The sequence below is a fragment of the Paramormyrops kingsleyae genome, chromosome 25, assembly GCF_048594095.1.
Source record: "Paramormyrops kingsleyae isolate MSU_618 chromosome 25, PKINGS_0.4, whole genome shotgun sequence".
Classification (NCBI taxonomy): domain Eukaryota; kingdom Metazoa; phylum Chordata; class Actinopteri; order Osteoglossiformes; family Mormyridae; genus Paramormyrops; species Paramormyrops kingsleyae.
In genome coordinates, this window is record NC_132821.1 from 31,365,961 (window position 1) to 31,438,049 (window position 72,089).

The following is a 72,089-nucleotide window of genomic DNA, read 5'->3' on the forward strand; positions in this document are numbered from 1 at the left end:
TTAAAATGTTGGCAATTCAATCAAGCTGACTTCTGAAAATGCTCATTGGAGTTTCTTACACAGATATGTTCTGAGGGAAAAACAAAGAATGATTGGTTCAGAGGGAGAACCAGTCAGATTGTAGAGGAGGTGGGTGCAAGCAACTAGAGGAGGCAAGACCAACCAATGAGGTGTCTTGACCCCACCACCTCTAGTTGGTTTGACCCACCTCCTCTACAATCTGACTGGTTCTCCCTCTGAACCAATCATTTTTCGTTCCGCCCTTAGGACATGTTTGTGTTACTAAAATTCCCACAAACTCTGACAATAGGAGTTCTAGGAAATGATGAGCTGAAATTGTCACTGTGGTAGAGCCTGTATGATAAGATACAAAGTTATGAAAAGAAAAGGTTTGCAAACCCTATGGTATTATCTGGATTTCTGCATTACCAACTCCTAACATGTGATATGATCTTCATTCAAATTATAATATAAAACACACACACACAAAAAACCTGTTTTAGTCTGTGTACATTTTGGATTCTTGCTGAAACTGTCTGCTTCAGATCATACCTGAGTGCTTAAATAGGACTAAAGGTTACTTGAACATTACTTGAAGTTTCTTGTCTGAGTCATTCTGTTGATTTGATTTCTACTGTATTCTGGATTGTCATCATGTTGCATGAGCAGACTGAGTTCTAGATTACAGACAGACGCCCTGGCATTTCATGATATTCATCGATGCTTCACTAAGGCCTTCGAGAGCCTACGGCCAAAACAGCTTTTGACTTCCTCCTGCACGCTTCACAGTTGGGATGGGGGGGGTTCATCAAATTTGTCTTGTGAACATTACATCCAGTAGTGCTGTGGAACATAATTACAATATAGTTTATTTTTGCGGAGCAGAAGTTTCCTTCATAAACACCAGTCTCATTGAATCTCTCTTATTGCACTCTTGAACACATATCAACTGTAAGAATTGTCTGAAGGTCTTCAGTTGTCACCCCAAGGCTCTTCATCACTTAGAGGATTATACAGTGTGCCCTTGCAGTGATCCTTGTAGGAGGCCCCCCTACTGGAATCCCAACTGCAACTTTTTAACATTTGTAAACTGACTGGACCAATTGAGGCCCCAAACCTTTTGCTAATCCTTTCTATATAAAAGCTTCAGCAACTGTTTTTCTAGACTCATCTAAATGGCTTGATAAAAAGATATTACACTCAGAACTCTTGTACAGAGTGGATACCCACGGTTCAGGTCAAATTGACCTGACCTGATTACAACACCTTACTCCTATTGCCTTTAAGACTCCATTATGACATTTTGGAAGCCATTCACATAGAAACTCAGATATTTCCGAAGGCTTCACAAATTTGTCGTTGTCCTCTCAACTGTACAGTGCAGTGTTTCCCATCATAACCTGACCGACCTGGGAGAGAGCAGCACATGGACCAACCAAGGGTCCCCGAAGACCAGCTATCGAACACTGGTACAGTAACGTCAATGCTTACAAAAATACCAACCACACCCCATTCAGCAAAAAAAAAAAAAAAAAAATTAGAACAGTTCTCACAATTCTGGATATAGAAGACATGCATATCTAAGATCGCTTTCTTTAAGCAGCAACCGTCCCAAATGGAAACATTAGTTCAGAGGCAAGTTCAGCTACAGCTGCCAGGACTGTGTGCAACAAACTGCTAAAAGCTAATTTAGAAAAGGCAGTGAAGTGATCACACTGTGCAGGACAATGACCTTCCTTGCATCCTTGGTTTTGTCGTCTGATCAGACAGCAGTTGAGGTCGTTACCGAGTTTGAATGTGTTTGGCTTGGATTATGCAACCACCCTGCCTGTCTCCTATCATATCACCAGGACTAATGGTGCTATGGTACTAACATACAGGAATCAACCTATACCCAAGCTGCACTGTGAAGACAGACTAGTTACAGAGAGGTTCCAGCCTGCTTCCGTTTTCCACTGCGGGATACCATCCAAACACAGAACACCAGTACCTCCATGCATCTCGACCAATCAGATGGTGGTGACACAACAGCTCAGGTTTGTCACGCTACCAGCAGGGCCACGTCAGCACAGTCGCAGTTGGGGTATCCAAGTTGGGCTTGGACACATTACAGTGGAAAACCCCCAGTTTGTGGTGCGGCTCTGGTACGGCTCAGTTCTTGGTGCCAGTATAAAAGCACCATAAAGGTTCACAGTCTACAGGTCTTATCACACTGTATTTGGAAAGTCACTCGTTTGCTTGCTTTGACAACACATTTTACATACGAGTGTTGTTTTTTTAAATATGGCGCGGCCTGTCACATTACCAGCACATTGCACATTTAAGACGGCAGAATGACATTGCGCAAAAATTTTTTAAAAAAAATCACATTTAAAGTCAGTGGCGCTTTGTTAAATGGAATTTAAGTGGCATGTTTTAGAAACGTGCAGGTGAATTACGCTCCTTATGGACACAGATTACGCCCTCGATGTCCACTAATGGTTTTTGCATCCAGTCCTTTTAGGTAATGATACTGTTTAATGAAACACCAAAATAAACATTATATATTATTAAGTAAAGAACAAACGGCAGGATTAAAACAAATCTTTAGTTCATTATCAGAATTAAGCACGTACTGTAATTGAAAGGACATTTGGATTGCAAGATGAGTCTTTCGGCTTCCGAAAGAGCCCAAAAACAATGATAGGTTTCTGTTACTTCCATTCTAAAATGTTTTAAATGATCTGAACTGGTTGAAACATTGGTCTAAACAGTATTATTGGAGTGATTGAGAAAGCAAAAGCTATGTGGAAGGTTGGTGAGCATCTTTCTGGTCAAAGCATGATATCCTACTCAGCATGAGGCAAACTACTGGAAAAAATTGTTTTGGGATCCATCAGGTGTTTTGATGGCAGGATCTCGCGCCCTCTGATCTGCTCAACAGGATGCCTGTGGTTATCCAGGAACCTCAGTGACCAGGGCCGGGGGTGGGGAATCAAGCAAACAGAGCATTTGCTCCTTGTGTTGCGCATGCGTTACATCTGCCAAATAAATCTCATATAGCTGCAAAAAATTACCAAGAAACAACATTTGAAGGAAATTAAAAGAAAAAATGTCGCACTTCATATAGTAATTTGGAGAGGTGTGCAAATACTTGATTTTACACCCCCTCTGCAATTCCCTGTCCTAAATATTGCCTCTTTGGGTATTTTTATTAGGATACACCAAGATACACAACAAGTTCTAGAATATTTTTCACCTACACTTTCATTGTAGTATTATAACCCACTTGCACAATGACAAATAAAAGTCCTTGAAAATGTTACATCCTCTGCAATTCCCTTTCCTAAATCTCCAAAAAAAATTAACTCTTTGGGCAGATTTTTTAGGATATAACAAGATATCCAAAGAGTTTTTAAATATTTTCTGTCCATTTCATAACCTGCACATTTGCTGCTGCCACATTTAGACGGCATTTTTCACAGCATTTCAGCCTAAATCTAAACCTGACTCCTGAGACCTCCAAGCAATGTGGAGTTTTTATGTTAAAAAAGTGCCAGCTATTCTAATGGCGCACATGCAGAGACCAATTATAAGGCAATTTTGTTCTCATTAGTCAAAGAATTTGCACCTGGATAAATTCTTGGATATGACAGGGCGTTAATGCTAATCCAATTAACATAAAAGCTTCTTAATTGTATCCAATAAAGTTCTCACCCTCTGTTTGGTTATGTGTTGAAAGCTTAGATTTGAAACTTTTGTATATACACATGTAAGTATATATTTAAACTTCTAAAAGAATGTGTCAAGGCCTCAACTTAACAGCAACAAAACATAAAAATAGCATTAGGATCTGAATACTTTATTATGGTATTTATGCTTTGCTACTGTTCTGAGCAACAGTACACATACGGTAGTGAAGTGTGGGTATGTATTGATCAAAGGCAATATACAAATAGATAGGTCTGTAAACCCATTATGCTTATAAATAAATATGGATCTTTGCATTACACCAGATTTAGACTCATAGGTTTCAAGGATGATTATGATAAGTTTCTATCCTAGCAATAGATAATCAATTTTTAATTATCATGTAATTCAATAGTTGTAGTGATAGATGAGTTGTACATTGCGAGTGTCATTTTTTACAGTATCATATCTATGATATTATAGAAACGCTACATTTATTTGCTTAAATTCTATGGCGTATTTGCTTGGCAGATGTCAGTCACGACCTTTAGTGTGTTTTTGACATTTTGTCAGTCATGCAACTTTTACTGATGAAATAAGTTTACAGGAAAGATTCAGGTGAAATAATGTCATCATTTTTACACTTGTTTCAGAAAAATACTCTTAAAAAAAATAAGTTGATCCATCCATCAAATTTCCAAACCCATTTGTCCTGTTCAAATGGTTTTGGACAGTTTGGGGGGACCGGAGTACCCAGAGGGAACCTCACAATGACATGGGGAGGACATGGAGGAGACTCGAACCCGGGTCCCAGAGGTGCGAGGCAACAGTGCTAACCACTGCACCACTGTTTAAAAAAATACAATAAACATAAAAATATTATTTTCGAAAAAGAGGACCAGTACTTAGAGTTAAAGTACCTGCTGCCTTAATTATGGTTAATTTTTTTTGAAGAAAGTTTTGAAAAATGCTAGTTTCACATGTAATACATCAACGTGCAAGTGGATATTATATATGCATATATTCCATATCCATCAATTGAAACTCCCTATGCTGGAACCACAGAGTGCATCCGAAGTACATCCTGCGTGAGATCTTAGGAAAATCCTCATTTTATACTAAATATGGAATTTTAGGTCAGCTTAGAAGTTGTTTCAAATCTGACCTCACGACAGGTATCTATTTCCCCATGAAACTGTCCTCAGCTAACTGACGAGTCCCTCACTTTGTGAAACAAGGTTTCTTTACCAAACCCAGCTAGATGTTAAATTAAGGTCAAGGAGGAACCTCCTGCTATTGCTTATGAGAACGATGTGGATCAGTGGGTCCATGTACCGATTACTTAACAATGAGAATGATTATGATTATGCGGTTTTGGTGATATGACTAACGACGAGGGGAAAGTTGGCAGCGATGTCGTAAAATGCTGAGTCTTCACCGCATCGACTGCCAGCATACAAAACAATAATTAGGTCTTCATATGTGTGAAGGAAAATAGGCGATGCAAATGAAGCAATCAAAATCTATTTTAGCTGTGACAGAAAAAAAACATCAAAGTTTCCAGCAAAGACTAAACTGAACTACAAAGGAAGCTTGACCATAAAATAGAGGTCTCACACTAAAAGGCAATAATAATAATAATATAGAATAAAAAACTTTTATATTTACTGAGTGTGATTGACTTATTAAAAGCAATAAATATGAATTTTACATTTCGCCTCAATGATTACATATTGATTATGGTCAGAGTTACAATATCCGCTTTATAGGGTATCTTTACACCAGCATATGCAGACTTCAAGTAAGGGGGTAAACTGGGCCAATTGGGGGGGGGGAATCCATTTTTAAAATAACTTTTCAATCCTCTTCCAATTGCTTATCCTGGGGCCTGTATCACAAAGGTAGATTTGTTGGTTAACTAGATAACTTGTTGGATTTAAGGCAGTCTGTGAACAAAGATAAAGGCCATTTAAACTGGGGAACCTTAAATCCGGCAAGTTACCCAGCTAGGGTATTATGCAGGCCCCGGGTCAGGTGTCTAATTCAGAATTAAATAAATTTTATATAAGCTAGGAGTGGAAAGAGTGAGACTGTGACCAGAAGAGTGATGTGACATTACCCTGACTTTGCTTCTGGTCTACACTTAGCCAACTCTCGCTCAAAGTACACTGGAAGCTGAACCTGGACTAAAAAAATTCCCATCATTGAATCAAACTGGAGATTCCCAAGATTGGATTCAATACCCCATCTAATAGTGCTCCTATTGTGGATTAGTAACACAATAAAGGACTCACAGGTCGCTTTTGATTGATCAGACAAGCACCGGGTCAAAATACTCCAGCAGCGACAGGTTAGCCTTTTGGAAAACATGTGCTCTTGAACTTGGAGGGCATACGTTGAAATGTTTTACAGGCCAAACCACACCGAGATTTTGAGGGATTGAGATGAGGTCTCTCCCGTCCCCTATTTTGATGTTTTGAAGAATCGGTCATCCGAAAAGTCACTCAATGTGGTCACCCTGAAAATCGTTTTTTTTTTTTTGTTCTTGCTAGTGACAACATTTGAACAGTAATTGATATCCAGGAAAAAGCAGGCTGAGATTTACTGTGGTGCTTTAGAGGAGACTGCCCCCTTTCCTACTGGGGGTGACGGGGTAGATGCAAGTGCAACTGCTAGGCAACCAGATGTGCGACGGCAGGAGAGGAGAGACTCTCTACCACTCAGCTAGCAGGAGGACATCAGTGATGACACGGACCCCGGCACCGAGCAAGTCGACTGATATTTAAAGAATAAGTCCATCATTCTCGATGAGAATGACATACCGTCAATTTGGAAGCTGAAGGAGAACCCCATTCTGTCGATAGCTGCTCTGTCAAAACATGTTCGATGTATTCCTGCCTACAGCGCGAACTGCAAGCCCTTTTCCCAGTCTCTGCAGTAATCGTTGTTTCTTTCGTCTTGCACGACTGTGTGCCGCCCAGAGTACTTTATACCCTGACGAAGCTGGTTATGCCAAACGTCACAAGTCAGACATTATATTGAGCAGTGCGTAATATTTGCTATATTGGCAAGAATATTTTGAGCAACCAAATCTATACTATTTTGCAAAGAAAAAATGTGTGTGTGTGTATATATATATATATATATATATAGGTGTAGCCAATTCTCCCCAGGATGCAGTATGCATACTATAGCAGTTTAAAACCTCTTAGCATATATGCATATATTAAAAAAAGGACTAACCATATTGTAAGTCCACTTTGCATCTCTCCATAGACAGCAATGCACTGACACACACCTCACTAAAGATGCATTTCACCATGTAATAGCAATGAAAAAAGGAGCTAGACCAAAACAATTGGAACAAGAAGGGGACAAAAAGAAAGAAAATGAACAGATAGCTAAACTGTTGTAGGTTGCCAGTAGGCCCTTCAAATAAATAAATAAACAAACAACCGAACGAACAAACAAATAACTGAACAAATAAATAAATAAACAATCGGAGGACATGACTGTCACTGCAGGATAAGCAGGAATCTCTCGATCTTGCGGGGGTTGGCCGGTAAACCCCAACAAACAGCAAATCATCCCTGTTTTCATCTCCCTTCCACTCTTTTTCTTTCTCCTTCTGCACAGCACCCAGCAGACATCGCCGACAACTTCTCCACGCAGTAACGTCCCACTCACATGGATGAATTTCCAGCTGAAGTATGTTCCTTACCGCCGGGGGAAGGGTACCCTCAGGAAAGGGATTCTGCCTTGTCTGCTGCGGTGAGCACAGCAGCCAGGCAGCTGCTGTTGTTTTTCTGGTTATATGCCAGTCTGAATATAAAGGTTATCTGGCTGACTGCTCTGTACAGCCAAAATATATCCATGCTACAGAAATTGGGCAGGACCTCATCTGGTCCCTTACTATTAATATTTTTCAATACTTTTTGTCCATGTATTGTCCTTGTGTTGTGATTATCTTTTGCTATCTAGACCTAAAAATAATTTACGAATACAACAAAACTGTAAACACTTGTTTTTCTTTGCCAATTAAATGATTTTTTTTTTGTTGGATTCATGCTGGTATATCCTGAATGGTGACTCAATCAATTCTGAACGGCAAGCTCCAGTGCTTATTTGCTCATATCCATCCATTACAGCTTGTCAAATGCTAGTTCTTTCAGATATCACTGATTTTTGTTCTTCCCTGGAACATTCAACACCAGAAGGATACTTTAAGGGGTTCACAGACTATGGTGCAACAGTGCCCCCAGAGGAATGAGCAGGTGAGCTCTAAGGCCTGTTAGCCGGTTTTCCAAGACACTGATAACGAAGCCTGCCTGAGAGATCCGGACCTAGAATTCCCTGGACTTTAACCCAGATACATTCCTTGGCGTCATAACCCTCCTAGTTGATAAGATACTCAAGTTTGCTGTGGACATTGTCAAGTCAAGTCAAGTCATTTTATTTATATCACACTATTAAAAACAACCAGTGGCTGACCAAGTGCTTTACATCAATTGAGGGGGAAATTGGGGACATTATGGGAGTTAAGTAGACGATGAACCACATGGACAGCTACCATCGATAATCCTGGATGCAACTAGGAGAGCAAGAGAGCAAAATGGACTGACATCATTACAGAAAGTAGGTATGGATAGTGTGGCAGATTCTCAGATGTGGAAAACAGAAGGGGCATTCATCAGACCAAGTGCCAATACAAGATACTCATAGTGACCTTTATGAGTGTTGATCGTCTATAGAGGTAATGAAGCGGTACTCAGGGTTGGTATGGAGGTTACTTGAGCTAAGCTATACTCAAAGTGATTGAGTTATATGGGGCAGAGGCAGCCAAAAACTGAACTTATTGATGCCTGTCTGGACTGAGTGGGTCTCCCGCACGGCTCCAGTAGACACAATACAAAAGAAAGTAGTAGTTAAATGGTTTATTTATAACCTGAACTTCAATCTTAAGCTGAATATCTCTGTTACACCGCTAAGCAAAATCATAAAATCGACAATTGTCACGTCCAGCCCCACCCTGCTTGTCTGTTCCCAGCATTTCCCTTGGGCGTGGCTGCTCGTTAGTCTTACCTCTTGTTCCTGCCCTCTCGTTAATCAGCCACAGCTGCCTTGTGTTCACTCCTCTGTTAATCATGTATAAAAGTGTCTGCTAGTTCTGTGCTCCCTGTTTGGTCATTGCTCTTTGTCTGTGTATGTTGCCTAGACTGTTTTCCAAATAAACTCCCATGCGAAGGGTTGTACTTGCTCCCAATCTGCAGTTGGGTCATCTTTTCCCTGCCGCTTTGTAACAGAATGACCAAACTGCAACAACAACCCTGCGACTGTTCTTCACTAGATCTAGCTGAGGATTTGAATACCTTTGGTTCCCTGGCTCGTCCCTGAAAATGCTCACCTGTGCTACAGATGCTTGTACTGGCCCAGCTATCATGAGGAAAGCGACCTGGATCCACTAGGGACTCTACCTCAGATGGGCTCGCGTGCCCTATTCCCGAATGATGACTCACTCCTTGGCCCGACGTCCGATAACTTGGCGAAGGGGCCAACTACTTTTGGAAGAGGACTGGCTCTGGAGAGGATGAACCCGACATCTCGTCTGCTGACTGCAGACTCCAGAGAACGATGCTGCTTTGCCTGCCTCTCCCGAGTCCTGGTACAGACCGGCTCTACTTTATGTGTCTCGGTCACTGAGTTCGTCACCCTCCAGGAGCTATACTGGAAGTTGTTAGAGGACCTCCGCACACAGGCTTGTCAAAAGGCAGTCGAGCTGCTGGATCATATTGGTCAGGGGGTGGCAGCCTTTTCCCCGTGCTCGTCCTCCCAGGAGCTGCAGCAGATAGTGGAAGACCTGAGGGAGGTGCTATGCAGGTGAGCGACCCAGTCTTTTGCCCACTTTCCTACTGCCTCTTCCCACTACAGCTCCCATAGGAGAGTCGCAACAAGAGGACGTATAAGACTGCCAGGAAAGCCCGTCGCCGCTCCACAAGCACCCGAAAAGTCCGCCGGCTCAGAAGAGGCGGCTTCTCCACAGGTGTCCAGCCCAGACAAGTCTGCTTCTCTGCTGGTGTCTGGCCCAGACAAACCACTGTTAACAAGTATCTGATCCAGGTGAGGTTTCCGCCACTCCACGATCACCCCGTTTAGAAAAGGCCACTACTCCGAGCTTGCCTGGCCCAGAAGTTCCATAGTTACCCAGCCAAGAAGAGGCTGTTGCTCCATGGTCACCCGGCCCAGATGAGGCTGCTGCTCCATGCTTGCCCAGCTAAGAACAGGTCACTGCAGTTCAAAGGGTCCCATCATGCTGCACCCACCACCATAGGGTCCCGTCGTGCTCTGCCCACTGACAGAGGCTCTCACCACACAGTTGCCCAGATGGCTCCTGCCTGCCTTGTCCTGGCTGTGGCAGTCATCTAAATGGTCTCTGCCCAACCTGTTTCTGCCTGCTTACCTGCAGCCACTCAGATAGCTCCTAGATGGCACCTACCTTGTCGCCTGCCTCATTAGCTCCCGCCTGCTCGCCTGTGACCGTCGCCTCGTCGGTTCCTGCCTGCTCGCTTGTGACCGTCGCCTCGTCGGCTCCCGCCTGCTCGCCTGTGACCGTCGCCTCGTCGGTTCCCGCCTGCTCGCCTGTGACCGTCGCCTCGTCGGTTCCCGCCTGCTCGCCTGTGACCATCGCCTCGTCGGTTCCTGCCTGCTCGCCTGTGACCGTCGCCTTGTCGGCTCCCGCCTGCTCACCCGTGGCTGCCGTCCAGACGGCTCCCACCTGCTCACTTGCTTACTCAGCAATGGCCATGGCCCAAATGGCTCCTGCCTGTTCACATGCCTGCAGCCATCACCTTGCCACCTTGTCGGCTCCTGCCCGCTCTCCTGTGGTCACCGCCCTGTCTTTTCAGCTTGCCTGCCTTCAGCCATCCAGGTTGTGGTCAATGCCCCCTAGGCTCCCACCAGATTGGCACCTCCTCCCTACACCCCCTAATAGCCTGTCCCAGGGCCCTCCTGGAGGAGGCCATGGGGAGGCAGGTACAGTGGGATCTGGAGAGAAGGAGGTTCTTTGTCACTGGGCCCCTCGCCTGAGGCTGCCATATCGTAACTGGGCTCCCTCCCGGAGCCCATCGCAAGATGCCTGGTAGCCTCATTATCAGCATCTTCTGCTGGCTAACACCAGCCCTGGATCTGACATGCCAGCAGCCAACAATCTGGCGACCAGCATGCGACCCTCTCACAACCTAGAGGAGTCAGGAACAGAACTTGAATGGGACCCTCTGGGCACTGATCTGAATTATGAGTCATGGGCTCCTGTCCAGAACTTGTTTCACATCGTCCCTGGTACTGGGGAAGGTTCCGAAAAGGGGCGGGCCGAGTCTCTGTCTCCCGATGAGCAAGATGGGGAAACACCATCTGTGGCAGACGGGGCAGTTCCGACTCCTTCACTTCAGGCCCCCCAGGACCCTCTTGTCCCAGTTCCTGTTCCCATCACTGCTCTTGCACCACAGGTCCCACGACGTCCATGAATTCTGGTCTGGAAGTCCCTGCAGTACTGGCGGCACCCCCTGGCTGAGAAGGTCTTGTGGAAGCTACCCTCTCCGGCCCTGGTTCCTGTCCTGTGGGTCTTTCTGTGCCCATTGATCCTGACCATGATGTCCCTTCAACATCCTCCTGCTCCCGTTCCAGTCCCTGCCCAGTCTCAAGACTCCCAGGATGTCACCCAACTCTATTGACTGCACGGTGCTGCCCGGCTGTATAAATCCACCAACACCAAAGGGGAAATGCCCCGTGAAACCATGCCTAGGGTCTTGGGATCGTCCAGGTTCTCCAGCCTAGTCTCACTCCCTCTCCCGCCATGGATTCTTCCCTTTTCTCCAATGTGGTTTTGGTTTTTCCCTAGTCTTTCCACTGTCCTGTCATCTTGCCCTGGTCAATGCCCCCTGTGGTCTGCACTGCTGTCTCTGTCCCTATCCTGGTGGTCCCTCCACATGTTAGTCCTGTCCCTGTCTTGGTCCTATTTGTCCAGTCTGTCCTCCCTACAGTCCCTCACCCTGCTTCTGTCAGCCCCCTGGTGCAAATAATGTCCTGAGTTTTCCCCAATGTTGTCTGCTTTCATCTTCGTAAGTATAGCCTGCCTGGTCATGTTTTTTTGATTCTGTTTTGTCTCCCTAGTTCTCCAGTCCTGAGTCTGAGCATCTCATGTCTAACTCTGTCCAGCGTCCCTGGTCCTGCCCCATGTCCTGACCTGTCCTCTCGTCCGATCCCTTGATCCCTTGGGTCCCATCCCCGGCTTGCTTGGCGTGCCTGGAGTGTGTGCATGGGGGGGTGGGGGAGGGTATTATCACATCCAGCCCCACTCTGGTTGTCTGTTCCCAGCATTTCCCTTGGGCGTGGCTGCATTCAGGTCGTCCTTCCCCCGCCGCATCATGACAACAATGTGTTAATAAACATCCAATTCTATAAATCAAACAGATATATCTGCGTTTTCCGATCAAAATATGCAATGAATGCCTCGATATCCTGCACTCACTATCCTAAACTATAATGGGCTAATGGGTTATTGGCTGTGTTACACTTTATAACTAACTGTTTACCGATTCACTAGAGTAGTTAGTGTCCGTCCTCCATCACGTTTCGTATAAGTGCTGTCCTAGGGCATTCTCCTGGGTAGAATCAGGGCAGTACAGAGTATATCTAAGGAGGTAGACTTGTAACATGAGAGCAGGCAAAAATCCTATTATAAATATAAATCCTCTGCAAATCAATCAGTCAAGGTAGCTCAGTCTTTTTTAAAGTCCTGCTCTACAGATCGTTGTTGCCAATGTCACAAGCAATGGCAAATCAACATGGAGTCTATTTTAAATTAATCCATACCTCTTTGTAGGAGGAGCCCTCCAACAATAACAGGGCTATCATTTATATTTTCTGCATTTTAGACAAAAGACAATGTATTTTTTTCCCATTTGTATTAGCTTCAGAATATGATGGCTCACTAGAAACTTCACTGTATTTTATATCTGCCAAAGCTATTTGGTTACACTTATATTCTAATACTAATAATATTAAATATTATTACTATATTATACATTTTTGTTTGCTGAAAATACATACATACAGATCAAGAGACATAAAATGTTATATTACTTGTGTAGTAAGTATTTTTTAATTTCAGTCTGTGATACTGTGAAATGATATCATTTTCTGGCTGTATATTGAATTATTTGTCTGACAATACACAATCAACTTCCTAAACTAAATCAATTTGACAGTATGTGATGTGTTGGAAACAAGTGATTCTCACATAATACCTTAAAATTCTGGCCTAGCTATACAGCAATTATGAATGAGCATACTGTACTTTGTTCGCCTCTTTTGCAAGGGATGGTGTCTAGTTTCTAATTTAAAAACACACAATGTTGCAGTAGGATCTTCAGGGGCCCGACACTGATAAAAAATCGGCCCTGGACTTTGGGGTCCATCACAATAAATTTTGCCAACATACAAAGGCCTGCTTTGCCAGATACCTACTCCAGTCCATCTATAGACTACATCACCTAAGCGAATAAATTTCTTAAGTCAGATGGAAACATTAAAGTACTTTCATAACAAGTTGGTTCAATCATCCAGTTCAAGTAAAGCTGTTGGTGTTTCTCAGTCATTCTGGGGCAAACTCAGCAATATGTCACCAATATTTCTGACATAATTCCTTGTTGGGGGGTTCTCATTGGCTGAAATCTCACATTCCCCTTTTCCTCTAATCATCCTCACGCCATCTCAGTGAGACCTTAAATAGAGTATAATGGGAACTAAATGACATATTACAAAAACAAGTATTACAGGATTCAGCATTCAAAATTTATGTCATATAAAAGACGTCCAGTTTCTGAGATGTATTCCTACTCCCTTGTCGTTCAATTCAATCCGACCCCAATGGCAGATTAATAAGAGAGACATAGTTAGTTTATGTCTATCTATGTTCGATTGAGTTGTATTGAACTTTGACATTCAGAATAAGGTCAACAATCACATCACAATAGTGTCTCACAATGCAGGGTCTTAATTAAGGAGTTTCTACTGGCTTGCATCAGCTCAAAGCCAATTCAGGATCCTTGCCAAAGGAGTGCGCAGAGTGGCCGACAGCCTCAGTATTCACCACGCCCCGTTTAAGCTCTTGTGCAAAAAAGTTTTCATAGAGGAAAACATAAATCTGTTTTCTATTATTTTCCTTAACAATGGATTGGCATCCAGTGCTGGGTGTTCCCTGGTTCTCTGGTGTTACTCTCTGTTGCCAGGGATTGGCTCCAGAAACACAGTGACCCTCCACTGGAAAAGAGGCCGGCAGAAGGATGAGTGGATGAATAGAGCGATGTTTTCTGTCACACAAAAATTGCAGTTAAATGTCAATAATTACAAAACGATTTGAGAAAAAAATCACCTAAATCTGATCCATGTACGAGGTGTTAGTATCTCCAAAACAGTAAACAAAAATGACCAAGAAAAAAGAAAGAGTATTGTATCAAGTGGTGGGGTTTAATATTTCATAGCAAATATATTTTCATGACAAATCAAAGTAAGTCACATATGATTTGACTTGATTAAGCATTTAATATTAAAAATCAAATGTTTATAAATATTCTATTATTAGAAAATTAGAGAGTTAACCTGAATTATATATTTACAGATTTCAGTGTTTCTGCAGGGACACTGGGAGTATTGTAACAATTCATTTCAAGAGTCTAAACATTCATATAATTTTCACAAGTGTGCAGTATCATTTCTGCTTTATTTCAATCTATATGCTTAAATTAAATTGGATGAAAAAGGTTTAAAACGTGATCAGTGATTTAGCATTTGCCATTACATTTGAAGCAATTTACATACGATGATAAGTTTTCTTGATCTTTCCATTTATGTGGGATAATTGTGGTGAAACAATCTGTGTCTGCTAAGTTATTTTAGGACCAACAAGCTTTGTATTTATACAGATTGTCTACGGCACCAAACGTATTTCAGTGCTCACTGCTCTGCAGTGCTCACCACTGCACATGTGAACACAGATGGCATTTCCTTCAAAAGAGGTTTAGCCACTTAATTCTAATTTTGCAGTTAACTTGAAAATTGTATAGAAATCAGAACTGAGACTTGAACAATATATCTAATATAGAAATCAATAACGAAATTGAATAAATGGTCACACTTTACTTGAGGGATCGTTCCACAGTTAATCTATCATGACAGTTCATGTATTCTGTTCAGGAACTATATTAGTTAACATTTAACTAATTAGCTAATAATGAACTAATATAGTTCCTGAATGGAATACATGTACCATCATGATTTATTAATGAAGAACAAACATGGGATCAGTAACTCTTTGTTAATGGTTAATTAATGCATTAATTAAGCATGTACTACTACATTGTGTCCCCTCAAGTAAAGTGTTACCTAGATAACACATAACTGTGATTAATCACTCGATTAACATTAATCATATATAATGTAAAAGTTACAACATTTATTTATTAATAAACAGCTCTGTGCTATGGATCCATCCTCCATATTTAGCATCTGTGGCTAAGCAGGAATAAACAAGTTTGTAAGTACAGACGTAATTATAGATTGTGCATTTGAGTCTTGGACATAATCAGGTAGATGATGTAAGAGAAGTCTTTGCTGCATTTTAAACTTGCACCGATCAGACAGAGAGGATCCAAGTGCAGGAGGTGTGGAGGTTTAATTCGGAAGCTGAAATCGAAGTCAGAGACTGGCAGGGTCAAAACCAGTAAGGCAGAGATGCAAAGCAATCCGAAGGCGTGATCCATAGGGGAGAATGGAGGAACAGGAAATCAGCGAGGCAACCAAAACCAGGAAAACACACAGGCAAGGATCGGAAGGCCAGGAGGTCAGAAACACAAATTGTGCTCAATAGACATAAGAAAAGCTCTGAGAGGTGCAGACACTCAATACTCCACAAGTTCTTAAGGGAAGTGCAGGTTGTATATTCAGACTGTAATTACTGGTGATGCATCATAGCTGTTAGTAGTCTGGGGAGGACGATCGTTGGAGGCATGGCGATACCGGTGAAATTGGGTGTGGCCGGGGCTGATGACATGCAGGTGCGACAGCGCCCCCCACAGGTGGCCGAGGGATCTGGCGAGGTGGAGAATCATGAGGGTGGGGAGCTGGAGGAGTGGAATGCAGATGGTGATCAGATGGGGCTGAGAAAGCTGGTCATTTTCTGAACTGGGTATCCGGATTCTTGCGAATAAAGTAAATCCTTAAAACACATTAAAGCTAGTACTATAAAGGCCAAAAGGCAAAATAATATTTATGATAATTTAACAGTCAGCTGATACAGAGAATTTGCAGATTTTTTTCTATAAACCAGACACTCCAGAGTTGAAGGTTATTAATATATGATCAAGTTTTCTGCATGATGCCTTTTAATAACCTTGGCCATGTTTTATATGTAATGTTATAAATGCAATATATACTTCTAAATTGATTGAAATGTACGTCCATGTCAATTTATACACAGATTTATACCATAGCTTGGAGAATATATGTGAGCAGATAATATAGATCTTGCATGTAAAGTAGTTTCTTTTTTAGGGTAATAATAGGAAATTACTTAAAATTCTGAATAATAATAGAAGTATCATTAGCAGTATGTGTCACAGACCTGCTGTTTGCTGTAGGAGTTTGGCAATATATTTTGGATTTTACATCTTGTCTTTAGAATTTTTTATGTAAAAAATGTAAGGCATTTATGAAGTCATCGTGTTTGTATCTCACAATCTTTGATTAAAGAGGCACTTCGAGTTGCCATCGTTACGCAGATTGCACGTTGCAATAAAAAGTAATTTCGCAAAGTTCACTTGACTCTCTTTCCAGGTGAGGTGAGATCCTTCCAATTTAGCAAAGCACATTTTTGTCCTGCTTCTCGAGAAGGCTGCATTCGTTGTCAACAGTTGTTTGGTTTAACTATTGTGATTTTCTACCAATGTGTAGCAGAGCTTTTCCAGAGTATGTATACTGTAGGGGGTAAGTTGGCAGAACTGGAGGACTTAGTTTTGCGATATAAAGTTCTATATCCTTGCAGTCTACTATGTCCAAATTTGTCATTTTTAACCTTTAACCTATTTGGCTTTCCATGTACCAACCTCCTTGATATTATTTCTTTATTTGTATCATATACCTATTTATAGTAACTCTCAACTCAATAATTATCACTAAAAAGTAAACACAAAATGTGTCAGTGTTAGCTTAAGTCTTGATTCGCTCTGACATATTCTAGGGCTCGTCTGCTTCACAGTCTTGCAGCAGTCATGCATGGGTGTCGCTGCCACAGTCTGCTGTTTTAACTCATGTAATGGGTTAACAGTTATGAAATACTCCTGTCTGCTTCTCAGCATTATGCACATTTTCGAATCAATATATTACATAATTTAGAATCTAGATTTTATATAATGATGGGCATTGTATTCCACCTAAAATCACAGGACAATACGGTTTCTTGGGTTCCTTCAGCTGTGTTTCGTCTATTGTTGGTGGAAACTGTCTGCCAGCCAAGTAACGGCTGAATTGTTCCAGCAGCAGGCATCAGAAATCACACCTGTAAATATTGTGACATCTGAGATCAGAGTAATGTTGAGGGGAGAAAAGCATGTGGTAAATCTCATATGTTAAGGCAAAATCAAGAGTGTAATCACGGTAATGAACAGGACCGGTTGCCTTTGTTTAAAAGTCAAGAGGCTGAGGAGCTTTTGCCAATATGGACGGAAGATTATCCCAAAGGAAAATGTCATATAATTTTCATCCTAACAAGTACAGTACATGTGTGTAGAAACCATAAGAAGAATCATCTAAAGTCTATAGATAGTACCAAGCAGAAACCACAGAACATTTACTGCTATGCTAGGCTGAAATAATGAAAAAAAACAGCATCTTTAAAAGAAAATATTGCCTCAGAATAGCAAAACTCTTTTCATGTGCGACATTCTGACGACCAGCGGTTATATGACATTAATCTTTCCTAGATTTTGTCACTTCTTTTTAGCGTTTTCCACGATTTTCTATTTGGCAAAGTCAGATAGGCGTCATTGGTGCCCAATAATTGATCTAGAAAACATGCATTTACTTATAAGCAGCGTTCTTTGTTGACGGGACTTTCAGCACATACATGTGAATCTTACATGTGAACTTCACATGAAGGAAATGCAGAACTGAAGGAATGAGATGCAAATCTGAGATAAAATTAAACACAACACAGTCATGTATTTGTGGGAATGAAGGACACTTTCAATCAATCCCTTTTACTAAATACACTGTGTCACTTTCATTTACCAAAGTAGAAACTGCCATCATTTTTAACCCTTTTGGAAAGCTTTGGGTTACCATTCGCACCTCATTTACCGAGACATTTTCTATGCTCCTGCTTTTAATGATAACCTATTTATTTGTGTTCATATTTGAACTCTACCTGCATAATCGATAAAACCCACTGCTAAAGTCCCATCAATTTATGTTACCCGTTCCCCAGCTCCCCGCTTGCCGAATCTTATATCTTGTGGCGTCAGCTTTTCAAGCGCACTATGATAATTTGTATCGATGGTACATGCCGTGGAATTACCAGGTAATGCATGCAGGACCATAAGATAATGTGAAGACGGCATGAAAAAGAAAGGAGAGAACACTCCGGCATCACTTAGTCAACGGGTTGAGACGTCACGCGTGACACTCGTCTTGCTAGAGAAAAGTTTTCTGAAGGTAATGTTTGTTTTTTATCTTCTTTAAAACATTGACATGAATTTCATGATTCCAGGTGGTAGGATTCTTTCAGCTAAGGCACTTTTTTTGTACATTGACAGAGGTAAAGTTTCTATGTTTCCCATAAGACAACATCAGTCTCTTTCATTCCACACTATCCCTATTGTTCATATCATGCAGTCTAGCTTTCAAACTACCCGCAACGCTTGCTTCTGTTCCTTTTGTATAAGCTAACAGGAATATTACACAAGACAGATGAAAGTCAATACAACACGCTACAAATATTAAGGTACTTTGTGTTCCAGGAGTCATTATATACAATGGTTTACCGTCATATATTATCACATGTGGCCAATTCCGCTTTCTTCAATAACAGCATATCCAGAGCCAGGGTATATCATTCATCTAAGTCATATGATTTTGCATTTCAGGAGGAAAATGTAGTAATGTAAAAAAATCTAGACGAGCATGCAAACTCTCCACACAGAGAATCAGGGCTAGGAGTCAGACCTGCAACCCTGCACACAAGAGGTCAAAAATGTCCATCAGAAGGCAGACCCTAAAGCTATTTTTTATTAATAAAATCCACAGTGTGTTTGACAGATCTGAACATGCTTATTGCTCTGCTTTGCTGAGGGGCAGGTCGTAATCATTTTCTATGCATAATGTATTTTCTCGATACAATATATGGATTATAGAAAAAAAAGCGTCAAATGTAGTTTAAAAACATCTACTCTTTAACTGCTAGGAGCCATAAAAAATACAAAGATCAAAACGATTGAGTACTAAACTAAGTGGATCTAGGCCTTCTTCAAACAAAACGTCATCATTTTTACCAACGTCGTGCTGAATTGGAGCATGCCGTTTTATTTGAGGGGAGCAGGCGAAATAACAGCATATTAAAAAATATTTAATATTCAAAGCTGCGTCTGAGTAATCTGCGAAACGTAAAAACAGACCTTACAGGTGATTTTTGCGCATGTGTTTATGATTAAACCATTTCATCACAGCCTCCAAAAAAATCAAGTTATCTGGAGGCTACAAGACCCATAAAATCTCTTGTACATGCAAACCCTAGAAATGTGATCATTTATTGACTTTCTTAATGCATTTTGTACTAAATTTGGCAACCCAATGTATAACATATATCTATATAACATTTTTACTTTAATGTAGTTACCTAGACACATACAGTACACATCACAAAGGAAGTGCAAGCTGGTATTGAGTATATATGAAGCTTTTTCAATTCTGTAGCAAGGATTCGGTGTCAAGATGCATTGGTGGGATTCAGACATTGCTCCATTGAAGGGGGTTGCATTCTAAATTTGGCTCTTCCAGCCCTTAAATCTCCAGGCTGGTTCCTTCCTGCAAATGTTCAATAGGTTCCCTAGAATTACGGGATTTGACCATATCTGCTCTATGACCAATTGGATCCTAGCTTTTGATTCTGCATGTTATTAAACTGAATTCACCATACCTTTTCATTAGGTATGGTATTAAAAGACACATACACACTCTGCACATATATCATTCTATGTAATGTGTCTTATTCTCTATCTTCTACCAGTCCCAGATTTTCTAAATTAAAAAAGCTCTATTATCTTATGATAAGTATCTCATATTAAAATGCCTGCAACAGTGTAATTGTGTAATAATTATAAAGCATCTTTTATTATATAGGTTGTTAGACTCCTTATCTAATTCATTTGCTTGAGATTTACACAGGTATCTACCAATGCACAATGCTAATCACATAACAAACCATCTCACTCCATTGGGAGGTCCTTAAAGAGGGACATATTATCCCTGAAACACCATATTGTTTTGGGTACTCAGAGGAATGTATAAGCAGGCTATTCTGGAGTCTGCGAATGTGATTCTGTTGACATACTGCATTTTGCATTGGTTTAAGAATGTATTAACTTGACGTTTAATTTCCATTTGAAACGGTAAACTCCACATCTAGTTTGCGGCCTTGCATCTCTGCCCAACTCTGCCGAACTTGTTGACATTTATGGTCGCAAGGATCAATTCGCAAATGTGTACAGCCATTAATCTGCTCTGTAACTTTGAGTTTGTGGCCTATTAGAACTTACAACTAATGACACACCATATAAAATGACACCGGCATGCATGACACAATAAAGGAAAAGCCTCATGTCTCAAAACTGTATAACTGTTTCATAAAACCTTTAATTATCGGGTCTCATACTCGGTTAATTAACCTGCACTCAAGGACACACGTACCAAAAAAGTTAAGCATTATATATTTTGCATCGTTTTATTCGTCAAAGTATGTTTGACATTTAGTGAAAAGGTGAAATACCTGGACATTCATGTATGTCTTTATTACATTATAATGCAGCCGAATTTTAAAATGCTGCTTCTTTTCTTCGGTTTCCATAGAAACCGCCTTATATGTAAAACAGCAATTCAAGCAATATGGCAATTCAATGCTGGAGTTATAGTCATCGTATGTACAACAAACCAAAAACGCATGCAGTCGCTGTGACGGGCATTATTAAGAATCTGAGTTTGAAAACTCTACAAGAATCCAAAAAGCCACATTGCCATCTAACTTAAACACACCCTTTACATATTCAGAACATGAACAGTAAAGTATGAGAGCTGGTTAACCATCCATCCATCCATCCATCATGGGTGGGGGCATCCCAAGCGATACAGAGGGCATGTCATGGGGATAGTATGCAGCCCCCACACAGGATTAGAACCTGCGACCCCAGTATTGTGAGATAACATTGCTACCAACTAAGAAATCATCTCACCCAAAAACAGGCCTCATACCACTTAAAAATGAAGACCAGCTACCCATGGGATTTGGGTCAAATCGCAACATTCATTCATCAGCACTAATCTAAAGTTTTACAGCTTTTAATTTGCGGAGGAGCCTAAAATTACATGCCTTAAAAAGAAACAAAGGAAATCTGTGATTTGTGGTGCTTTGTTCAAAAAGTTATTTGTCATGTTTTCCATTAGGGTGTTCTGTTCCCGCACACTCCCGTAAGGCTAAAATTATTACAATAACCTGAAGACAAATCGCATGAATTTTCATGATACATCAAACGCTACGAGAAGTATGTCTTATGTGAAACTCTAAAATAAGTATTGTTAAAATTATGCTTGTAGACAATGCATTATTGTGGATTATGCTTCCAAGCCTTTGAGGAAGGAGGTTAAAAGTTGCATTAAGAATCGGTGACCTATTTTACACTGGAGGGGGACGGGGGATTGCAAGTGAAAGTACTTAAACGTGCAATGGTGTGAAATAATGGTGAGAGCGCAGCATGCTGTGGAATGGCAGCAGTGAGCGAAGCTGCCTTGCAGTGGTGTGTAGGAAGGTTGAAGGACACACTGGAGAATAGAAATAGCTAAGAAGGGCAGCACAGGAACGCAGAGAAGATCACAAGTAAGGTTTAAAGGGAAGCTGAAGAACACTGGAATTGTGGAGATTCTTTCTGGAACACAATCGCCGTGTCTCCCTCGATCTGATCAAGTTTATTCAAAAATATGCAAAACCGAATCCCGTCTCCCGGTCTCCACTGTACCGACAGTGTGCATTCATCGTGCTTCCCCAAGTCCTCACGTGCCGGCTGGCTGGACTTCTTTGGGTCCAGGGGGTTCGTCGGGTTTTAACAGAACCTTCTTTTAAAAATCCGGGCCTCTCCTGAGGAGTAGCCAACAGTGCTGCCCTATTCCGCCAAAGAACAGCCCGAGTTATCGACTGCAATACATATCTGCTCTGAGCACATGTAGTAATACAGCTGTTAATTCAAATAAAAAAATTTCAATTTATAAAGAAGTTCTCAGACTTTAGGTAGGGATAATTGTAACATGGATTAAAAAAAAAAAAAAAAAAGAGTAATCCGATGGGGGAGAAAGTGAAGCCCTGAGAAATTATTCATGTCTGATTTAACAGTTTTCCTATTTCATGGCGCTCTTTCATCTCGTTGGCAGACTCTAAAGAGGACATTAATTCACAGTCAACTCTCTCAAGGCCAAAGGTCAAATGTTTATTCATTTATTCATTCACTCACTCACTCACTCACACGTTTATTTATTTTTTGCTTATTTATTTTCATCCTGACAAATCATGATGGAGAAGAGATTCCATAGAATTATTTAAACATTTTACAATGCAATTTCCACCATATGAGTATATAAATTAAGGTTTTCTTTATGCATCGCTATGACTTAAATGACTGAAGTTTACCTCTGACCCCCAGTGCATTCATATGCTGCCTTTGAAATGCCACTAATGGAAATGTATTTTCTTCCCCTCTGTTAAATTATGGCTCTTTAGAGGAACAGAAATACTAGCAGATCCTTTTTTTGAAGAATAACTAGCATAGTAATACATTCCCAGACCTTCCCAAACTTGTTTGGTCATGGGTACTATGTGTTTGTGAAACATGAAGCAGCGAGAGGTCTGCACGAGAAACACAGATTACGCAAAAACATACTGTAGTATTGATTTTGGCACGAAAGTAAGTTAAAACTTTCTTGAGATGTGTACCAACTCATAGATAGCATTTTCAAGCAAATCATGAGGTTATGAATGTTAAATTGTTTTAGTTCACCTCTATGTATTCGTGACCTATACAACCCAAGAACAAAATAGCATATATGAATATTATATATGACGTTACTATATGGTAATTTATGTTTATTAAACAGAGATAGAATACATACTGTATGACCTAAACTCAATTAAATGCAAAATTATCGGTTTAGGGGTGGCATGGTAGTGCAGTGGTTAGTGCTGTTGCCTCACATCTCTTGGAGCTGGGTTTGAGTCTCTCCTGGGCGTCCGTGTGTGTGGAATCTGCATGGTTTCCCCATGTTGTCATGGGGTTTCCTCCGGATACTCCAGTGCGCGTCCCCCCCCCTCCCCCAAGTCCAAAACCATGCTTTTCCCAATTGCCCATAGGTGTGTTTCTGTGAGTGAATGGTGTGTGAGTGTGCTCTGTGGGAGGGCTGAAATGTCAGCAGGGTGTGGGGATGCATCTAGTGAAGGCAGCTAAGTGAGCCATCGCACGTAGGGATACCTGCAATTCTTTTTCCTCCTTAAGCCGCTGCCGCTGACATTCCCAATTTTGGGGTTCTGGAAGCAATCTGTAAGTCTTCCAAGGTCAGTACACAGCCTCTCCCTCATCAAGACTCTCACTACGCCTCCACGTGGCAGCCCATGGTAACTGGGGTCTTGCGAACCTCATAGTGAATTGGTGGGAGATCTCGGAGCTACAGTGATCCCCAGAGGTGTTCTCACCAACCACTGTCCCATTGCCACATGGGTAAACCCTGGAAGGTGTGCTGGCTAGGGGAGACAACCCTGAATATAAATCTGTAGCCCGGGGACAGGCAGTAGGCGGAGTCCAACAGACCGGACCACCGGCAGTCCCCTGCAGCTTGAACCAGTGTGAAGGTCATCGTGAGTTCCTCCTGCCACCAGAAGCTACACTGGTAGAGCGAACATGGTGGGAGAGAGGACTGTGCGCCCATACCCTCACCTAAAATAACTCCCTAGCGCAAGCTCCTTACTCCGCTCACCCGCCCCCCACATCCTCCTAACCTACAAAAACCCCATTGGAAATATGGAATGATGGTAGGCACAGGCCAAGGAAGCGGCTGTGAGTGCCTAGTCAAACCATGCACACAGGCGGCAATGGAGTGATGGTCGTTGTGCTTGCGGGATGGAGCAGCGCAGCAGCTTTCATTGCGTCTGAGCAGCTCCGCACCCCTCACCCCTGACAGGGAAGGACCGGGAAAAGGTGGTCCAAAAATTGCCTCCTCCCGCAACTCCGCCGCAGCCGTCGGAGCATCCCTAATTGCGGTCGAAACAGATAGAAAATACAGCTACACGTCGCCATGTTCGCACCCTCTTGGACATGTCAGAACCGACAAACAGGCCTCGCCGGAGAACAGCACTTGTAGCCTTTGAGCTTGCAAAGTATAATATTGACATTGGAGTGCTCAGTGAGACCAGGCTGCATGGAGAGGATTCCCTTACAGAGGTCGGTGCAGGCTACACATTCTTCTGGAAAGGGGTTCCTAAAGGCATGTGCTGTATCCATGGAGTGGGGTTTGCCATAAAGACCTAATTACTTCAACATATCCCTGAGTCCCCTGTAGGCATTAGCAAATGGCTAATGACATGGCGCATTCCTCTCACAAAGAAACGCTTTGTCACCCTCACCAGTGCCTATGCACCAACACTGAGTGCAGATTTTAACGTCAAAGAAGACTTCTAGAGAAGCCTCAATGCTGCCATCCAGAAAACCCCAGTCACAGACAAACTTCTGATTATGGGCGACTTTAATGGCAGAGTCGGCACGGAACATCATGTCTGGAATAAGATCATAGGCCAGCACGGGGTGGGTAAAATGAACAGCAACGGGCATCGGCTCCTCTCCCTCTGTGCGGAACACCAACTGGTCGTCACGAATACCATCTTCCAGATGAAAGATAGGCTCGAAACCACCTGGCAGCACCCTAGATCAAGACACTGGCATCTACTGGATTACATCATTGTCTGTCAAAAGGACAGACAGGATGTTCTTATCACCAGAGTTATGCAATGGGCCAATGTTTGGTCAGGTCCAAAATTCGCCTAGTTATTCCACCCTGCAGCCCTAAGAAGACCCCAAACAAAAGACTCAACTATGCAGCGTTAAGCAGTTCCACCACCAAAGGGAACCTCCGCAGGCTCCTTGCATTCAAACTTACAGAACTGAAGGAGGAAGCCAATGACTGGTCAGCCCTCTCCGCAGTTATCCACTCTGTAGCTTCAGAGGTCTTTGGCACAAGTAGGAAACATCATCAGGACTGGTTTGATAGCAACTCAAATCCAGTCACTCCTACGAGAAAAATATAATGCATACAAAGCTCTCCTGTCCAAACCGGGATCCTCCATCCTGAAATAAATCTTCACCAAGGCTAAAGCTACAACCCAACAGGCTTTACGGACCATGGAAGACACCTGGTGGTTGCAGAAAGCGGAAGAAATACAACACTTTGCTGAGTACGATGATATTCAGGGCTTCTTTAATGCCATTAAACCCTTATACGGTCCTAGAAGGCAGCCCTGTTAAATCTGCAGATGGAAACTTCCTTTATTAGGACCATAAAGATATTCTTCAGTGGTGGGCAAATCATGTTGAGACTCTTTTGACCTGCACCCATCAAGCTGACATAAGCATCCTTGACAAGTTGCCAGACCTACCGCAAATGTTACATCTGGATGCCCTGCCGCACTTCTCAGAAACCCGCCAGGCCATCAGGGGCTTAAAGAACAACAAAAGCCCGGGACCTGATGGCATTGCAGCTGAGGTCCTCCAACAGGGAGGTGATCACCTTACACGCTGTCTGCACCATCTGATTACTGGTATCTGGAAATCTGAGAAACTCCCCCAGGACTGAAAGGATGCTAACATCATGATCCTATATAAGCAAAAGGGGGACAGAGCAGACTGTGGTAACAGCTGAGGAATCTCCCTTCTCTCCACTGCTGGGAAAGTATTGGCAATGATCATGCTGAATCATTTGGTGGTGTACATCTCAGAATGTACTCTCCCTGAAACGCAAAGTGGCTTTCAGAAGTCTAGATCTACCACTGATATGATCTTTGTTTTGCGGAAGCTACTTGAGAAGAGCAGAGAACGGCAAAGAGACCTCTACATAGCCTTTATTGACCTCAGCAAAGCCTTTGACACTGTGAACCGTGAGATGCTCTGGAAACAGCTTCAAACACTTGGAGTACCTCCCAAGTTTCTCTCCATCCTGCAGCAATTTCACGATGGAATGCAAGCCAGAGTTCTCATGGGGGGACTCCAATCAGAGCCCTTCAGGGTAAAAGTTGGGGTGAACCAAGGCTGTGTCGTACCACCAGTTCTGTTCAACCTTCTCCTGGCAGCAATTACCTGTCTATTCCATTACGCCATGAAACTCAAAGACAGTATTCACCTGGAATATCGCTTTGATGGTAGCCTGTTTAACATCAGTAGGCTCCAGGCACAAACAAACACAAAACTTTGTGTGATACATGAGCTCCAGTTTGCTGATGACTTCACTGTCGTGGCGCATAGTCCAAACTCCATGCAGCGTGCACTAGATACCATCTCCAGTCTGTATCAATCTTTTGGTCTTCAGGTCAATAACAAGAAAACTGAGATCATGGCTCAACTCATCACTCAACCCCCTTCACTACCCAGCTTTCATATGGAAATGTGTTCTTTGGAGTGACGAATCACACTTCTCTGGCTGGTAGTCTGATTGATGAGTCGATCAGATGCCAGGAGAATGCTACCTGTCTGACTGCATTGTACCAACGGTTTGGTGAAGGAGGGATAATGGTATGGGGTTGTTTTTCAGGGGTTGGGGTTGGCCCCTTAGCTCCGGTGAAGGAAACTCTTAATGCTTCACAGTATACTGAGACATTTTGGACAATTCTATGCTTCCAACTTTATAGGAACAGTTTGGGGAAGGTCCTTTTCAGTTCCAGTATGACTGTGCCCCAGTCCACAAAGCAAGGTCCATATAGACATGGTTGGGTGTGTTTGTTGTACAAGAACTTGCTCACACAGAGCCCTGACCTCGACCCCAACAAACTCCTTTGGAATGAACTAGAACAGAGATTGCAATCCAGGCCTTCATGTCCAACATCAGTGACTGACCTCAGAAGTGTTCTTTGGGATGAATGAGACATACTCCAGAATCTTGTGGAAAGTCTTCCCAGAAGAGTGGCAGCTGTTATAGCTGCACAGGGGGGACCAACTCCATATTGATGCCTATGGATTTAGAGTGTGATGTCATAAAAGTTCCTGTAGGTGTAATGGGCAGGTGTCCCAATACTTTTGTCCATATGGTGTACATGAATCACAGCCATTGAGATGCTGACAAATTGAGTAACATCATCAAACCAATCTACATTGAAAGTGGAGACATCACTAATGATAAATAATATCCTGATCAGCAAGAATAATAATTTAAAGTATTTGGAATTTAAAACATTTCCTCATTATAAACTGCATCCAGCATTTTGATCTCTGAAAATGTCACAATTTAATAACATAGCTGTAACTCATTTAAGTACTGTGAACCCTTCAGAAATGTCTCTCTTTCATATTATCTTGACCTAAAATGTGATTCAGTCTCATCCATTAATTTTCCATAATCATATATTCAATAAATGTTCTCAGGAAGAGCGCAGTGATAAGACAGGACGAGATGCCAATCCATCATACAATAGAGACAATCACCATGGCACTAAAATTACATGTGGGTGGAAAGGTATCTACATGATGTTTGACATCAGGGGAAAACACACACAGAAACAGGAATAACGTGGAAACTGCACAAGCACACACAGACACATAATGAGGGCAGGAACCAAACACAAAGACCCGACAAAGACAACGATAAGATAAGATGAAACTTTGTCATGAGGGGAATTTCATAGCCCTCACCATGACAATTAAACAACAGAACAAAAAAAAGCATGCAATATAAGTAATACAATACAAAATAAAATAATACAGAATACAAGTATAATATAAATTAAATATGCTACTAGTAAAATGAAAACATGAAGACAAAACAAAAAAAAATAAGGTATGTTAGAGTATCACAGTGCAAGGGGTGTAAAAAGGGTTTTGTATAATGTGCAAAAGTGCAGGATGACTCATACATGTGCTAAAGTACGGGATGACTGATACATGTGCTAAAGTACGGGATGACTGATACGTGTGCTAAAGTACGGGATGACTGATACTTGTGCTAAAGTACGGGATGACTGATACTTGTGCTAAAGTACGGGATGACTGATACGTGTGCTAAAGTACGGGATGACTGATACGTGTGCTAAAGTACGGGATGACTGATACGTGTGCTAAAGTACGGGATGACTGATACGTGTGTTAAAGTACGGGATGACTGATACGTGTGCAAAAGTACGGGATGACTGATACGTGTGCTAAAGTACGGGATGACTGATACGTGTGCTAAAGTACGGGATGACTGATAAGCAAGAAAAGCAAGAAATGGACAAATAATTAATACTATTAAAACAGAATCCAAAATTTCAGAAAGTAGTGGCCTTGTTAATATTAAACAACAGAACTAAATGTGACGGCTGTCTTTAGTATTCGGTGGCTTCTGCTCGCATGGGTGATCACAATCTGGAATATCACACATCACTCACTCTGGAATTCAGTACATCCTTCACTTCGGAATTCAGCACATCCTTCACTTCAGAATTCAGCACATACTTCACTCCAGAATTCAGCACGTCCTTGGTTAGTGTACTTCCAATGTCACTTTCTGTAAGACAACTTATAGATTTAGAGCATGGATACCTATTGCATTTACCCCCAGCCCACAGCTATATGTATTAAATGCTATATTAGGCCCCTTTAATCTGTATGCACAATATTCATCATGTTTCACTCCACTAGCCCTTATTTCCTTCACTATCTCTGTCTTTGACTAGCCTACTCAGGCATTGCTTATTATTCTTCACCATCAGCTGTATCTATGCTTATCTTTGTATTTGCTTCATCCATTCTACCCCACATTGTGCTGTAATGACAGCTATTGGTGCCCTGGCCGTCATTTAGTAGTAAATAAGGGAGTCTCGACTGAGAGCAGGCCATGTAGAAGCTGATACGACTTTCCCAACAAACAATGTAAGTGATCCCACACAAAGGGAGCAGAGTGATTTCATAGCTACTTAAGATCGACAAAGCAAATCTGCCAAGGATGTTATATGAAAACTTCAAAAAAAGCGCTGTAGTTAAAGACTACAAATAACTCTCCTTCATATATTGCTTTATGGCTGATAAAAAGTGCATGTTTCAAATGAAATTCATTAAGGGGCACTGGGTCAGTCGTCATTTTTTTTACGTGAAACAGGAACTGACAAGCCAAAACGCCAGGTGTGGTATTTTCTGTATGCCACCACATTTGATTATCTGCAGCGAGAGCTTCTCATAGTCTTCAGAGCCATTTCCATACTCTTGAAACAAGAAATGTGAAAACAGTGTGCCACAAAGCACGATTAGCCTTTAGTAGCATAAAACAATATGAAGACGTGAGAAATGATGGGCAACAACTGAAATCAATAGCGGCATACAATTATGCACAACTTAAACATTTATTTTTTACCAATCTGTTCTGTATTCAGAAACTGAACATCAACAGTTCTTCTTAACTTGGAAGGACCAGGATGCAGAACATTTCGGACTGTACCATGGCAGACTACTTTGTGGGAGACATCAGTCATCCGAAAAGCCCATTCATACTTTATAATCTGTGTTAAGGAGAACTTGCATTATATTAGGGCTATGAATTACCAGACTGCATTTTCTGTGCAGTAAATTCATGCAGTAAATTCATTCCTTCCTTTTACAGTCAGGGTATTGGCAAAGGATTAAGTGAATTCTAAGGCCCTGTCATTCAGTGCTTTACTTTTATTTATATACGAAGATGAAAAGTATCTTAAAGTTGGTGCTATCCAACCGTAGGCATTACTTCTCTGCTTAACATATAATAATATAGCATATAACAACATAACAGACTAAAAAATGTGGTTTTTAAACTAAAGAGACACAAGTTGTTATTAGAAAAATTAATTATAATACAGCTGAAATGAACATCCAGTGCAAAACTGCTTTAAATTTCTACATTATATTGTAGCTGCTTGTTATTTATTTTTGACACCCAGCCTATTACTGTAACTTAACTTGTCGTACCATTCTGAAAGCATTTTTTCATTTTTCGTGCATGAGTTAAAATATTATTAGTACAGTACTTTGAATAGAATGTTAAAACACTGGACTACATTTTCACAGTCAGAGTTCTGTTCCTTAAGGTTATGGTTATCCCTTTCTGCCTAGACAGACAGCACACCGTTCTCCCATCTCAGACCACACAGTGGCACAAGATCATGACAATGCTATCTTGTATCTTTCCATATGTGCCCAGCAGGTGACTCCTTTGGCTAAATTGTCATTGATCTGGTGTTTAGCAGCATAGCTCTGACCACCCTGTGCGCTTGATGTACCTGAGTAATAACCAGAGCTGACATTGCGGGAAATACATATAAAAAAATAATACAGCCACCCACATGATATGGCTGTGGAGGCTGATGTGTGTGGAGAGAGTGCAATTATTATTGACAAATGTGGAGAAAATTCTACTGAAGTGCGACTGTCTTCACTAGAGACTGTGAGCTAGCCTATTGATCTATCTGTAGAATTAAAGGACTGCTTCCCGGAGTTTATGAATCCTGACAAAAGCCTAGAGAGGACAGGGTGTGGAGTCGAGCACTGAAGCAGGTTGGTAAGTGTCGAGCGTTTGATTATAGGAGCAGAATGACCTTTATTGTGCAGATACACAAATGCATGTGTGGATCATCTAATATTCTGGATATTCATCCATTTATCCAGGAAGTACAATGCAGGAAACATCTGTGAGGGGATGCCAGTCCATTGCAGGCCCATCAACTTCCTGGATTTAAATATAGGAAATAAACAGATCATTCATAATTCAGCATAAGCCCAGGTAAATTCCTTGTCTAATAAATGCATGGATGATACTTTGCAGTTTTTTTTTTAATCCTTTGATGGTTGGGGTAAATTTAAGGCTGGTTTATTTTGCTTATTTCCTAATTAATTATGCAGACGTTACACGAAGGGAACACATATGCAATGTTTTATTAAACAAGCAAAAGAGAAACAATGACTGCTGTGAGGTATCGCCGGATTCACAAAGGAGAAGGCGTATGAAACGATGGCACTGCAGCGAAGCCATGAAAGAGCTCTGTGCATGATGCAACACACTGCAACGGTCCACAGTGTGCACTCCAGACTTGATGAAACAGAGTGCAGCCATACTTAGGGCAGTGCAAAGCCAGGCTGGCAAGCATACAAAACAGATTTTTACTTATTTATTTATTTTATTCTTATACTTCAGTCAAAGTTTTTGCCCTAGCTCCATTGACAAACAAAATTCTCACACATAAGTACAATGACAGATTATTGATCAATAATGGCATGGATTATCAAGCCTGGTTCATATCCTCACCCATTGTGCAGTGCTTGATTAGTCACGCCTGATCTCGGCCCCGTTTGTTAGCTTTGAGTGCTGAGCCCGGATTGTCAATGGCAGCTAGCAGTTTTTTTAGACGAACGCGTTATAACCTTGCGTTTCATTAAACACCGACCTTCCGTTTGCAGCAGACTATAGTATTCTATACCCTGCAAGCTTTAATTAAAATATGAAAACCTTGAAAGCCCATTTAATTAACCAAAAGTTTGATTAATAAATACATATATATATATATAATTAAATAAAATTTGAAAAATGATGCTTGGAATTGATTTTTGACAATCATTTAAAGTTTTTATTCACAAAGCCGGTATATTATCATCAGATGTAACACCACACTAATTAAAACAAAATAATCAATAAACACATCGCTATATGAAGTGAAGCACCAATTTGAAAATTATTATGATGTATGTTAAACTTTAAAGGTTATTTATCTGTCATTGCTGCCTGTTATGCCCCTCTTAAACAGTAGTACATAGCTTTTCGCTTTGCCCTTTGAAGTAATTCAGGATAAGTACCACTTGGTGCCAAAGAAGAAATTTAAAATTAAGGCTATTTACTGGTTCATGTAATCTTGGTAGTAAGTGATGCATTTCCTGAGCATGTGCTTTTATTTAGCGGTAATAAAATATTGGTGCTATAATCGTAAATATTTATGTAGGCTTATTCTTAATATATTTTTGTTTAGTGAATAAAACTTGTTTAGTGAATATTACGTGCTGGCATATATTATGTTACGAATTGTGCACAGTTTGCTGAAAAATCTGCCTTGGGCTTGGGTTAGCTGATGGAAAACTTGAATGAACTGTTTCAGTGTCACGCCAGAAAATCGGAAGTGATTTCTGTGTGGTTGGTCACCTGTTTTCTGTTTTGGTTGTTCTGAAGATTGCTCAGAGTAGCCATTAAAAGATAGTTAGTTGCAATTGTGCAAATATAAAACACAAAGAGTTAGAAAACAGCGTATCTTTTTTCCCCCCATTTATTTCCAACTGATTCAGGTGGAGAGTTGAATGGACCTGAGGAATCACTGATTTCTTCTACCCCTTTGGTGACAAGGGAATACCCTTTGGTGACAAGGGAATACCCTTTGCATCATAGAATTCAGGGCACGACCGGAGTCAAAGGTACCTGTAATTGGCCAACTATGGATTTCATTTGAAGTACGGTATGTATGATGCCTTGCTTCAAGTGAACGTAAATAGTATATGCAAAATACAATATATTTCCACAATAAAGCGCTGCTTCACTAACATCTGTTTAACATATACATATACAGTTCATATTTATATAAAGTACATATTTACTCATCATTTTGTTCTGTACAAGTAGATATGTAGATATACACACCATCCACAGTAAATATTTACATATATACAGAATAAGGGAAATGCCATTAATACCAAGAACCTAATAAGAAATAGAACTGCTTCAGTCCTTCTAAGACAAGAGCTGGTTGTAGCGGGCCATTCTTTAAGAAGACAAGGCCCCAATTGTCAGAGAGAAGATACTATATCTGCCATTTACTCAAGTACATAGGGATTCTGTGACAAGTACAGAGGAATTCTGTGATTTTCTTGCTGTCTGTGAGACACGCAAAGGTGAGGGAGAAGCTTGGGGTCAGAGCTCAGGGTTAGCCATTTATCTGCCCCTCTGGAGCAGTCTTTGAGGTTAAGGACCTTGCTGCAGTGCCCTACAGTGATATGATTACTCTGTCGTTCACTGGATTCAAACCGGCCACCCTACAGAGAGAGGCGCAGTGTTCCGTCCACACGCCGCGCCCAAAGGGATCAGGCAGAGGGTACTAGATATAAATATAGACATATATTCAAACATTCTGGAGGTCTTTAGTAGATAATTTAACTTATAGTTCCCTGACCTCCTTTACCAAAGTCAAATCTTCAACAGGATGCTCTAGTGACTTGTAATAATACAGAACCTGCTTTGATGCCATGAAGACAGAGACACGATTAGCCCGAAGATCATCCATGGAAATATCCAGCCTCAGTGACCAATGGTCCAATAAATAAATTAAATCATGTGTTAAGCCATAACACATCTGACAGAAACCACATATTACAGTTGGAATAGAAGCGATTCTCCATTTATTTCCATAAAAGTCTTCTTAAGCATTATGCCAGAACAGGTAAGTAATTTTGTCTGTGTTTCCCCACTCATTAATTCAAGTCGTTCTCTTACTTGCAAAGCAACACATTAGCAATTCCTCGTGAGAGCAAAGGCAGCTAACCCTTAATAGACTGCCCTTTGGAGTCAAAGTCTTGTTTATTAAAATGTTCAGTTGCTGATTATGAAACCTTTGTAAATAGTGCCAAACTAAGCAAAGAACCCTATAGCCTCGCGGGTACAGTCGAGCATTGCGGCTAATTATAAGAGGTAATTACCGGGGCCTTTTCTCTGCGACCTCTCATCGCACGTGTGGTTGCAGCACTGTCGGAATCAGTTGCCAGTTGGTGGGTCAGATGCCAATTGCCCAGAGAGCCCCGGAGCACATAACAAATTAGATTTTTAGGTTTTTAGACATTTCCGTACCGCATTTTCCAAAAGAATTGGCTAAACGCAAAAACTGCATTGTTTGGGGGTTTATGAAACATTAATGACTGTTGCATGTTTCGTCAAGCTATGTCAGCAATGATAATTTCAACGATTTATCACTTATATTCAGTTTTTTTCCCCCCAACAAGCTTACGTGTTGTTTATGGTTCCTGTTAAACAATTTACCACACAGGGTGCAACTTTAAAGGAAACGGCATTGCGTGTGTGCAGCATCTGTATAATGGCCCTCTGACTCGCCGATGTTTGCCTCGCACAAACAGCACCTCTGAAAAGACCTCCAAGGACCTTGTTAACAATCAGAACTTAAAAAAGGTAAAGCCCTGTAACAAAAAAGACAAATCTTTTGAGGTTTTAAGTCATTTCCTTAGACACTGGAAGTTTGGGGTGGAAAGGGGCCATGAAGAGTTGGGGATTTTACCTACATAAAAATATTCTATCAGGAGTTCATGTAATAGTCTAAGAAAATGAGCAAAATCTTTGACGTTCCCACCACCCTTTTACCTATTTATTTATCTTCAAAGCACTGATCCGGTACATGGTTACCGGAGGAAGCCTGAGGTCTGTCCCATCGGTACCGGCTATGAGGCGGGGGAACGTCCCGAGTGTAACGGCAGCGCGCCACAGGGCATAAACACAGCGAGGGCAGCTTGAAGTTGGAAACTCACTAACTAACTAACTTACTAGCTAACTAACTAACCAACCAACCAACCAACCGCCTATCTTTGAGCTGTCCGGGGAACCAAGGACTCCCAGAGAGAACATGGCGGAAATGCCACCATAAAAGCAAAGAAGAAAAATATCACTGCATTTTTTAGGTTCAGGGTGAAAAACAGACAATATTAAGTAATATTGAAGCAGATTATGGCTTTAAATTTCAAGCCAGAGCAGACAATATTAATTCCTGCTGGCTGATGCAGGCTCAGATTCCATAATGCACATGAGCCACGTGGTGTTTTTAACCACTTTGTGATCCCAGATGATACGATTCCGAAAGTCGTCACTCGAACATTTCTGCTGCCGGATTGCTGGCTGCTTGTATCACATGCAGGGATGGAATTTTTGCTGCTAACCAACTGGGTTGTTTCAGTAAAACATGTAATAGGTAAGTTTTGACTAGCAGAATGTACATTTTATTTTTCAAGCATAAAGGACAACCAAAGCCTATCACATTTTACAACAATAAAATATTATGCAGAAAAGTTATTTTCGGTGTATCATGTATTATTTAGGGCACCACATGGTAACATGCAGCTGTGGAAAAAAATTAAGAGACCACTCTATATTTTTAAACGCATCTGCATTTTGAAATCCTGGTTTAATCCTGGTTCTCCTGGAAGAGGCTGCGCTGAGCAGCAGGTTGCTTCCAGGTTGAAAATTTCTAAGACAGCAGAACACAAGAACAGCATTAAGCTGGAAACACTGGGAACGACCAGAAACCAGTCAGGTAAAGGGCGGAAGCTACACTCTAATGCCAGAGTTGACTGTTAACTTATCCAGCAGTGCCTCATGAATCGGAGGATGACAACAAGTGACCTTCAAAAGGAATGGGAAACATTAAGTGCAGGTGTGAAGTGCTCTGCTAGGACAGTTCATATCAGGCTCCTAGAAGCAGGACTGAAGTCCCACAAAGCAAGGAAGAAGCCCTTCATCAATGAGGAACAGAGAAGCACACCAATAAATTGAGAAATAAGTGAAATGAAAAATTATACTGTGGTCTCTTAATTTGTTCCACGGCTGTAGTTGGTATATAGCCAATCCTATGTGGGGAGGGGGGGGGGGGGGGGGTTGAAACAAAAAGCTATGCATTGAATCGAGTTGTTTTTTCAGTTGCTTCTCAGTTTAGCTTGCCATCGTCTCCACGAATTCTCTACTCTGAAAATAGAGAATCAAACACCGAATGCTGATTGATCAGCTTCACGTTGATTGGCTAACTGGGCTGAGTCTGAAATTGTGGTTGGCTAAGGAGACCCTGCACACGTCATCAGCCCACAGGATATTCACACAGACTGTGGTCTACAGTATGTAAGATATGACTGCAATAATGTTGTTTTTTTGTTATTGTTCAATTTTTTTTAATTTTTGTTATCCAGCAGGCTAGTGTTCGGTTATTTGTACTTTCCCTTCGTCAAAACTACTCACCCCAGGCGAGTGGGAGATTTCCATTTCTAGCCCTGATCACTAAATGCCAGGCAGAGGGGTATTTAGCTATCCCTGCTTTATTCCGAAATGTCATCCCTGCTATAGCACCGCGATGGCTGTCAGCTAACAGGATGAGAGAGGCGAGGTCGCTCCGCATGCACTCACTATCCTACGCCGCGTGACTCAGCATTGGTGATGTCATGCTGTTATGAAGGGGTACGGGTTTAGCGGGCGGCTGGCTGGGCCCAAAGGGAAGACGCTGTGCACCCAATAACAGAGCATATGCCGCACTGTATTTACACACCGCATGCAAAGATACTTGACTTTCTCCCTTTGTAGAATTCTGAGTTCTCATTCTAGAACTGATAGCGCACTTACACTGAGCGAGTTTCGGAACCTGATTCACGTGTTCACTTCTTCCCTCCGTTCAGAGTTCCACAGGCTTGGGTCATTGTTGTTAATAAAAGAGCAGAAGGTCATTTCATATTTGGCCTGCTCCACACGTGGGTCCTGCAGTGTCAGCACCTTTAACCGCAGCGCAATGCCCATGCGGCCGAATATCTCCGAGAAGCTTGGGATCACAGCGAAAAGTAAATATCGAAATAGGATCCATAGGCTGGCTTCTGTTTCGCCTCATGAGAACACAAAGGTGAAAGATTGCCTGGACTCACATTTCGAACATTCTTGCTTTGAGAAGTACCCAGTTGGAAAACAAAGCCTCTTTGGATCTGAAAATGGCCTATACATGGTTGCGTCTATTCATCTTGAAATGAGATTACAGTAAGGTTAAAGCTATGAGTTATTCTTTATGTAATTTATTTATGTTTTTGAACATCTTTTATACTCATTATTTTCCAGCAGCGTCAATAAATAATGAGAAATAAAACACAAAGGAAATAAACAATTTTGCTAAATTAAATTTAATTTAAATACTAAATTACAAAGTATTATTCTATGAATTTTAAAATGTCAATCTATGCATCTTCAGATCATTAATTCATTACATTTTAAATCAATATATAGTTTGCTGGCTAATCAGTGATTCTTAATTGATTTTTCAGATGGAAGACCGACTCAACTATATGTGTCCTTTACGTTTACGTTTATCATGAAGATATATAGTAAATCTTTCCGAAAATGTTAGCCCCGTCACTGCCGTACTTTGATTTTGTCAACACACTGTCAAGCGTGTATTTGATATAGTAGCTATTCTTTCTGTGAATGATATCAATTTTCAGTTTTGTCCTAATTTATGCGTGGCTGGAAAGCATACATTTATATTCACAGCCATGCATTAATCCTTTTAATCCATTATATTGTCACAGGTGGAATTCACAAGTAATACTCTGAGCAGCATACTGATATTTGATTTGAAGATTAGTTTGACATTTAAAAGAAATACTTGACATTTAAAAGAATTTTAAGGCTTTAGACAGAGGACTATGCAGGGTCCATAAGAAGACTCCGTTAATGCAGCCTTTAAGCACAGCAGTAGCAATGACAGACTCTTCAGTTAATGAAAACCCAGCTGGACCTGACTGGACTTGGATTGACTTATCTGAATTCTAGAGGTTTCGGTTCTTTGAATCATTTTGCTTGAAATTTCCTTTTCTTAAAGGGACATACAGGGCTCCGTATTCTGTTTTGATTAAAATCTCTTGTTCGGCATCCTTGTCCCAGCAGCCCCCCAGCACAGAAATGTGCAATGAATTGATTGATGAATTTAATTAATAAAGGAAAATAAACACTGTCTATGGCTAAAGTTTTAGCTTGAGTCATATCAACTTTTCAATCAAAGCTTTAATATACATGAATAACAAACACTGTATGATAATAATAACCATTATAATGATATTTTAATTGTTATTAATGTACATTAAAGCTGTTAAGGTATATTAAATACCTTTATATTGCATTACAATGGTCAGTATAAGCATTAAGTATGCTTTTTACTGCATTATAAAGGTACCTATAGTGCATTATAGATGAGAGCTTCATAAGGCAGTTATAATGCATAATAATCATGGCTATAATGTGTTTATATAACACTAACAACATGGCCTTAAGTAAAGTGTTACCAGGTATACTTACATGCTGCTTATGAATGTTCTATGAATGCATTATGAATGCATTATGAATGCATTATGAAGATGATGTTAATGTAAAGCAATACTGGACATAAATATCTGACTGCAATTTAGTGGTCCCTATCAGTCATCCGCATTAAAGTTTTGAAATCTCACTGTCTGGTCCAGTTCTCAGCACAATTCCACACAATTTGCATGCAACGGTGGAGTTTTTTGGGGGGTACGTTTTTCAGTACTGAAAGAAATGATGAAAAAATGGCCTGAGTCAAAGGACACTGTATGAAAAATGTATACAATTATGGCTATGATCCTTTAGTCAGCGATAAATAATTGCCCTGCGTGTTTTCATTTGGCAAGTGTATTATTCTGGGGCATCTCCCCCACTTTCTTAATGCAGTTCAATAATGGGATCAATCTCTGATTTATATTCTTGCTGCAGTGTGCCACCATTGCCCCTCTAGTACATTGCTATCTATCACTCGCAAAAGTGAAACCCAGATGGTTCATCTTTAATTACAGATAACACTCACTAGAGGGGTAAACACCGCGGCATTCATTATGCATTAATATGGTAGGCTATAATTTAGCAATAAATCGCTTGACTTACTATCTTGATGTTTCATTGCATTGGTTTTATAGATTGAGTACATATTGCTGATGACACAAACCGAATACTAGTGTGTTCATAATGTGCGGTGTATACTTTCAATGACGGCATAATTCATAAACTTCAATACTGGTGGAAGTTGTTTGAAAACTTATTTACTTACTTGAGACACAACAATCCCACCATGAAAACTCCTTCGGCATTTAAATTTTCATGTAGCAATTCATCACAAAAGGAAACAAATTGGTGACCCTTAACTTGCAGTGGAATCCAAATATCCATCTGCAAAGACAAGATGTTTGTATTTCAGTCAAATCTTTCACTATAATCCACCAGCTTCCTACAACAATACCCCCCCCCCCCAAAAAAAAAAAAACATACCATACACAGTGAAATACAGCATCAGTGTAAAATGATTCATAATAGAGAATTGAAGCCTCAGTTTAATACACTAAAACATACCCATCGACAAATCCTGAATTGATTTTAAATTATAATTTGCCATCAATTGGAACTTGTTTTGAATTATTTTATAATGTTGCATGTATTTGACAAAGGTCGATAGTTCAGGTCTAGTAAATAAAAGTCCAGACCAAGGTTTTGTTTCAACCAACCAGTTGAGCATAAAGAGTCACAGTCACAGTTGGTGATGTTTGGTGTACAGCTGTTGTTTGGTGTACTAATGGAATAACTACATAAATTGGATGTTAGCCAAAATTTCCATTATAAATTACATAATTATTAAATGACATATATGTATGCTGACAAGTGGTTGTGACTGAATTGTTGTTCTTATAATTCACAGTATATTGCTTGTGTTCAAATCCTTGCTGGGTTTGCATTTTATGTTAAAGTATCATGAACACAATATATGTAGGACTGTTCTCTTACTTTTCACTCTATCATTCTAATTTTGCAGTCACCAGAAAGCTAAGCCACATGGGCATTCTCTTGCTGTAATTGTTCTGCAAAACACTTGAAATTTGTCTGCAGTGAAATCTGTATGAAACATGAGGCTTTTTTGCAAAGATTGTAAGCTGTCATGTCACAAAATTAAAACTAATTGACCACTATTAGCGTGTTGACCTTTTTAGCTAGGACGTTGTGGGTGGAAAAATTAGCTATTAGTTCACATACATAAATATAAATTCGGGTGGCTGGATAGACTGCTGCCTACGGGTAGTGAATGTTTAATGCAGGAGAGAGCTAGTTAGTGCTGCAAAGCGAAATGACCAAGACAGGCAAAACAAAACAAACAAACAAAAAAAAACAAACAAACAAAAATAACAATAATAATGATGATGATAAAATACCACATATAATAATAATAATAATATCATGTTGCCTCACACCTTGAGGGTTAGGGGTTCGAATCCCCAGCTGTGTGTGTGGAGTCTACATGTTCTACCGGTTTCCTCCTAGCACGCTGTCTTTACTCCCATAGTCGACAGGAATGCAGTCAGGCTAATTAATCCCTTCATATTTCCTCTATCCTGCGAGTGTGTGCATGCGCCGTTTGATGAAATGACATCCCATCCAGGCTGTAGCCCGTCCTCCTGCCCTATTTTTCCTGGGATAGATGGTTGGTTGGAAGATTGATGGATGCTTAAGTAGTAACAAAGAGGACCTGGACGTCTACTGAGTATCTGCGACTCATTAGAATTTCTCGCGTCACCCTGCCTCCATCCTAGTAAGCAATCAGATGGTTATTGGGAGGAGGCACAAGGCTAGTGGCTGACGGGGAGACTAAGGTCACTGATCTGCAATCTGGTGACAGCTCCCCACGCCCGTTCCATAATTAACCCAATTGTACATTTTTTTTTTACTCTCAGATACACAGTTATCAGGCAATGCGGAATACACTTTCAGTAAAGGTATCATTGCACTGTGTTGTAGCAAAAGACAAAAGAGGTAAAATTTTATATTTATAAAGGTTTGGAGAAAAAATAATAAAATAATTTTTTGTCGTTGATTTAAATTTTCTTGTTAGTGGTAGAAGTCTTATGTTTTGCATGTTTATTAAGTTGTAGTGCATCATATAAGCCAATTAAAACTGAGGTTTCCTTGTGTGTGCATTGCACTAAAGAGATATTTACATGTCGACACTGATATTATCAACAATGAAAAGCTTTATGAAAAATTGGTGGTCATATCTACAAAACAAATTTCTGAATAATATGGAAATATTTTGTCTTAATTAGCATTGAGTCTCATTTACTCAACTAACAAGTTTATTCTGAATACCTAGGTGCATACACAAATTTCTTCACAGCCTGAACCCTGCATAACTTTAATTTGATGAAAAATTTAATGCCGTTATATTTACAAATTGTTTCAATCACCATGAGTATTCAGGGCAGACTGGGTGTTATTCTGTGCATTTGGTGCCTCATTATCGGCTCTGTTATGGCGTATAGATGTTTGTACTGCTGGTTTATAGCCACCCTCTTACTGGTCGCGTGTCGTCAACTCACTTCACATCTTCCTTAATCCCTGTCCAGACTTTCATTGGTTCAGCCTACATGGATTCAATTTGCTGCCACAAAGCAGTTTTCGCTGGACCCCAGTCTGCACGTTCTCAGAAATTCAACTTGGTGATTTGCCATCTGTATAACATCCTTTTAGATTTTCAGTTTATGATGTCTTGTTTGCCCTGGTATACACTTGTAAAGTAGACGTTATATTTCTTACTTTAGTTGTCATTTTTCATTCGGACTTTTTCATTCATAAAGTCTTTTATTTTGTTTGGTTACTTATAGTTAAGGTTAGGGCAGGGTAGGGGTTAAGGTTGTCATTGTTGGGATTTGGGTTTTTCCCTTAGAAATGAATGAACGATCCTCACAGAGATATGAATACAAATGTGTGTCTGTGTGTGAGCGTGTGTGTGTGTGTGTCATTTAGCTATCTGCCTACCTCACAAAGGAAAAGCTGGGACAGTTTTAGGTTACAGCTAGACAAACCACTGCTACATTTCACTGCTACATTTCACGGCTGAAATTAGTTAATCAATGCATTTCTGAAAATCATTCATTACACATGACAAATTTGAGATGGCACATATGCAGCGGCAAAACAAAACACAAGTAATGTAAGCAATGACCAGATTTCTTATAACAAATACCCCAAAGCACCAGGAAAAAAATATATACTTCAGAATATCTAAAGAGATAACTTTCAACCATGTTTTTCCCTTTCCAGGTCAATAGGAATTTATGATGATCTAGTCATTTGTGTTTCTTACTGCAGGAAAATTATAAACGATTTATTTATAATAATAATTGCTGTCTGTTATAAAGCAGTACTGTATATTGTCTTCTTAGCCATGAGATGATGAACACTGAAGCCAAGGCTTATACAACGAAAGCATATCCAGCTAAATGGCTTGAGTTAAATATTCTTTAATATATTTCATTTTAATGCGCAGCAACCAGTTTCCTTCGAAATTCATGATTTAAGAAGCAAGTGGGCAGATTTGCTAAGCAGGGCAAAGTGGCGTTATGGGACAGTCAAAAAGAGGTAAACAAAAAGAGGGAGGGGCCCAGTTCTCAGGGTGAGCTGCTAAAAATGCACAGTTATGAACACAGACACCCAGTTTACTAAGGGCAGCGCAAAATAAGAAATGTTTTTTTTGGCATTAAATTAAGGCACAATTTTTAGTAAATTGCCTACCTCAGACCATTTCCTGATTTATTTAAATACTCTCCTCCCCCAGTTTTTGCACTTTGAAAGGGAACGCATACAAATGCATATGCAATACGGCCAGTCGCAAACAAAACTGTGTCAATGCCTTTCAACTGCTAACTTTTCAGCACACGTCTTTAGTAAGTCCTCACAGTACTACTTTAATGCCAAAAGAGGGTTTGTGGTAGTGCAAACCGTTAGTACGTCTGGCCTAAAATGTTTGATTGACGTGCAAGTATATTGTTATGCTTATTCGTCCACCTACACCTAAAAAACACAATAGATACTGAAAGAATAGGGAAGTAAAACAAATAACAATGAAGTAACAATGCAAGTAATAACTAAGTGCAATTGACAATCCAAGTAACAAGCCCCATCAATACAAGTAACAATGCAAGTAACAATGAGAGTAACATTGAAGTGCAAGTCAGGTTGCACGTAACAAGCCCCGTCAGTGCAAGTAAAAATGAAGACCATTGAAGTTCACACAAAGTGCAAGTCCAGGTACATGCAGGTAGAAGATAATGTGGAAGTAATTAAATGAGAATTAATGTTTTTATACCATTATGCAAATGATTGTGTATCTTATCTTGCACTAATTTAATTTAGTTGAGTGTATGGGGGGGGAAAGTAACTGAATCTTGGCTTGAAAAAGTTTCAGTTTCCATTGCACAGATAACATGGTCTGCCAAATGTTTAATCACAGTGGATCAGGAAATGTATTTGCAGATCAACAGTGGGTGAATTTAATTGCAACAACACAGGGTGGGTTGGGGTAAAAAAAAAAAAATAAATGAATGAAACTTAGCTGCCAGATCCATCATAATTAAACATCTGGCTTTCTCAGTCCAGGAAAGGTTAAATAGGGACTTTAAAAGAATACAGTGGGTGGTTGGATGACCAGCTCTTGGGGGGACGCAGAGTGGCCATGAAGCAGAATTTATCTCGGAAAGATGGCAAGTACCCACCTCTCACGGGAGCTGCTTTTGTACCTTACAGAATGCAATTATCTCGAACTGCTGTAATTAATATCCGGATATATAAACAACACAATGTAATCTAGTTTTGCTGCTAGTCCATTGTTTTTAAAAGAAATTTCCTATGAGGTTGCATAACTCTGTTTTATTTGTTTGTTTGTTCGCTTTTCCCTTAAATGAATTTTATGATTAAAAGTTCTTCCAAACTTTGTCGTCAAAAATATAAGAAATGTCACATCGGAGAGAAGTTTTAAATGCACTACAAAATATGACAAAAGGAATACTATTTCTAATTCAAATAATATCAAATGACCAAAACCTTTCTCACCCTGCATTGTAAGGTGTCTGTTCCTGTCAGAGTTCAGTTTTATATCACATAACAGCATGTGGATATTGTTTCCAGGTAAACTTAGTACGCCTGGAATTCAAGCAATATCAGACAGGGGGGAAATCGAGGGGAAGATAATACAATAAAAGCTAATGTGACCCCCCGCCCACGAAGCATACACAGTGACAGCTGAAAACAAAACGAACCCTCTGTGTCCAGATAAGCTCACAGTTCCCAGCAAGATAGAAACCATCCTGAAGGCACGAAGCTTTCGCTGCGATAGTGACTGTCACAGTAACAGCCCAGGCCGATTGTAACAACAATAACTTCTAAATTTCTACCTCTGAAGATGATCAGCAAAAAGAATGTTGGTAGAAGGGAATGAGCCAAGAAAATACGCCACACCAGTCTATTGTCGGCCCCTTGGTTGCTTGGTGCGGCTAAATGCGATGTGTGATGACATTTCCACACTAGAAATATATCACACATATATTAAACAAAGATATACCATTTTTCTCTTAGTACTAACCTTACTAAACATCTTTTGTTTGATTTTTTCACTAATACTGTATGAGTACAACTCGGTAGTTATTATCATACAGTGATTATTGTATTTTTAAATGTTGCACACTGCGCATTGCAATTCAGTATTGTACTGTATGTTTTGTATAGTATTGTTTCTTTTTCTGTTGTTTATGTGCAGTTTGAAGTCACTTTTATTTTGCTCTAGCTCTTTTGGAATTTCCTTCGGGATCAATAAAGTATTACTGCAGCTGCTACTACTGCTTCTTATGTAGGCTTTCATCAGTAAGTTTCATCAACCATAAACCAACGGCAACCTTCTAAATCCCAAGTAGATAAAATTCATTGATAAACATATACAGAAAACCATACACTTTAAAGAATGATTTAAGCAAAAGATATCTTGACTATATAAATATTTTCTTCTAAACGTTAAGGCTCCGTCATAAGTAATAAGTATCATTAAACACAATCTGATATCACATACTTGGAGTATGTTTTCAATACATCAGTTAAAAGAGAAGTACAGCAGATGGTAGAAAGCCAACTTCACCAGCGTCCGATAGTCAGAGCCACAGACCAGTGCATTAAAATGTAGCCGAAGATGCATCCTAAATGCAGTTAAAAATAGGGATTACACTGCCATCAACATGAAGGATGAGAAAAAGGAAAGCATCTAACATGAAATGATGTAAAATTAAAACCCTGCCCAATACAGGCATCGTTAATCACATCATAGCTAAAAAGACATATTTGCGAATTTTGTTATTCTCTATTCTGTCTGCTTTCCTGGCAGGTGTTTTGCATTCTGCAGGCTCTGGGCATTAACGCCAACGCTAAATGGAGCACGGACTAGACAGCCAGTTTAGTTCGTGTTTGTGTTTCGAACTCTAAACACTCTACGCATGAATTCTGGAGGGGCACCGGGAGGGTATAGGAAAGATTCTACTCCCCGTGCACCAAATCATTCTGATTTCAGCAGCTCGTCTGTTGCCGTGGATAAGATATCAGTAGCTAGGAGTTTGATAAGAATGTCGAGGATCTTTCAAGGTGTAATTTTACTAACAGTGATTTCAGCAGAATTACTTCTCTAGACCAAGGTTTCAGGAGCCAATCCAGGTTCTCTTGTCTTCATCTTTGTTGTTTAGGCACCATTAATATTATAACCCAACATGTCATTAAAAAACAAATACATATAACACGTTGCAAGGCAATGTGATTTTATCTGTGTCTGGTCCATTCTCGGCGGTGCAGGTAGACTCACAAGAAGCTACACAATCGTCTCCCGAGACGGACGGATGCCGACGAATATGTAGTAAGTCACCATCCCTAAAGTGGTGGATAGAGACCTGGTGAGCCTCCAAATCTGTAGTCTTTGTCAACAATTGCGATGATTTCTGGCAAAAGCTTCTCTTTTATAAGAGGTATAGTCTCTGTGTTAGAAGGGATCTTATATTTTATCTCGGAACGTGGCAAACAATTTGCCTGATTGGTCAGGGCACCACGAGACCCTGGCTTTGTGATCTTACACTGCCGGTAGGATGATTTCCCAGCTGTATTTTTCAGGCTCTCCCAGAGATCCTTTCTTGGGGTCTCTTACCAAAAGCATATTGTTACTGAGACTCAAGAATCACTCGATATCACATAATATAGGATCTATAAGACAGGACTGAATTTCTGCCTTTTCATTAGAAACCAGTGTGTCAATAATTTTATTTTGGTAATAACATTAAAAGCAAATTTTAAGCTCAGTGGGGTTATCATGTTCACTGTTAAGTTGTTTAGGAATTTTCTCAAAATCCTTTAGGAATAACGGGTATTCCGATCAGTGCTGATCTCTGCTCACATGAACCTGACTGAAAGCTATAGATATCAAACCTTCAGTTAGGGCTGTGCCCTTTTGCAGGGAAATGTTCAGCTTGGGGGCATGGGGGTATTCTGGCAGGGATCTTTTAATGAAACCTTACAGATAGAACCAAAACCTGCAAATGAATGTCTCTCCTTTGAGGCACGAATATCCTAATTGCCCATAGGAATACTCTTAATTTACAGAACCACAGGATCGTGCTTTCCATTGTAGTGGAATGTGTTGAACTCCTTTTTGACTTACTGTAGGTGTCTACGTACCTAAAGTTGCTGCACTTTATTATTTCACTGTGCATAGTAATGGTGACACAGTCGAATTCTTCAGCTTTGCACTAACATGTGACCTGCCGTATCATAAATATGTGGTGTCTATATCCAAAACCTTTCCATTTCAGGTCAGCGTCCCCCATATCATATATCCAGTATAGAGCCACAATAATTCTGCAGTTTATCCCGGGAAGCACGGAAGCTCCAGCAAAATGCAGAGAGAGGGTGGGAGTGACACCCCCAGCCCTGGAGGGGTACGGTGGAGTCACCCATCGAGTCACCATGTCTGCCATCCCATCAGCGTCCAGGACAGGGATTGTGGCAGCATTTCCATCACATTTTTAGCAGCCTGAATAACATAAGCTGATAAGTATTAAAAGCCGCAGACAGTTAAAAAGCAGTAATATGACTCCAGATGAAACAGCTGATGGAGAATCTAAGGATGGTAAAGCGAGCTGAAGTATCAGATTTTCTTTGTGGTTTAGTGATACGCTTTCTAAAACTGGAGTAAATCAATCTATCTATCTATCTATCTATCTATCAATCTATCATCTTATTTATTTTTGTATAAAAATGCTAACAATTTCCATCTAGTTAATGAACCTGAACAGAACATATATTACATATCCGCTGGATCTCATTACTTAAACTTTCATGGTTCTCCTACTCGGTACCCACCCTTAGAATAATTAACGCTCCCCGATCATTAAACCTTCTTCCTGACTGTCTGAAAGTGGCAATTGCCAGTCATAATATAATTGAAACATTTCTGTCTGACTGCAGACTTGGCCGGAGCACAGAAGTACTTTAATCAGTTTTAAATGATGTACTGCTGTCCTCTGATGCAGGAAATGCAATTTTCATGTGCTTAGAGATTATTGCTGCATATGATGGTATTAGCTGTTAGTTTTAATACTTTTTCTTGTGTTCTGCATTTGCCTGCCATGCTCAGCTCATAGGTAACGTCTCATACGAGGAAATCCTGCATTATGCTTTGATGCTTAACTTTACCATGATGTTATTGACACAATAAAAGGAAAATCAGTGAGGTGTTGCTTTTCCTCCTCTACACGTTGGGAGAAAGCTGTGGTAATACTTTACTTAAATACTTTACTGTCATCTATGATGCATTATACATACCTTCATAATACATTATAAAGGCCGGTATAAGAATTAAAGTTACTATGTACTGCTTATGAAGGTTCATAATGCATTAATAATGCATAATACATATGGTTATAATGTGTTGTGCTTTTTTATAAATATTTATAGCCACGTTTATAATGCTTTATGGATGCATTCTAATGTGTTATGAATGTCTTCATAGATCCTTACAGACATGGCATTCATTGAAGGTGTTACTGAAGCCTTAAATTAACATGTTTACGGCAAACAAATCTACCTTTCATTCACTGCGAATTACAGTGAGCCCGGGGCCTTCCTGCCATGCTAATTTATTGACGTAAAAATGAAGGACTGAGAGAAAGAATCTCTGAACTCTGAATAAACCTGAATATTTATTATTCTGGGGTAACAACCATGATAAGAAAGCCTTGCTGTCAGCTTTAGAATCTGAGGGCATAAACTTTTGTTTTGCTCAGTCAGCTGAGAAGCTCGCCTTAGTTTCCTGCAGATTCTCCCTTTTCCTCCTGCCGTCCAAAGACATGCAGTTAGACTAATTGGTGTCTCTGGGTTGCCTGCAGAGTATGATTGTATTGGTGTGCGTGGTCGTGCCCTGTGATAGGCTGTTGAACCCCAGCTTTGTGCCATGTGATAGGCTGGAGTATCCTAGCTTTGTGCCCTGTGATAGGCTGGCGTACCCCAAGTTTGTGCTCTGTGATAGGGTGGTGAACCCCAGCTTTGTGCCTTGTGATTGACTGATGATCCCCAGCTTTGTGCCCTATGATAGGCCAGCGAACCCCAGCCTTGTACCCTGTGATAGGCTGGTGTACCCCAGCTTTGTGCCTCATGATAGGCTGGAGTATTCTAGCTTTGTGCCCTGTGATAGGCTGGCAATCCCCAGCTGTATGCCCTGTGATAGGCTGGTATACCTGAGCGTTGTGCCCTGTGATAGGCTGGCGATCCCCAGCCTTGTGCCCTGTGATAGGCTGGTGTACCCGAGCTTTGTGCCCTGTGATAGGCTGATGTACCCGAGCCTTGTGCCCTGTGATAGGCTGGTGTACCCGAGCTTTGTGCCCTGTGATAGGCTGGTGTACCCGAGCTTTGTGCCCTGTGATAGGCTGGGGTAGGCTCCAAGCTGGAAGATGAATAGAGGTCAGAATCTAGTCGTCATATTTTACTCAGTCCGGTCCTTTCATTCTCATTTTAAGTTTCTACTCATGAGAAGTATAAAAAGATGAAGTACTGCTCAAGGAAAAATGAGTTATATATAGCAGCTTTTGTCTGCAGCAGATCACTGCAATGCTTTAAGTATGGGGGGGGGATTCACACCTTCTCCGTCTGAAAGAGAGGAAAGGAAAGTCCTGGAATATTTCTAACAAGAATGACACTGACCACTTGCCACTCAGTAAACCTTCCATTATGCTGCTGGAAATTCTTATTCTCACAATAAACATCTAAGGTTGGATCCCGGCTTATCCAGTACGCCTGATTAATGTATACAAGCCAGTGCGCCTTCTCCCTTCACAGAGTGCAAGTCTTCTTGTAATTCCATAAATAAAAACAACTGTAAAGCCTTCAGCTATGTGACTCCTAGTGTGTAGTGCAGTCTGCCAGCCAATCTTTCCGATGACCCCATGGTCTTAGTATTTAAATCCATACCGAAGACCCGCTATTTTCCGCTACCTTATTTTTAGCCAGGCTTACCATAAATTATGCCATTGGTGCAACACCTCAGTATCAGTCCTGACCTGTTTCTTTCTATTGGTTAATGCCTGGGGGTCTGTAGTCTTAGGACAGACCTGATCTCAGCTTTTACTGCAACCACTGTCACTGCAACCCACACTGCAGGCAGACCATCGCTGCATATTTCAGCCATTGCAATTTCAGTTTCCTCCATTATCTTTTAGCTCCCTCCCTTACAAATGCATGCATAAACCTTAAAGCAGTGTCTCCCAATCCGGTCCTCGGGTACTAATAGCCAGTCCACGTTTTTGCTCCCTCTCAGCTCTCTACCGGGAGCTGGGAGGGAGCAAAAACATGGTCTGGCTGTGGGTCGCCGAGGGCCGGATTGGGAAACTCTACCTTAAAGTTACGTTGGTCTATGTCACTCATCCTGCTGCTATTTGTTGTACCCATTTACGTTACATTAACTTAGCTGATGCTTTTATCCAAAGCGACATACAATTGAGGAAGCAGGGTCGGATGATTGCTGGAGCGATTAAGGGTTAAGGGCCTTGCTCAGAGGCCCAGTGGTGAAATCCCTCTGCTGGCATCGGTATATGAACCGATGCCCTTCGCATAGCAGGCATCCCAAGCCACTGAGCCATATACCACCCAGTGGTACAGAAATAGCAAGCGTGCTGTATTATCATAATCAGAATTAATATTAAATTGCTAATGCACAGATTTTAGCCCGATGCAGGTGTACAAACAATATTGAATGATAATAGTCGTTTTCCTTGTTAATATGCATTATGCAAAAATGGTATGTAAATGTAAGTGTCTTTTATTCGGTGGTCATGGCTCTCCAGGTTGTGCGCTGCATGCAGGAGACCCCGAGGCCTCGCTGAGAATCCCTGCCCTCTGTGGGAGCTCAGGGAATTCCAGGTGCTGCTCTCAGGCATTTCAGCTGCTGCTCCCAGAAAAACCCTTGATGGATATACTAGCTGTACCCTTCAACTGACTTCCTGCTCGCTCTCTGGGGGGCAGCGTTTGCCCCTTGCCTCTAGGCAGAGCCTTCAACTAAGACACTGTCACTCCATTCAGGTGCCTCCCTTCTGTCTTAACCCGGGGGTGTCGTATAAACAATCCTCCTCTCTCATCTGCTCAGAGCCTTTCTGATAGCTTCTCCATCTTTTCCATGCTGAGAACACCCAGGTGAATACTCTGTCATGTGTGTAAGATGATAGCTATCTCCTGTTGCTCACACATTGGGCTTCTCTGCACCCAGCACTGTGGCACGTTGGATATATCAAATTCTTTCTGACTCAGTTTCTCTCTCTCTCTCTCTTTCTCTCTCCTGTGAACTGGAGTCTTTCTTTAAAGGTACCTGCCACCTTCCCATGGTCCGCGTTCTTGCTCTCGCTCCTGTTGGCCGCATGACTCCTGCGGAGATTCCTGTAGCTTCTTTCTCTGTTCCCCCCATTCTCCCATGTAGCGCTGTCTACGTGGCCATTATCCCTGCTGCCTCCTTAGAATTCCCAGGGGAACCAGGCATGCAAGTTGACACCCTCTCAGAAGTTGGCTCCCTAGGTAGTGGCCTACAGGACTGACCAGCCCTCATGAAGACCACGACTACTGCTACTACTGACCACTGACCACGACTACTGCTACTACTGACCACTGACCACAACTACTGCTACTACTGACCACGACTACTGCTACTACTGACCACGACTACTGCTACTACTGACCACTACTACTGACCACTGACCACGACTACTGCTACTACTGACCACTACTACTGCTACTACTGACCACGACTACTGCTACTACTGACCACTACTACTGCTACTACTGACCACTACTACTGCTACTACTGACCACTGACCACGACTACTGCTACTACTGACCACTACTACTGCTACTACTGACCACTACTACTGCTACTACTGACCACGACTACTGCTACTACTGACCACTACTACTGCTACTACTGACCACTACTACTGCTACTACTGACCACTGACCACTACTACTGACCACTACTACTGCTACTACTGACCACTACTACTGCTACTACTACTTGTTGTTCTTCTTTATTATTGTTGTTGTTATGTGTCACTTAGGCTATGTCAGCTATTGATGATCAAATATGCATGGCAATTCTCCATCTCTAGGTTGTCCTGTTTTCTGTCTGGGTCTTTAAGCTTCCCAGTTACCTCATCTCGAGTGAGCTCTCACTGCCAGCCAGATGCAGAGTCGCGACAGCCCTAGCAAACTTATGCTGCCCTTAATCGCTCACATGACCAGGTCTAGTACTCAGCTAGCTTGAGTTGGGATTCAACACATTAATCTAAAACATTCTTATCCATGGCAAAATCATTATATGTTATATATCTCACAGCTTTTTTTATAGTATAGAATTTAATATGACCAAACTGGCCAATCAAAACTTCTAGTAGTAGCACAAGAAAAATATAATGCCCCTACGCCCCTTTAGACCTGACAATGAAAGAGAAAAATACCAAAATTCATGCCACCACAACAGGACTGGTCTATTGTGAACCACAAACTAAAATCAGCCTCAGAAGTGAATGAATACTTTAAAGGCTGTTGTGCAGATTGAAAGAAAAATGTAACTAAAACCAAAAAGACCCTTGATCTTCCCCTTCCAGGCTACATTAAACAGGATAGTTCTTTGACATAAAAAATGTTATCGATTTTAAATGAAAAGATTATTTTTTTTTTCTTATAATACATACCAAGAAAATCACAAAAGTGCAATCAGCTGCTTCGGAAAGTGGAAGCCAGACACAAAAGGGAGATATCAGATACTGAGCTGTAAACAAATTTGAAAGAGAGTTGTCATTATTGTTATTATTATTATTTCTACCAAATACTTTACTTTTCCAGAACCCAAACCGCGGGAGATCAGCTGCTATCAAACGCTTCCATCTTCCATCACTCATACAGATTTGCTATAAAACCTCCTGATCCCTCCCAGTGATTATTGTAAAAATTAATTCTGCATTTCCATTTCCGTGCTGCAGGACTCCAAATACTTATTGCCTGCGACATAAAGATAATGTGCAAAGTCAATGAATGCAAACTATAGCTGCTGATTTTAAAAATAACCCATCCGAAGCTGGCATGCTTCCAAAACAAAACAAAACAAAAAGCCATCGTTAGCAGAATCCTTTGGTATTATTTACTTCCTGATGTTCTGTGTCACTGGTTGCAAAGAAAGCACATAAGAGGATCAGTTAGCCCCTTCTCTTTCTAAGTCCAAAAATAGGGGATTCAGACAAACTATGAAGTACACTGGATCACTGCCCACTGCTTTCCCAGCTGCAATAACCACCATTAATCCTATATGCACCTGCTCAGTATAACAAGTTTCCTGCTGTGTGTTTAGACTTTTTATTTTTTTTGTAGAATCACATTGGGGAAAAAAATGCAGAATTCATATGTCACAAGTTGCAATTGACCAATAAATTGCTATACGTCCAATGTGTGCAGTTAAATAGTCAAAGCATTTATTTACTTGCTTCATCCTCTGTATCGCTCGTCCGAAACGGGGCCCTGGGTGTCCAGAGCCGATCCTAGAAGCATTGGGCACAAGGCGGGGAGTAACGCAGGACTCATTCACACCTACGGACAACTTGGCAGGTCAGCTTCACCTGAGAAGCCGAAGGAAACCCCCCCGATGACACGGGCAAGACAGACAAACGCCAGACGCACCGAGTCGAACCCAGTGAGGCGGGCACGCTAACCGCCGCATTTGCTTTTTCACTTATTTTATTCATTTATCCTCCTTTGATTTGATTTGTTTCCTTAATTACTTGCTTTTTTAAAATTTCCAGGCTTTACCTCAATATACATTCACTATAAATAAGTCACTGGCAAACAAAACTGAAAAACAGTCACATTTTTTTTTTCCAGTAAATGAATATACAATATACATGTCACTCTCAATAACCACCTGCCACATCTGTCGACTTTTCCAGATTACCGTAGCTGCTAAATTTGTTTTGACTGATGCAGCATAACAATCTGCAGCACTTCATCAAAATAATAGGTCTACACATGCACACATTGGTTTCCTGCTTATTTGCAGTAAGTTTCTATCAGTTTTCACTGTTTCCATCCCAACTGAGTGGACAGGGGCTGTTATTTAGCTCTAAAAGCACTAAATAGCACACCATTTCCTGTTTCTTAACCATCTTTCTTAAAATGTCTTTTAACCAAACACAATGCAACCCGGTCAGTCCTGCAGGCCGACACCCAGACCCAACGATACATTATCAGTTCTTTTCTGCTCTGGTATAAATTGATTTTTCATGCCACCTCATCCTATAAAACCAGACGCTACTTTCATCCATAAAATGGCTTTTAATTTATATTTACTGTGTCATACTTTTGTTTCAAGCAGATATTTCATTGACTGGCTCTTCCGTATTCTGGCTCTTCCAGAGTCCAGCATCAAGCACAAGACTGTCCATCTAAATATACAGAATTTACCCTTGGAAATATAAACTTTCAAAATTAACACCCTGTCAAATTAGACCGGCTTACCTCTACGTATTTCAGCACGGTAACTACTAGAAGAGATTCTATATATGTGGATGAAGGGGGAAAAAAACAACCAAAATATCTTGATAGGTAGCAGAATGTAGTTCTTTTAGCAACTGTTGTATAACCCTCATTACTGTACTCCCAGTAGTCGCCATGGCAGCAGAAAATAAATATATAAAAATGTTGGTGGGGCTATCTGCTGAGGGAGCAGATTTCACCCTTCAATGTCTATGTGACCTAGACCTAGATGGTGAACCAGGCAGTCTAGCCACAACTGGGACACAATTGGTGTCTGGTAGAACACCATCAAACATGCTTTCCTGCCTTCCAGCACAATAATATACAGTATGTGTGTGCGTGTGTGTCTGTGTGTGTATAAAAATGCATATATAAATGCATCCAATAATCACCTTCATAAAAGTGTGTTAGGTTGCACCCATCTTGACAAACCAAGGCAACCCCCCTCTTCCTCTGTACATAATACTTCATATTAATAACAGTAATACAGGGTATGTCTTTTCTGTATGTGGCTGTGGGACGTACACCCCTATAAACAGTCTAATCGCAAGATTTACAGTGAGAGTATCCCGAGTGACCAAGCCATTTCCCTCCTTAGTGCTAAATGGTCCTTGGACTAGAGACTGAATGATGGCTCTTTGAACAAGAGCAACTTCCATAACAATGCATATTCATTTAATATGAACTGCAGAATGCAATTAAGCCACCATAAAACTCAAGGATCAGATTAAAAACAGATTATAAAGTCAGTCTCATACTGATGTCTTTGAACTACATACAAATACAGCTGTGGAAAAAAATAGAGACCACTTTATATTTTTAAACGCATCTGCATTTTTAAATCCAGGTTTAATCCTGGTTCTGGGATTGAGCAGCAGGTTGCTACCGAGTTGAAAATTTCTAAGACAGCAGAACACAAGAACAAAGTGAAGCAGGAGACACTGGGAATGACCAGAATCCAGCCAGGTAGAGGGTGGAAGTGACTTTCTAATGCCGAAGATCACCGGTAACTTATCTGACAGTTTCTCATGAATTGGAGGATGATGTCAAGTGACCTTCAAAAGGAATGGGAAACATTAAGTGCAGGTGTGAAGTGCACTGCTAAGATAGTTCATATCAGGCTCCTAGAAGCAGGACTGAAGATGCATAAAGCAAGGAAGAAGCCCTGCATCAATGAGAAACAGAGAAAAGCCAGGCTTCAGTTTGCAAAAAGATATATATTATTCAAAGACACACATGCATACATTGAGAAATTGTTGAAACAAAAAATTATACTGTGGTCTCTTAATTTGTTCCATGGCTGTATATGCATATCTTCAAAAATATTTGAGAGTCAGATTACATGCATGATGCCACTTTAATTTCTTACTGACACGTAATATTTGTCTTTTTACAAGACTTAGGGCCCAGCAAAGTGGCGCCTGTCATGGCAGGAAGCGGAGAAGCAGGTTTATTAGGTTTAACATAGTTTATTCTGTACAGACTTAGGAGCATGAAACGACGACAATGACCGGACTGGGGAAAGACACACTGACACGGACTTAAATACACAGCACAGCAATTAACATGACTAGGAACAGCTGAGAACATGGGGATTCCACACGAGGTAAAGAAGGGAGCGTAGCACACGAGAGGATCGGGACAAGTGGGTCATGACAGGACCCCACCCCCTCCCCCGCAGTGTGCACCTAACGGGACCAAACCGGGGACACGACGGAACTCAGGGCACAACAGGACAACAGCACCTGGGAAAACAAAGGCAAGACACATCTACGAACCAACAGGAACAACAAAGGCACAAGGGACAAGCAGGACAACAAGAACCAGGACAGCAACTGACAAAACACAGACACGAACAGGGACACCAAAGAAGGTAACACTAGACCCAAAGACACCAAGGAAGGGGACAACAAAGGAACAACACCAGGGGACCGACCAAAAAAGGTGAAAGAATCACCAGGGGGCATAAAACCAGGGGCGACATCGACTGAAGGAGGTAAGGGGCCAGGCGGAAACACAGAGGGGCCAGACAAACAGGGAACGGAAGCAAGTGGAGGATAACCAAAAGGAGCAAAAGCAAAGGGCAGGGGGAACCAGGGAGCCAAAGGGAACTCCTGCAGGCAGAAGGCGGGAGCAGCCAGGGCCACAGCTGACCGCAAGACCCAAGATGGAGGGACCGCAGGCAACTGCCGGTTGGAAGCAAGGGGGACCGACCGAAGGCGAATCTGGGGCAGGGTGGGTGGGACCCATCCCCAGCATAAGTGTCCTCTCCCTCGGCGAGAGACCGAGAGACGGGGTCCTACCAGGGTCTGCCATGACGGGGTGGTGGTCGAGGCATCGCTCTGGGGTTGGTCCTTGGAGCTGGGGTTAGGGTGATCCATAAGGGATTCCACTGGAGTTCCTCCTCGAGAACAATCAATAAAACCTCAGGGTCTGGGGCAGGGACTGGAGCGGGCACGGGTCTGGAGCCTTAGGAACAGGAACCATAGGAATGACAGCAGGGACTGAAGCTGAGACTGGAGCGGACATCTCTGGAATGGGGGCTACAAAAATTGAGCACACGGAAACTCCAGGGCTAGTGCAGCGAGGCGGTGCACCTTGGGAGCAGGCGCAGCAGAGAGACAAGCCTCGGGTGCAGGTGCGGGGTAAGCGGCGGTGGGGAATCCCGGTGTGGCGAACAAAGCCAAGTCGAATAGTCTTAATATCAGCCGCGGGGAAGCAAGCAGGATTTAGTTCCCCCGGCTCCTGCTCAGCTGTCGCCTGCGGTCCCTCCATCTCCGGCCTTGCGGTCACCTGTGGCCCCGGCTACTCCCGCCTTTTGCTCGCCGGGGTTCCCTTCAAGGCTACCTGCCTCATCATCGTTTCTGCCACCCCTCTCCTCAGTTCTGCCACATCTCTTCCGCAAGGTGCCCGTCTTTGGGTGGGGAGTTCTCCAGGAGATTCCTCGACCAAAAGGCAAGGGCTCGAGCTGCATGGTCCTCTTTTACTTCGGGCTGGTTGAACCAGTAAATTACCTCGTCTGCCAAAGCCATGTAGTTTTACTCGGTGATTGGAGTGCGATCATTCTGTCGTGGCACAAAGCGGGGAAGCAGGCACAGGATCCGAGGAAATCGGGTGAACACAGAGTTTATTCTGTACAGACATACTTAGAAGCATAAAAACGGCGTCAATGGCTGGACTAGTGAAAGACACACTGACACGGACTTAAATACACCCCACAGCAATTAACATGACTAGAAACGGCTGAGAACACAGGGATTCCACACAAGGAAAAGAAGGGGTCGTGGCACACAAGAGGATGACAGAGGGGTATGACAGCACTAGGTATGAAGCAAGTATCTTTGTTAGCATGAACCCAACGCAGCTGCCATTTTCCCATGAAGCACGTATGTCATTTAAATAGTAAATGTACTTGTGCCCATCTGAGCACCCATGAACAACTCGGTCTGAAAATGAGGTGGAGTTGGGTGCATTGTTGGCGAATTGCTACCGTATCTCGAGGCAGCAGAAAGCGATTGCGCTTTTGACCAAGAAAAATCTGGCCTAAAGTCAATGCTGCAGTGTTTCACAGTTATTCAAAGGCCATTAACAGCATAGTAACATGCGCCTATCTAGCATGTGCACAGTGCTCATACACACACAGGGTTTTATTTTATTTTTTTAAAGCCATGAGGTCAGTGATGATAATTATTGATGGAAATACAACCAGGATGAGAAGATTGTTTCATGTTAGTGAGGACATGTTTCATGTGCCAAAATTAAATACAAGCACAAGCACGAGAGATCCAGTAACAGCTTCCAGCTACAGGTGCATGTATGGCAATTAGAACAGGACACATTCGTAGTGCTGTAGTTGAAATTTTGGATATTTGATCCCTCAAAAACAATTCTCAGAAGTGCCATAGTTTAATGCTTAAATTTTTTTGTTAGTTTGTTTGTTTTGAAGGAAAACGATCAACTGTACACATACCTGTTTGTGCTTGAATGTGTATCTTGTCTTTTATTTTGGAATATCTCTAATGATAATTCTTCATTGATCGCTTCTGACAGACTCACGGACGGCTCTAGCTAACAGCAGTGCACTTGGCAGTGAGTTTTAGCGTTAATTTCCGATTTTCAAGGACAGACGGGATCTGGGCCAGGATGAGACAGTCGCAATGATGAAATGAAGCCGAGTGACGGGGAGAGCAAAAAAGGAGGGAAACAAAATGAGTCACAGGTCAATATTCTGCTCCAGTTACTGCAGGGAGAGCTTTTGATGGGAGAGGGACAGAACTCCCCAAACTGTACAGCCACAGGGAAGAATGCATAGGTGGGCTAAACAAAGTATTACATTTTGATGACACGCATTCAAACATTTATATAATATACATAACGACAATGCACAAAGTCAATGAATGCAAACTATACTACGCTTAAGTTAACCTATTTTATCCATTTTGCGATTTTATCCCATATTTTCTGGGGGTGATGGGGTATGATGCCCCTTTAGGGTCAAACCCTTTAATTGCCCCAGTTTTATATTTCATGTTTTATATTGATTTAGAAATTCAAGTTTTTTCCACAGAACATAAGTACACTTTTTCAAGAAGTTTCTTGTTGCATGATTAACAGCGATGTTGTTTATCTGGATGCTTCTTCACATGCAAGGAGCTCATTATTGTGAGGCAAATTAAGGCAGGATAGTAAACACACCATCTCCCATCATCAGCTGCTCATTAGCCCGCGAGTCGCGGCAGTGGGGAGGTGGTCCATGTCATGACACATGGAAAGCTATTCTCTGTCCCTGGCTGGCAAACCCATCTCCCTCATTTAGCCCTGCTGTCACTGGCCTGCACATATGGACACAGAAATTAATAACAAATTAGCATTCGAGTGGTATGTAGAAAAATTAACATACGTGTCATGTCCTGCCCACCATGTCCGCCTGACCCTTCTGTCTCTTCCCTGGTGTGGCTTGTTAGAGCCACGCCTGGTGCTTGGTTGTCTCACCTCTCGTTCTTGCCCTCATGTTAACCACTCCCAGCTGCCTCTTGCCTGCTCTCACATTAGTCCCTATTTAATGCCTCCCAGTCCTGTGCTCGTCCGATCCATCAACAACGTCATAACCATGTGTAGCCTGTGCCTTCCCCTCCTCTGTTACTCCCGTTCAGACTCCTCAAGTTCTTGTTTGCTCCAGTTTTGTTCTTTTGTGTTTATTAAAGCCTTTCTTGCTCTTTAATTGCACTTGCTCTTTGGTCCTTCATCATGCTGGATATGACACAATGATGGATCTCCATAAGATGCCTAGTGGCTTCTCTGAGGAGCCTTTCATGCTCTGCATCTTCTCATGCCTCTAGCCTCTTACCCCTGCTGGTTTACAACCCGTCGAGGTCAACAACATGGAGGAACTAGAAGAGGAGGAGAATTCCAGAGAAATTCCCAACGTGCGAATCACCCGTCCAGTTTGGACGCCTTCCTGGGCTTCTTGCAACAATGTGGGCGTGCCCATATTACTCTCCTCAGGTCCCCCTGTGTCTGAGAGTATCGGGCTCACCGGGTCTCTGCAATGTGTATCCGCTCGATCTACTAATTCCTCACTGTGTGACTCTCCTGCTTGATCCCCAGAACTTGTAGCTGATCTGTCACTCCTCCTTCAGGAACCAAAAAAAGAAACAGAAGAAGCGGCTGGAGCCCACACCTGAGCCCAGTTCCGTCCACGCCTAATACAGAGGAGGTCTCCTGCACTCTTGCACTTGACTTTCGTTGGGCCACCGCAGTTCTTGCCAAGCTTCCAGAGCCCAACCCAGACGTACCCGCCACTCTTTCCAATCCTCCAGAGCCAAGGATCCTGCTAGAACCGCCCTGTTTACCAGCCAAGGACTACTTTGTTTTCCTCAACCAGCACCTATCATTTAGGGTCAACCCTGTAGTACGGTGAGTGCCTGAGATAAGTGCCCTCTTCTTGTGCATAGGGGTTGATGCTGCCAGAGCTTACCTCAGATGATGACCATCAGGAGGTGGAGGCTATTCGGTGAGGAGAAGGAGTAGTTCATCAAGCGGGTGACAGCTCAGCCTGCCACAGAAGTGCCTGCTAGTGACCCCTAGCCGACTGTCCCACTGGCCCCCCCGTACTTGCAAATGACTCGCCTGCTGGCTCCTGCAGCTAGCTGCCAGTCCACTCATCATCTCCAGCCGAGGGAAGTGAAAGTGGAGGAAGTGGGCTGAACCCATCCCTGAGCCCATCTCGCGGGACCCAGGTCAGCCCAAGCCCAGCCTAGGTGAAAGCCACCACTTTTCTTGAGCCCCCTGAGCCCATCCTGAGCCTATCCTTACCCAGCCCAGGAGAGGCCGCTGCCGTGCCTGGCTCAAGTGAGGGCCACTCCACCTGAGTCCCAGGCTCCTGACCCCAGGTAAGCCTCCACCACTCCTCCCCAACATCTAAAACCTGGTCCAGAAAGGACCACCTCTCAGTCCGAGCCTCCAGATCCTGGCCTAGAGAGGGCCACTTCACCCACGTTCCGCGTTCCTGGCCCACAGAGGGGTGCTTCACCTGCGCTTCTAGCTCGCAACCTTAAGAATCCTGCCATGGGTATGCTTGCCATGGCCTCGCCCTGCTCTTCTTCAGGTTCTCCCACTTCACTTTGTTCACCCGCAGAGGTCCTGGCTTCACCCTGATCACCTCCAGGTGCCTGACTTTGCCCGACTTGCCTTAGGGTATCCCGTTGGCTCCTCGTCTTCAGCCATTCTGTCAGCCTTGTCTCCAGCCGTCCCATCGGCAGCTCCTGCCTCATCTCCAGCCATCCTGTTAGCTCCTGCCTTGTCTCCTGGTTTCTCGCTGGCGATCGCCTCTTCTCCTGGTTTGTCACTGGTGACCACCATATCTTTCAATGAGCGTATTATGAGGCTTAGGCTAAGGTCCTCTGTGGGTTTCATGTCTGTTGTCTCAGTGTATGCTCTAACTGTGGTTAGTGATGTCTCATTAATAGAGACCTTTTCATTCAGTGATTGATGGGTGCCCACAACATGACACTCCTCTGGTCATGGGTGGCTTTAATGTGACCACTGGCACTGACAGGGCTGGCTCTGAGGATTGTGTCTGTCTGGAGAATGGGGTGAGAGTGGCTCCATGTTCCTTGACAGGGGTCAGAGGCTGCGGGTCGATGGATCCTGGTTCCAATGCCCTGACCTGCATTGTTGGACTTGGTTCTCCAATTCTGGTGGGGCAGGGAAGGAGATTGATCACATCCTCGTGGGCAGACTCTAGAGGCTCCTGCAGAACTGCAGGGTCTACAGAAGTGCCCAGCTTGTTAATTCTGAACACATACTTATTGTTGCTGCTCTGAAGATTCAGCTTAGGTCCAGTAGGCTACCACCTATTAGGAGAATGAGGCTGGACCTGGCCAGACTCCAAGATCAGGTTGTTTCTGTTGAGTTTGCATGCAGTTTGTGTGAGGAACTTGGAGACTTGGGTGCAACTGCCAATTCATATGTAATGTGGGAGACCTTCTGTGATAAGGCCCTGAAAGTTGCCAAGGGTTGTGTTGGTTTTGCCAGTGTTCCCAGAAGGAGGTGTTTCATCTTGCAGGGTATCCTGTATATTATCAAGAGGACTTGGTGACAATTCCAGTCTGTACCAGGAACTGAGGGGGACAGCTGTGCGGGCTATGAGAGCGGATGAGGATATATTTGTTAGACAAATCTGTGAGCAGGTAACACACCATTTGTGGTCTAGTGATCCATGTCCTGCTTAGAGAGGAATTGAAGCATTACATACATCTGAATCTGTTCCTTGGAGACTTGCAGTCAGGGCGGATGATGGAACGGTCCTTACAGATGCCACTGCAGTTGTGACCCACTGGGCCGGCTACTTTGAACAGTTGTTTAAAGCTGATCCTCCAGCTAGGACGTTGGACATCTCTGGGATCCCCCCGAAGTTGCTGGACGTCTTGGCTAGCCTGTACACTAGTACTGTGAGTGCTGGCGAGAATGGAGGGAGGACCTCCATGTTCTTCCCAATCTATTCTGAGGTTCCCCAGGGGTGGGTTCTTGCTCCTACTCTGTTCAATGCTTTCATGGACTGAGTGTTGGGCAGGGTTGTGGGGTGCAGCAGCTGTGGGGTATCTGTTGGTGAAGAAACATTTTCTTGACTTTGCCGATTATGCTGTGATCTTCATGGAGTCAAATGAGGCTCCGATCAGGGCTCTCGAGAGACTGAGCAAGGAGTCTGAGTGTTTGGGATTGCAAGTGTCCTGGATAAAAACCAAGATACAGGTTCCTCATTGTCCTCCTGCTCACAGTCTGCAGTCCCCATGTTACTCTCCTGTCCTGCTGGCCCCTCGGCACCCTTTGGCCTTTCGGGCCCATTGACGCCCTCTGGCCTTGTTGGCCCCTCAGTGCCCTCCAGCCCTGCAGTCCCCATGTCACTCTCCAGCCCTGTTGGCCCCTCGGCACCCTTTGGCCTTGCTGGCCCATTGACGCCCTCTGGCCTTGTTGGCCCTTCAGTGCCCTGCAGTCCCCATGTCACTCTCCAGCCCTGCTGGCCCCTCTGATCCCACTAGCCCCTTGGCATCCTCCAGCCTCATTGGCCCTCTGGGACCCTCCAGTTCTGTTGTCCAGAGAGGTTATACCTCACCAGGGAAAGGGCCCTGGAGGATCCATGGCCCAGGATCATTGCCCAGTTTCCTAGACTCCAGAAAACTCCCAGAACATCCTCTTTATCCATGTGTCATGCCTATATTCCACCGCCAATACCCTGTCCAGTCATTGCTTCCTGGTCTTTGTCTCTAATGGTTCCCTTTTCTGTTCCATCTTCTCTCTGTGGCTTCTCTATTTATCCATCCTATCATGGTCTTCCCTGTTCTGTCTATCCCTGTGTCAACCCCTGTCGTTTATACACTGGGGGTCCTGCTGATTGCTGGTTTTTATTTCTGGTTCCTGGTCTTGTCTGGTGTTTGTACTGTTGGTCCCATTTCCTGCCCCAGCCTGTTTTGTGCCTGCTTGTCCTGTCCTGTCCCTTTGCCCGGTACTGTTTTGTTTCACCCCAGCTTGTGTCCCCCGTGCTTCTCCTCTGCATTTCTGTCTTCATGGTTCCACCACCTGTCTGCCCTGTCCTGATGTATGTGGTGTTAGTAGTCCTCTGTGTTGTCCCTAGTCCTGCCCAGACCTCTTACATGCTCCCAGTCCTGTCCTGTGTTTTGTTTAGTGTCCCAGATTAGTACCCGTCTGGTGCCCAGCCCTGTCCAGTGTCCCAGCCTATGTGTCCGCCCTTTTGTTTGGTCCCCTCCCTGGCTCGTCCCTAGTGCCTCGAGGGCACACTTTGGGTGTGGAGTAATGTCATGTCCTGCCCACTATGTCTGCCTGACCCTCCTGTTTCCTCCCAGGTGTGGCTCTAAGAAGCCGATTTGGTGCTTGTTTGTTACCTCTCATTCCTGCCCTCGTGTTAACCACTTCCAGCTCGTTCTTGTCTGTTCCCTCATTAGTCACATATTTAAATGCTTCCCAGTCCTGTGTTCCCCAGATCCATCATTAACGTCATAACCCGGTGTAGCCTGTGCCTTCTCCTCCTCCCTTACTCCCATTCTGATTCCTCAATCTTGTTTGTGTCAGTTTTGTTCTTTTCTGTTTAATAAAGCCTTTCTTGCTTATTAATCACACTTGCTCCTGTGTCCTTCGTCCCACCAGATATGGTGATATGTTACACTGATTTCTTGAGGTGGATTCATTCCTTCAAGCAAATATTAGTAGAATGCAGTTCATGTTTGGGATATTCTTGTTATTTGTTAGCTAACCCTGCATGGTTTTCCATCTCATGACTGAGTACATTATTCAGAATTTAACTGATTGTTCACACACTTAACTCTATGTGGCACAAGTAATGTAGTAACTCAGTAACTATTCAAGAACAAATCATGAACAAATGCAGAAACTGCATAAGAACATAAGAAATTTACAAACGAGAGGAGGCCATTCGGCCCATCAAGCTCGTTTGGGGAGAACTTAACTAATAGCTCAGAGTTGTTAAAATCTTATCTAGCTCTGACTTGAAATATATGAATCGTTAATGATGAACATGGGATCATTATGTAACTAACACTTAATTTCTGGGCCATTAAGTAAGACTGTACTACTACATTATTTGTGCCCCCCTCGAGTAAAATGTTACTGAAATTTGTATATGTACTCCATCAGTCTGTGGTTGTGGGCTTTGTATATTCACCTTGCTAAACCCCGACAAACGGCCTTAGAGTGGATACTGGCAAACAGGGGCACCGTAAAAGGGGGAAAGTTAGAACGATAACAGCCCATGAGTGACAGGGGCGTGAAAAATCTGGAACATAACTAAATTGATCTGGTTTCGGGGCCCAAAATGATATCATCACCCCTGCTGGTGACTTCCAGCACTTAAAATGCTGGTTCCCTCACGCTGTTATATGCAGACTTCATTCATGAGTCTCATTTGAGATCCATTTATTTCCTGCAATTATTTCTTTCTGAACCGTCTGACAAAAGAGCAATTGTGTCCCAACCTTGAAAACACTGCAGGAAAACCAGAGACCAGAGAATATGGTTTAATACCAGCTTCACCTCACCCCACATCATGCCACCTTTCTAATTCTACTTAATTCCTCTAATGTGCTTGGAATCTTCTTTTTCCCCCACAGGTGAAATGCAACTTTAAAAGTAACTGTGCAATTTCCTTTGTAAACTATTCGCTAGCAGAACACAGGAACAAGTCAGTATATAGACTAAAGGTTGTTCTTATGATGAGAGGAAAATAAAGGAAGCCGCCATCTGTGATGTAAAATTGCACGCTAATTATTCACGAAAGGTCAGCTTAGGGATTCTTTCAATTATGCATGTCACTTAATTTGATGGAATCTTAACTATTTTAAAACTACTGCAAAAATAAAGTGCTCTTGAGATACTTTAGGAAAATAGAAGTTTCCTCTGCTAATTAAATAAACAAATCAATTGATATTCAAGGAAATAATATTCACTTCATTTAATAAATCGTGTTAGCATTAACTGTGCATTACTTAGGAACAGAAGCTTAAGTAGGTGTCTGAGTTTGTCTTTCACTGAGCAAATTGATTCAAAGTTCAAATCATTCAAATCATCACTGAAACTAGCACATATTTTAGTTCATTTTTTTCTACAAAGTTAAAACTGAAAAACAAAACACAAAAACAATACAGAGGTGAGATGGTGCGCTTGGAATATTCAAAATTAATTGCTGAAACTGTATGTTAAGCTATTATCAGTCAAGAATCTTGAGACAATAATGATAAAAACGTTTCAGTGTTAAAAGAAATTGTAAAGAATAGAATGTAGCATAATCACAAAATGAATCTTTACAATAGAACCCAGACATATGTAATTTGCCCAATTCACTAACACTTATCTGAAAACATTTTCTCTACAAGGGCACTCTCTATGTAATGACCTATCTTTTGTGAGTTTAATGAATGTGCTGCAGAGAGAAAATGCTGATTAACATATCACAAGTAGGAAGGGAGCAATAGTTTCTTGGTGTGGTGAGCGCTTAATGGCCTGGATTCAGTGACGCGTGGGGGCGGATTGGTGCCCCGGAGTCCATTGTCTGGTCCTGACATAGGCCTGAATCGGTACTCATCTCAATTTGGGGGACAGAGGAAGTAGCTCAGCTCAGCTCGTTATTAAATGTTAACTCTGCCTTCAATAAAAGGGTCTTTCACTATGCGCACAATAGGACTCTCATGCTATCAAATCTCCGAACAGCCGGAGAAGACTTTTAGGAAGATAAATGGCATTGATGAAAACATGTGTCCCCAGATAGCATGTGAAACACCATGGCTTATAATTAGATGAATAGAATCAAAGCACTAAAATGGTTTGCGACGTTCACATTCTAAAATTAATTTCAGCAAAGATGATCAGAGATATATATAAACGGCTAGAGGACGGATGGGTCATCGCCGATATATGACCTGCTGTATGTATCTAAATAGAATCCGTTAGTCATTTGGTATTTTTCTGCAGACATAAAAGCATAAAAACCATTAGTAAATATGTCTAAGATTTATTTTATGTGTCAAACCATTACAGGACCTACAGTATGTAGGAAATCTTCTTATAAAGAGTTTCCAAACACAACATTTGGTTGTCTGCTACATTTAAAGAGGCAATAATCCCTATTATTCTGAATCTATCTATCTATTTATCTATCTATCTATCTATCTGTTTATTGTTTATTTGTTTTGAGCTACGGTACAATTCCATTCATTTCTAGACTATGTGGGTGACTATGTATATTTAATGCTCATTATTACGGTTAGTAACATTTAGTGTTTATTAAAGTGTATATAATAATAAAAGTTCATGCATTAAGCCAAAACTACATACTCAATTGCCACTTGAGTCTGGTGGTTTGGGAGCAATTTTGCCATTTGACTTTAGTCCTGGTTTCCTCAGTCACATCTGGACCACAGTGTCTGTAGAGTTGTGGCTTGTCATTCTGAATGATGTTTATAAAACATTAATGGAACAACTTGTTTAACACTTATACTGTCACAATTAATTAGCTGTAAAATGCTTACAGAATATGATGGCAACTTAAAAATAAACTGCTGAAATGTAGCTTCACAGTCTGATAATGACATTAATCCTGGATTCGTACTTACAATATAAATAGAACTGGTACCATAATAGTAATAGGTGCTAATGGAACAAAAGTTACTTCCAAAATAGGGTATAGAAGGAAAAGTCTTTGGTGCAACTTTTGGTGTGATTTGTACTGTGCAGTAAAATGTAATTTGGGGATTTTTTTTGGTTTGATTTTAAAGGATACATTACATATACAAAAAATAAAGAATTCAAAGAATAATGACACATCTTCACAAAATATGGAACAAACCGTGTGATAAACACCCACCTAAAGCCCACATGATTTTTTCCAAAAACAGAAGACGTTTAAGAGCTTTTAGTGAGCTGTTCACAGATCTGCTCCTTCTGTGAAGGAAACCTGTGCTTGGAAGGGATCTGTGTGCCGTAATGTAAAGCGACAGATTAACCCTAATTGGTAACCACACGCTTCCCAACAGTATCTAAAAGAATGAGCCATTTCTACCTAATATTGTGATTTAAAGCATTTAAAACATTTAGCTAAACTTTAGAGTAACACTTTACTTAGGGGCACAAATAATGTAGTAGTACACTCCTCACTTAGTGTATTAATTAACCTGTAACTAAGTGTAAGTTATGTAATGACCCCATGTTTGTTCATCAATCACTCATAACAGTTCACGTATTTCATGCATTTTGTTCATGATTTGTACTTGAGTTACTAAGTCACTTATGCCCCCTAAACGAATGTTACCAAAATTGAGAGCACAATTAATATTTATTTATTTCTCTGTTTGCACAGAGATTTTAAATAAACAAAGAACATACAATAAGGAGTATCAAAATTATTTTTATGTATCACATTATTTGAAAACGTGATGAATCAGGGGCTGGGTTGATAAAATAAATGTTTCAGAAAATTAATCTGTTAATCAACTGAACTACATACTAAATAATCTACCTCAAAATGCACACTGCTGACTGTATTACATAGTAAGTCACCTCTAGATGTGCATCTAAGTCAGACTATGACCAAAACATTTTACAGAGCTTCATTAAAATTACAGGTGATTATTGGTGGTCTACTTTGCAAAAATTATATACATTTACATGTCACACATTTCTGTACTTTGTAAAAAAAAACATTCAGGATTCCTTCTTCTGCTCTGATTGCAGAAAATCACTGCCCTAAATAGTTATGTGTCATTACAGTATATTTAGTAATCTCTCTCACTGGAGAAAGCATTTGCATTTGAAGTTTCTATAGAAGACCTTTGAGCCAATACAATATTAACAAACATACCCGGGAATTAAACCACTGTACTAGCACCGTACTGTACTACACCTGCACATCATCATGGGAAAGAGTACTTTCACAGGACTACAATAATAGTACAAATAAGAAAATAATAATTGGCAATAAAAAAAATTGTGGTACAATATGAAGTGCTTATATACACTACATGGAGAATATGTCCTTCAACTTGGAATGCATTAACATTTACTAAGGATAATATGAACAACTACAAATCAACGTGTAAAAAAAGTGAATAAAAAGGACAGGAAAGGAAAAACAGATAAATTAAAATACTGCTCTACTATCCACATGGCTAGCAGGAGAGACTCAATTTCCCAAAACCATATATTGTATATATAAATCTAGAAGGAACATTATATTATATTATATTATATTATATTATATTATATTATATTATGAACATATAATTTTATATATTATTTAAATGACAAGTAGCTGCTCTGTCACTGTCATAAATATGTTGAAAACACCTTCCATAATCTCCATGGCATTTGACAGCTCATAAGAATTTATGAAATGACAACTGTCTTTTATAATACCGTCAAATTATCATGTAAATTAGCCGAATTAAATTTAAGTTTGGTGCAGGTCATCCTTTTCACGCAGTATGAAATTTACTAGTTATGTATAAATAACTCCAGTGCGTGACCTCCTGACAGTGATGAATCATTCATGAGCAATAAATTGCAACAAAAAAGCAATTAATGTAATGTTGATGAAATGTAAAACTAGTCCAGAAGTTAATCTCCCAGAAAAAAAACATATCTTAATTGGGAAGAATATCCACTTAGCTTAGTCTTTTAGTTTATATAATGGTGTTTTATACCTACCCGAGGGCACAGAGTACATAATGTAAAACGTAATGCACTTTAAAATTGATTTTATAGATTAATAAGTGATGAGAATACTGCATTTTTTCTCGTAATTCTGCCTTACTGAAAAGTCAGTTGTGTTTTGTTTAAACTTCGGAAGGGCTGTCCTGTTCAAACATCAGCTGACCTCACATTGAAGCGTCTGGATCTTAGCTAACTTTCAATTATCCCAGCTGAGACTTGACATGTATATCACAGGAAGCTAGTTTTGCTGAAACTCATGAGTAAATCTGATTGCTGACTCTACCAGGGAAACTCATCTTTAAATATTTAAAATGTGTTTATAACATGTTGCTATTTTTTTGTTCCAAAAATATACAGTGTTGCAACAACAAATCCACACATAATGCAGTTTAGCTTAAAACTGCAGAAGGCTGTACTCTATTCATAAGTAAAATGGCAGTTAGGGAGTGTTTTGTTCTGCCGAACAGTCGCTCGCAACCAGAAGCACAGGGCTGGAGACTGGTAATCCAGGGCTGCCACTATAGATTTCTGACCCCATGAACACATATAATATTGGGTCTCCAACCCGGACCAATCCAGTTATGTTGTATATTTTTCGGGTCCCTTGGAATCACCCAACCCCCCGGCCCCATAATAGCACCCCTGCTTTTACATTGGACTTTATTTGCAGGTAAAGAATTCTCAAAAGTCTCAGCCATAACATATATTAAAAATAAACAAACACCTGCCTGTATGTATATAAATAAAACACTGAACACACACGCTGCTCTTGTTGTTCATACTAGTGTCTTGGGAAGCCATGCAAAAGTAACATGATACATGTGTTATTTATTTTTTGCTAACAGCATAGTTTAATGGCACAGACAGTAAAAAAAAAATGTATGACCTTTTTCCATTTAAGGTGAATGTACTTTACAACACACGGGGTTCTAGTTACATGCTCTTTTTTGCAGTCATTGCAAAAAATAAGCAAATGTGTTTCTTTTTTTCTGTGTTCCATATGAATCAGTACTATTACATTAATATTGCATTGTAGACAGACAGACAGATAGAACGAGCGATCGAACCAGCGATCTTCTCATCACGGGCGCAGAGACTAAGCCCGCTGAGCCACTCATGCTATCTCATGTGACTAGACCTTAATATTCAGCTGATTCTTATAGCTAAAGTTAAAAACACATCGCCATCCGCGTTAAGGAGAATTGCAGGTTAAATAATGTCTCACTGTGTGCTTTCTTGCTAGATGTAGATTTTTTGTGTGTGTTCTAGGGTTACATGTGTCACATTAGCTCCCGTTTGTCAGCGGCTGATGGCTGGTGCTGACATTTAATCCTGGCATTTTTCCGCTCTTCCAAAATGTGTTGCTTCATCACCAGCCGCATCTCTCAGGCCTGATAAAAGAGCAGCGATGGAAAGAAGCCTTCAGCTGCCAACAAAAGCGGGAGTGAGAGAGCTGGTGTCAGGTTTTAAACAAACCGGCATCCCTCTCGAATGCTAGGCTAAAGCCCTTCATTTGAATAATGTCTCATCTCCGGAGACTAACAGATTTGCTGCCACGCTAAACACTACACTGCATACTATGGCCCCGCTAAAGAGTGAATAAATGAAAGAAAATATAACGACCGCATTCAGGGATTAAAGTGAGCTTCTTGAAGATTAGATCACAAATGGCTGTCTAATAAATTATTTTAACTTGCCTTGAAACAGTGAGCTATATGATACAGCCTATGGCTGTATCAACATCTCTATTCATCTTCCAATTGCTTATGCTGGTCACGGATGTTAGAGGGCGGAGCAGGGCTATTTCCCAATCAGGCACCCACCACTCCACCGTTCGTATGTCGCATCCACGATACCACCATCAGGACAGGAAGGAAGATACCACCATCGGACCAGGAAGCAAGATACCACCATTTCGACAGGAAGAAAGATACCACCATCGGAACAGGAAGGAAGATACCACCATCGGAACAGGAAGGAAGATACCACCATCGGGACAGGAAGGAAGATACCACCATCTGGACAGGAAGTAAGATACCACCATCGGGACAGGAAGGAAGATACCACCATCGGGACAGGAAGGAAGATACCACCATCGGGACAAGAAGGAAGATAACAAGGGTGGTCAGACATGCATAGACACTTCAACGGACAAGTACAATAGATCAAATTCAAAGTTTTGAGGTAAGACTACAGGTTGGTTTTTAAGTTCTTACAATAACTGGCAACTACTGCCTATGTTGCTTCTAAAACTCACGTTAAAATATTATATACATCCCTAATCTTTAAGGAAAGCTGTAATCATACACTCACCTAAAGGATTATTAGGAACACCTGTTCAATTTCTCATTAATGCAATTATCTAATCAACCAATCACATGGCAGTTGCTTCAATGCATTTAGGGGTGTGGTCCTTGTCAAGACAATCTCCTGAACTCCAAACTGAATGTCAGAATGGGAAAGAAAGGTGATTTAAGCAATTTTGAGCGTGGCATGGTTGTTGGTGCCAGATGGGCCGGTCTGAGTATTTCACAATCTGCTCAGTTACTGGGAGTTTCACGCACAACCATTTCTAGGGTTTACAAAGAATGGTGTGCAAAGGGAAAAACATCCAGTATGCGGCAGTCCTGTGGGCGAAAATGCCTTGTTGATGCTAGAGGTCAGAGGAGAATGGGCCGACTGATTCAAGCTGATAGAAGAGCAACTTTGACTGAAATAACCACTCGTTACAACCGAGGTATGCAGCAAAGCATTTGTGAAGCCACAACACGCACAACCTTGAGGCGGATGGGCTACAACAGCAGAAGACCCCACCGGGTACCACTCATCTCCACTACAAATAGGAAAAAGAGGCTACAATTTGCACGAGCTCACCAAAATTGGACAGTTGAAGACTGGAAAAATGTTGCCTGGTCTGATGAGTCTCGATTTCTGTTGAGACATTCAAATGGTAGAGTCAGAATTTGGCGTAAACAGAATGAAAACATGGATCCATCATGCCTTGTTACCACTGTGCAGGCTGGTGGTGGTGGTGTAATGGTGTGGGGGATGTTTTCTTGGCACACTTTAGGCCCCTTAGTGCCAATTGGGCATCGTTTAAATGCCACGGCCTACCTGAGCATTGTTTCTGACCATGTCCATCCCTTTATGACCACCATGTACCCATCCTCTGATGGCTACTTCCAGCAGGATAATGCACCATGTCAAAAAGCTCGAATCATTTCAAATTGGTTTCTTGAACATGACAATGAGTTCACTGTACTAAAATGGCCCCCACAGTCACCAGATCTCAACCCAATAGAGCATCTTTGGGATGTGGTGGAACGGGAGCTTCGTGCCCTGGATGTGCATCCCACAAATCTCCATCAACT